Source organism: Drosophila mojavensis, unplaced genomic scaffold (assembly GCF_018153725.1).
Source record: "Drosophila mojavensis isolate 15081-1352.22 unplaced genomic scaffold, ASM1815372v1 contig_44, whole genome shotgun sequence".
NCBI lineage: Eukaryota > Metazoa > Arthropoda > Insecta > Diptera > Drosophilidae > Drosophila > Drosophila mojavensis.
The window spans coordinates 208-63,833 of NW_025318867.1; the positions used below are offsets into that span (position 1 = coordinate 208).

The window sequence follows — 63,626 nt, forward strand, 5'->3', positions numbered from 1 at the left end:
AATTTAATTTTATTTTGTTGTAGTTATCACAGTTTTTGTTGTTTAATATTGTAGTTTAGGTTTTAATTCGTTTTAAATAAAACTCGTTAGTTTTAGTTGATTTTATATATGTATGTACTTATGCACGTATGTACATAGAAATGGCCACTTTTTGAGTTGTTATATTTTTATTTAATTTTATTTGAATTTTGTTTTAATTTGTTGTAGTCAACGTGGATTTAGTTGTTTAATATTATAGTTTAAGTTTTATTTTGTTTCAAATAAGAAATAATTAGTTGCGTTTAATTTTATATTTCTATGTATGTACATATGTAACTATGCACATAGTAATGGCCACTTTTAGATATTGTAAAAGAAGGTAAGTTTTATTTGAATTTTTATTTTGTTTTAGCACATAATTCGCAGCTTTTATTGTTTTTAATTTGCTTTTTGTTTCATTTTAATTCAAATAAGGATTCGCAAGATATTTAATTTTTTCATTTTATACTTATGTCCATAGACGCGCACAAGATGGCCGATTTTCACATGTGAAAATTTTTTGTCACTTTAATTTTATTTAATTCGCCGCCGTTGAGAGCTATGTAGATGTTTTTTAATTTGTTTTAAATAAAAACACTTTTATTTAATTTTAAATTTTTTTTTTTTTTTTTTATTATTCACCGCAGTCTTGGCTTAGTATAATTTTACAAAGTCAGACTACTCTACTTGCCCGCCGGCCTCGCGCTCAGCGGTGTGCGTCCGTTCACGCTCGCGACACTCAACTTATTACTCGGGTGAGCAACTATGGTTATGGGTTTGGTTCCCCGCCTCTCACGGGCTTTGTTAGTTGAATGGGTTAAAATCCGGTAGTCACTCGTGCGATTAACTTAGTGACGCTAATTATACACTTAACAATAGTTACAGCTATCGATAATAGTTACAATATTTACATGCAATTTACATCACTAACTCACATGTTTAACATACATAATGGCAAAAGACAATTACATTTAGTTACAATAAGAACATTTTTTTCTGTTCGTATGTTACAAGAGAACACACATTGATGATCTCCGTTTCTTCGCATCTCATACATGATCAGCTAACCAGCAGCTGCATGGCGAGGGGAAGATAGTACGGAGATACTTTTTATTCAATTAATACTTCACAATAGCATTTCTTATGAATATAAATAGCGCCTATGAGATAATTAAAATCTAAAAAAGGACTATATTTGTCGAAACTTATCATTACATGATTAAATTTAAATGGCCATAAGTGCACAAAAATAACAGTGCAGCTTAATTTTACAAAATACTTATAATAGAGCAATTTAAAGATAATAGAAATTAACAATAAAGTGCTTGAGTAACTGATTAACGACTAAATAGATAAGTAAGATTTAGTAATAGATGGCATTAATTAATATAATTCAATTATTTCATTAATAAGCATCTACAAGATGCACAGAGAAAAGTAGCCCAAAGTGGCCAATTGGAATTAAAGAGAAAAGTCGAGACAAAGTCTGGTCGTTTTCTCAAGTATGGGCTTGAGCTAAAATTAGCTTAAATTACAAAAAGTTAAAACAGCTGATTGGAAATTGCATTAAATGCAAATTTTATGATTGATCCCTATGTGATCTAAATAGGACCCTATAGGCAGCAAGTGGTGATGGTGGTGGTAGTGGCAGCGGCATTGGCGCAATACCCTCGAAGACAGGTAGTCGTTGCGGCTGTTGGGCTGCTGCTTGTGCAGCTTCGTTGTGTTGCTGAGCCTCCCGTCGGCGAAGGAATCGCTCCCTACTTTCAGCTATTTCATCGGCCTCCCGTTGTAGTTGTCGCTGGGTGCGTAGAGCAATGTCATTGGCCAAATGCGTGTTTACGAGACTCGTGTATCTTGCCAATGTTATCCGCTGTGGGATGAACGGGTCATAGGCAATGTTTTTGGCCAGATTGTTGGTATGGACCCGGAGTCGATCATAGTATTTGGCGCAGAGATTATTGAGTATATCATCTGCAGACAAGACTTCCAGTTCAGCTCTGATGCGAGCGTTCGAAACAAAGTACTGAGCACCAGAAATGGCTCTCAGAGCTTTGTTGTGAACCACTCTAATGCGGCTGAATTGCGCCTCAGATAGTAGAGCACCCCATACAGGTAGCGAGTATTGCCAAAGTGGGGCAACTAGCTGCTTGTATATGATGACTTTTGTTCTAAGCGACAATTTGCTATCTTTGTTGATGAGCCAATCTATCTTTTTAAGCCTAGCCCTGACCCTAGTAACGACCGTAGTGACATGTTGTGAGAAGCGTAGTTTAGAGTCTAGAGTAACGCCCAAATACGGATGTGAAGTGCCATTTTCAATAGTTTCGTTGCCAATGCGAATAGCCTGATATGGCGCTATGACTCTGTATGCATGCATGATATGCATAGTCTTGTTTGCATTAATTGTAATGCACCACTTGCTCGCCCATTCGGCCAAACTATCCATGTAAGCTTGCTGTTGATTAAGCGCATCTGCTTGGCGAAAGTCTGCCGATAGGACAATGACGTCATCAGCATAAGTAGCAATCAAAATCCCACGTAGACGAGTTGGCCTTGGTATGTCGCTGGTGTATATGTTGTACAAGATTGGCCCGAGCAAGCTACCTTGTGGCACACCGGCGTGAATTTGCTTGATTCCTGAGCGACAGCCACCGTGACACTCAACAATGAAAGTGCGATCTGCTAGATAGCAACAGAGGATGCGATAGAGAGCATCTGGCAGAAAACCTCTTAAGCTTATACTTCAAGCCTGTATGCCACACTCGATCAAAGGCTTCTTTGATGTCCATATACACAGCAGAGCAGTATTTATGGTCATCAAACGCTTTAATAATGTATTGGGTGACTCGACCCAATTGCTGCTCAGCAGAATGCGCCTTGCGGAAACCAAACTGATGGTTTGGAATCGCATTTACAAGAGTATCTTCCTCCAGCATACGGCTCAAAATCAGATACTCAAGTATCTTTGAGAGGCCAGACAGCAGACTTATGGGCCTGTATGATGCAACATGGTGCGTAGGCTTGCCAGGCTTATGCACCATCTTCACCACTGCTAACTTCCAGCTCGAGGGGAAATGACTCAATCTAAGAGAGTTATTGCATATCATAACAAGATACAAAACAGCCTTCAATGGCAGCGCTTTGATGGTGTGATTATCGATTTGGTCCATTCCAGCCGCTTTCTTGCTCTCTAGTGTGCTGATGTGACTGATGACTTCAGCCGCAGTGACTGGCCGAAATGAGACTGAAGCAGTCAAAGATGGCTGGCTAACTTGAGCCTCGATTTCAGCCAGAACACTGGGTGGCGTAGTCACGATTGGTTGAAAACGCTGCTCGAGACTTGCAGCAAATGTTTCGGCCTTCTCGGCAGTTGTCTTGCACCAGACATTTTGCGCATTGGAGCCATTGTCACTAGAGGACTTCAACAGCGGTAGATTTGGGGCAGGCTGCCGCTTGATCTCGTTGGTCAGTCGCCAGAGCTTCTGCATACTATATCTATCAGTTGGATCGATAGATCTAAATAGCTCTTCCTCATACTTCTGCCTAGCATATATGAGCTCTTTGCGTATGCGATTCGATAGCCTGTTGCAGAGCATCTTAAGCATCGGATTGCGACTTCGAGTCAGATAGCGCTTGACTTGCTTATGGGCCTCGATAAGTTGCAGAGTCTGTCTATTTACGCGATATCTAGTCCTCTTTATCGTGCGTGGGTGCTGTGCATTCGCATAGTTTGCAGCATCTTCAATGTTCTTTACAAAAATATTGACCGCATCATCAATATCGTCAGCACTGTTGATCTCAGTGTTGAGCAAGATTTTGTCGTTTAGATAGCTCTGAAATTTGTTGATGTTAGCGTTCAGATCAAGTAGATGGCCTTTTGCTCTGCTGGTGACAGGCTTCTCAACCAGCTGAACTTGCAACGGGAGATGATCAGAGCTAAGCTCGAAAGAGTCAGTGATGGCAAGCAAATCTCGCCTGATACCTTTAAATAGCACAAAGTCAATGGCAGACGGAGTTTGGCGTGAATTAAACGGAAAATGGGTGGGCGACCCAGTTGCCAGAATGTTGCAATTCACTTGTAGAATACTATTGACTAGCGTTCGGCCACGGAGACAAGATCTGGCGTTGCCCCACCACTGACTTTTCGCATTCCAGTCACCACCGACTATAAAAGTGTCACCCAGAGATATAAGCAGGTTGTTGAAATCTTGCCCAGACCAGATGACTTGAGGCGGGCAGTAGATTGAGACGATATTAATGTGACGGCCATTTTGCAGGCTGACTGAAACTTCTACAGATTGATGCGAGTCGTTAGATGTAAAGCGCATAGCATAATGGCATATCTGTTGTTTAATTATAAAGGCTGCGCCTCCTCTGCGCCTGTTTGAGGGGTGATTTGCTAAATAAACAATATAACCATTGATAGCAATGCTATCGCTATCAGTCAGATGCGTTTCAGACACTAGCATTATGTCTGTATCATGCTTAACGAGATACAGGTTGAGCTCATTAAGCTTTTTCTTGACACCGGCAGCATTCCAAAAAGATATGTTCATGTTGTTGACACGTTGAGATACAGCAGGCTGCAGTGCAGCGCTGCGTCTACTGGTATTTGGGGAAGTAGTTACATTGTTAGACATTTAAGCGCTCATTGGGACCAAATTGGGCCAACAGGCAGGCCGTGAGTGTGGTCATCATCTCAATGAGTTTGTCTATTTTAGCCTCTAATCTAAAGCTAACTTGCACTGGCATACTTGGCACATTCGCATTCATTGGCTGCTCGAAACGTTGAAAATGAACACCCCCACTAGCTGGATGCGCACCCCCATCTATTGGTTGCGGATGCCTACGGCGCGTACTCAGACTACGGCTACGTTTTGGCTGCGGCGGCCGCTGCGCACTTGCCTGCCTAGGCAAACGAACTTGTTGCTGTTGTTGTTGTTGCTGCTGTTGTTGTTGTTGCTGGCTAACTTTGGTGGCTTTTTGCCTAGACTGACGCTGTTTGCTGCTAATAGCTGCCAGTCCGACAGGCTGAGCAAATTGAAGGCCCGCCCGAAGAGCAGCCGAATAACTGGGCCCTGCACTAACAGTTTGCGGTCGTGACTGAGGGGGGGCTTGCTGCAAAAGATTTGGCATATTAGACATATTTGGCATGTTTACTCGACTGCTCTGAGCAGTTACAGTCGGAGCAGGCTTAGCTAGAGTGTTAATTATCTTTGCTAGCTGCGTAGCACTCTCATTTTCACGCTTCTTGCACGCTTCTTTATACGCAGGGCAGCCTTTGTAGCTCGCGGCATGCGGGCCGGAGCAATTGGCACACTTCGCTGGAGTTTGGTCGCCTTTTTGCTTGCCACAGTCCGTGGAAGCATGATTGGCGCCGCACTTGACACAGGCAAAGGGGCGACGGCAGTAATTTTTAGTGTGCCCAAACTTTTGACACCTATGGCATTGAGCGATTTCATTTGTTTTATACGGCCGCTCAATTTTGACACGCTGGTTGCCAATGGCCGTAATTTGCAGCAAATCAGCGTTATTTGCACTGACGGCCAACTCAACCTCGAAGAGATCAAGAGGCTCTTTTGTAAAGCGAGACTTAATGCCTCTTAAGAAGCGGACTTCGTGCCCTAATTTGGCCAACTGCTCACGAATATAGTGGTCCGGAGTGGAGAAATGCAGATGCCGAATAATGGCTCTATAGCCGCGCTCGCACTTTAATTGAAAAGTGTAATTTTCAATTGCATTAGCATCGAGGTATCTTACCAGTTTACGGTGCGTGGCGACGTCCTTGCACTGCACACGGATTCCATGGTTTGCAGCGGGCTTGGTGGTGTAGTTCTCCTGGCCGATAGCATCATCCAGGCGAATTAGAAGCGGCATTATGTCCGTGACGTTGGCCAAAAATAGCGGCGCGGCTTTGCTGTTGGAGGGGGATGCAGGCAATGGATTGATCAATTGTTTTTTTTTTTTTTTTTTTGATTTGAATAGTCAGGTCCGCATGAGGCTGACTGACTGACTATATTTATTTATTTACTGCTATACTACTGTATAATATAGTAAATTTGTTGACGCCTATTGTGTGTAGGTCTCAAATGTGAGTGTTACATTAAATGTGAAGTGAAATACAAAAGTAGTTTGATTAATTATGTGTTAGTGAATGTATAGATATCTTGATTAGGAATGGCATCCTGTCTGGAAACGTCATCTCTTCTGGAACTGGTATCCTGTTTGGGATTCAAAATCTTTCCAGTTTATTATACAGACCAGCTGCATTCAAAACCAGAATCCTTAATGTGTAAGTGCTTCCAAGAGAACTAGGCAATATTGGATGTGTCATTGACGTGTTTAGCCATCATGCAGTTTGTTAATAAAGTCAACATAGTAATAAGCTGATCCATCTTCGCATTAAGATTTTCTATACTACTGACTTTCATGGGAACAGATCGTTTGCGCTCATCAAGCATTAACTCAATTAAGGTATCAAACTTTGCATTTAATGTTTTGATATCGCTATCATTATTAACAGTGAGCCGAGCATTACTACGGCTACGACTTCTAAATCGCCAGCTGGCATGTTGATCGTCTTCATGTCCATGACCATCATTTGATCGAATTTGGCGCAACTGCTGAAGTGACCGTTGGTGTTGATTGTTCAGATTTATAGGTACTGGTTGAGCATTTTGTTGACGCTGCAGTACTTGCTGACCTTGTTGCGTTTTTACTGCAGTAGATGGTTTTTGCTTATTAGTTATGCCCATTTTTATTGCATCAGCATAACTCGATTTTTCTACCAATTTAGCTGAAAGCAGGCCAGCAGACTTTTGACCTTGTTGCTGCGATTGCTTGGACATATTTGTGGGAACCACTCGAGGCTCTTGAGCTTGCTGCTGCAATTTAGCTTGATGGTTCCGCATTACTTGCTGTATTGTCAGATGTTTTGACGACTGAGCAGATTTGGTTGATTTAGAATTGTCAATATGTCGATTAATGATTTTAGCAGTAGCAGCACTATTGCTAAGGCTACCCTGATGCATCAAATCAACCACAAGCCTATTTGCTTGTTGCAATTTTGTTGACTCCTTGATTTTGCATGCTTCTTTAAAAGACTTGCAGCCTTTATAGCTGGCAACATGCTCGCCAAGGCAATTTGCACATTTAGGTGGCTGGCTTAAGCTCCCTTTCTGACGTGGACATTCAGTAGATGGATGGTTATTACCACATTTTACACAGATAAAAGGTCTGCGGCAATAATTTTTGGTGTGTCCAAACTTTTGACAACGGTGACACTGCACAGCATCTATGTTATGCAGTGATTTCTCTATCTTGACCTCCTGATGACCCAGCAAGGTAGTAACTAATATACTACTATTGTTGGGTTTAGCCTCAATTTCAACTTCAAATAAGTCAAGTGGTTGGCCGAGAACCTTTTTTTGATGTTATTTGCATATCGAACTGTATGCCCCAGTTTAGCAAACTCCTCTTTGATCCACTCAATTGGTGTACTTCGATGTAAATGTCTAATAAGAATTCTGAATCCACGCTCAGACTTGATTTGAAAAGTATGAGATTCTAGGTTTATGTCTTCAAAATGATGAATAAGCTTCCTATAGGAGTCAATGCTAAGGCACTGAATGCGCAATCCACGTCCTGAGGTGTCTTTACAAAATAAGAGGTATGATCAATAACTTTATTGATCCCTTGAATGAATGGAATGATCATAGGAACATCCGAATATATATGGAAGGTGGCCTTGAACTTTCCTTATTGGTAATTGTTGACTGATTCGTAGCTGAATCACTTATTTTAGTTTTAGTTTTGCAAGTAGCTTCCGGTGTTCTTCATCATCCGAATCAAGTCTACTTGGAGGACTGCCAATGTTTCCATTTGGTGCAACATCATTAGATCTGATTTTTTTTTTTTTTTTTTTTTTTTTTTTTTGTTGAATAGTCACGTCTGCTCGAGGCTGTGCCTTGACTGACTGACTATATTTATTTATTTACTGCTATACTACTGTATAATATAGTAAATTTGTTGACGCCTACTGTGTGTAGGTCTCAAATGTGAGTGTTACATTAAATGTGAAGTGACATACAAAAGTAGTTTGATTAATTTTGTGTAAATTTGTTGACGCCTACTTTTTTTAGATCTCAAATGTGAGTGTTACATTAGAGGTGAAGTGACATACAAAAGTAGTTTGATTAATTTTTGTTTGTTTTTGTAAATTTGTTGACGCCTACTGTGTGTAGATCTCAAATGTGAGTGTTACATTAAATGTGAAGTGAAATACAAAAGTAGTTTGATTATGTTTTAGTGAATGTATAGATATCTTGATTAAGAATTGCATCCGGCCAGGAAACGTCATCTCTTCCGGGACTGGCATCCTGTTTGGGATTCTGTATGGAAGAACCAGTATTTTAACTGGAGCCAGGATCCTGTCTGGAACCGTCGATTTGAATAAGATTGACATCTCGACTAGAGCCAATATTTCGACTGGGAATGGAATTTTGTCTGGAGCCATCGACCTGATTGAAACCATTATTTTGACTGGAGCCAGTATCTTGCCTGAAACTATCGTCCCGCCTAAAACTGATATTCTGATATGAGTTGAAGTTCCGATTTAAGTTAACAGGATGATTAAAAGTAGAAACTGCATTTTTAGAAGGGATAGTAGCAACATATATGCAACCATGTGCCCGTCTCTGCTTGGCCTGTAATTTAGTTCCCATTTCCATTTTTTTTTTTTTTTTTTTTGATTTGAATAGTCAGGTCCGCATGAGGCTGACTGACTGACTATATTTATTTATTTACTGCTATACTACTGTATAATATAGTAAATTTGTTGACGCCTATTGTGTGTAGGTCTCAAATGTGAGTGTTACATTAAATGTGAAGTGAAATACAAAAGTAGTTTGATTAATTATGTGTTAGTGAATGTATAGATATCTTGATTAGGAATGGCATCCTGTCTGGAAACGTCATCTCTTCTGGAACTGGTATCCTGTTTGGGATTCAAAATCTTTCCAGTTTATTATACAGACCAGCTGCATTCAAAACCAGAATCCTTAATGTGTAAGTGCTTCCAAGAGAACTAGGCAATATTGGATGTGTCATTGACGTGTTTAGCCATCATGCAGTTTGTTAATAAAGTCAACATAGTAATAAGCTGATCCATCTTCGCATTAAGATTTTCTATACTACTGACTTTCATGGGAACAGATCGTTTGCGCTCATCAAGCATTAACTCAATTAAGGTATCAAACTTTGCATTTAATGTTTTGATATCGCTATCATTATTAACAGTGAGCCGAGCATTACTACGGCTACGACTTCTAAATCGCCAGCTGGCATGTTGATCGTCTTCATGTCCATGACCATCATTTGATCGAATTTGGCGCAACTGCTGAAGTGACCGTTGGTGTTGATTGTTCAGATTTATAGGTACTGGTTGAGCATTTTGTTGACGCTGCAGTACTTGCTGACCTTGTTGCGTTTTTACTGCAGTAGATGGTTTTTGCTTATTAGTTATGCCCATTTTTATTGCATCAGCATAACTCGATTTTTCTACCAATTTAGCTGAAAGCAGGCCAGCAGACTTTTGACCTTGTTGCTGCGATTGCTTGGACATATTTGTGGGAACCACTCGAGGCTCTTGAGCTTGCTGCTGCAATTTAGCTTGATGGTTCCGCATTACTTGCTGTATTGTCAGATGTTTTGACGACTGAGCAGATTTGGTTGATTTAGAATTGTCAATATGTCGATTAATGATTTTAGCAGTAGCAGCACTATTGCTAAGGCTACCCTGATGCATCAAATCAACCACAAGCCTATTTGCTTGTTGCAATTTTGTTGACTCCTTGATTTTGCATGCTTCTTTAAAAGACTTGCAGCCTTTATAGCTGGCAACATGCTCGCCAAGGCAATTTGCACATTTAGGTGGCTGGCTTAAGCTCCCTTTCTGACGTGGACATTCAGTAGATGGATGGTTATTACCACATTTTACACAGATAAAAGGTCTGCGGCAATAATTTTTGGTGTGTCCAAACTTTTGACAACGGTGACACTGCACAGCATCTATGTTATGCAGTGATTTCTCTATCTTGACCTCCTGATGACCCAGCAAGGTAGTAACTAATATACTACTATTGTTGGGTTTAGCCTCAATTTCAACTTCAAATAAGTCAAGTGGTTGGCCAGAGAACCTTTTTTTGATGTTATTTGCATATCGAACTGTATGCCCCAGTTTAGCAAACTCCTCTTTGATCCACTCAATTGGTGTACTTCGATGTAAATGTCTAATAAGAATTCTGAATCCACGCTCAGACTTGATTTGAAAAGTATGAGATTCTAGGTTTATGTCTTCAAAATGATGAATAAGCTTCCTATAGGAGTCAATGCTAAGGCACTGAATGCGCAATCCACGTCCTGAGGTAGTCTTTACAAAATAAGAGGTATGATCAATAACTTTATTGATCCCTTGAATGAATGGAATGATCATAGGAACATCCGGAATATATATGGAAGGTGGCCTTGAACTTTCCTTATTGGTAATTGTTGACTGATTCGTAGCTGAATCACTTATTTTAGTTTTAGTTTTGCAAGTAGCTTCCGGGTGTTCTTCATCATCCGAATCAAGTCTACTTGGAGGACTGCCAATGTTTCCATTTGGTGCAACATCATTAGATCTGAAAGAAATACTTTTTATAAACTTTTTTTTTTTTTTTTTTTTTGATTTTTATTTTTTTGATTTTTTTTTTTTTGGAAAAAAATTTTTTTTTTTTTTTTTTTTTTTTTTTGTTGTAATAGTCTTTTTTTTTTTTTTTTTTTGAATAGTCACGTTTTTTTTTTTTTTTTTTTTTTGAATATTTTTTTTTTTTTTTTTTTTTTTTTGTTGAATAGTCACGTCTGCTCGAGGCTGTGCCGTAGACTGACTGACTATATTTATTTATTTACTGCTATACTACTGTATAATATAGTAAATTTGTTGACGCCTACTGTGTGTAGGTCTCAAATGTGAGTGTTACATTAAATGTGAAGTGACATACAAAAGTAGTTTGATTAATTTTGTGTAAATTTGTTGACGCCTACTGTGTGTAGATCTCAAATGTGAGTGTTACATTAGATGTGAAGTGACATACAAAAGTAGTTTGATTAATTTTGTGTGAAATTGTTGACGCCTACTGTGTGTAGATCTCAAATGTGAGTGTTACATTAAATGTGAAGTGAAATACAAAAGTAGTTTGATTATGTTTTAGTGAATGTATAGATATCTTGATTAAGAATTGCATCCGGCCAGGAAACGTCATCTCTTCCGGGACTGGCATCCTGTTTGGGATTCTGTATGGAAGAACCAGTATTTTAACTGGAGCCAGGATCCTGTCTGGAACCGTCGATTTGAATAAGATTGACATCTCGACTAGAGCCAATATTTCGACTGGGAATGGAATTTTGTCTGGAGCCATCGACCTGATTGAAACCATTATTTTGACTGGAGCCAGTATCTTGCCTGAAACTATCGTCCCGCCTAAAACTGATATTCTGATATGAGTTTGAAGTTCCGATTTAAGTTAACAGGATGATTAAGAAGTAGAAACTGCATTTTTAGAAGGGATAGATAGCAACATATAATGCAACCATGTGCCCGTCTCTGCTTGGCCTGTAATAGTTCCCATTTTTTTTTTTTTTTTTTTTTTTTTGATTTGAATAGTCAGGTCCGCATGAGGCTGACTGACTGACTATATTTATTTATTTACTGCTATACTACTGTATAATATAGTAAATTTGTTGACGCCTATTGTGTGTAGGTCTCAAATGTGAGTGTTACATTAAATGTGAAGTGAAATACAAAAGTAGTTTGATTAATTATGTGTTAGTGAATGTATAGATATCTTGATTAGGAATGGCATCCTGTCTGGAAACGTCATCTCTTCTGGAACTGGTATCCTGTTTGGGATTCAAAATCTTTCCAGTTTATTATACAGACCAGCTGCATTCAAAACCAGAATCCTTAATGTGTAAGTGCTTCCAAGAGAACTAGGCAATATTGGATGTGTCATTGACGTGTTTAGCCATCATGCAGTTTGTTAATAAAGTCAACATAGTAATAAGCTGATCCATCTTCGCATTAAGATTTTCTATACTACTGACTTCCATGGGAACAGATCGTTTGCGCTCATCAAGCATTAACTCAATTAAGGTATCAAACTTTGCATTTAATGTTTTGATATCGCTATCATTATTAACAGTGAGCCGAGCATTACTACGGCTACGACTTCTAAATCGCCAGCTGGCATGTTGATCGTCTTCATGTCCATGACCATCATTTGATCGAATTTGGCGCAACTGCTGAAGTGACCGTTGGTGTTGATTGTTCAGATTTATAGGTACTGGTTGAGCATTTTGTTGACGCTGCAGTACTTGCTGACCTTGTTGCGTTTTTTACTGCAGTAGATGGTTTTTGCTTATTAGTTATGCCCATTTTTATTGCATCAGCATAACTCGATTTTTCTACCAATTTAGCTGAAAGCAGGCCAGCAGACTTTTGACCTTGTTGCTGCGATTGCTTGGACATATTTGTGGGAACCACTCGAGGCTCTTGAGCTTGCTGCTGCAATTTAGCTTGATGGTTCCGCATTACTTGCTGTATTGTCAGATGTTTTGACGACTGAGCAGATTTGGTTGATTTAGAATTGTCAATATGTCGATTAATGATTTTAGCAGTAGCAGCACTATTGCTAAGGCTACCCTGATGCATCAAATCAACCACAAGCCTATTTGCTTGTTGCAATTTTGTTGACTCCTTGATTTTGCATGCTTCTTTAAAAGACTTGCAGCCTTTATAGCTGGCAACATGCTCGCCAAGGCAATTTGCACATTTAGGTGGCTGGCTTAAGCTCCCTTTCTGACGTGGACATTCAGTAGATGGATGGTTATTACCACATTTTACACAGATAAAAGGTCTGCGGCAATAATTTTTGGTGTGTCCAAACTTTTGACAACGGTGACACTGCACAGCATCTATGTTATGCAGTGATTTCTCTATCTTGACCTCCTGATGACCCAGCAAGGTAGTAACTAATATACTACTATTGTTGGGTTTAGCCTCAATTTCAACTTCAAATAAGTCAAGTGGTTGGCCAGAGAACCTTTTTTTGATGTTATTTGCATATCGAACTGTATGCCCCAGTTTAGCAAACTCCTCTTTGATCCACTCAATTGGTGTACTTCGATGTAAATGTCTAATAAGAATTCTGAATCCACGCTCAGACTTGATTTGAAAAGTATGAGATTCTAGGTTTATGTCTTCAAAATGATGAATAAGCTTCCTATAGGAGTCAATGCTAAGGCACTGAATGCGCAATCCACGTCCTGAGGTAGTCTTTACAAAATAAGAGGTATGATCAATAACTTTATTGATCCCTTGAATGAATGGAATGATCATAGGAACATCCGGAATATATATGGAAGGTGGCCTTGAACTTTCCTTATTGGTAATTGTTGACTGATTCGTAGCTGAATCACTTATTTTAGTTTTAGTTTTGCAAGTAGCTTCCGGGTGTTCTTCATCATCCGAATCAAGTCTACTTGGGGTGATGTTTTTTGACTTTGTTTTTGGTTTTTTTTTTTTTTTTTTTTTTTTTTTTTTTTGATTTGAATAGTCAGGTCCGCATGAGGCTGACTGACTGACTATATTTATTTATTTACTGCTATACTACTGTATAATATAGTAAATTTGTTGACGCCTATTGTGTGTAGGTCTCAAATGTGAGTGTTACATTAAATGTGAAGTGAAATACAAAAGTAGTTTGATTAATTATGTGTTAGTGAATGTATAGATATCTTGATTAGGAATGGCATCCTGTCTGGAAACGTCATCTCTTCTGGAACTGGTATCCTGTTTGGGATTCAAAATCTTTCCAGTTTATTATACAGACCAGCTGCATTCAAAACCAGAATCCTTAATGTGTAAGTGCTTCCAAGAGAACTAGGCAATATTGGATGTGTCATTGACGTGTTTAGCCATCATGCAGTTTGTTAATAAAGTCAACATAGTAATAAGCTGATCCATCTTCGCATTAAGATTTTCTATACTACTGACTTTCATGGGAACAGATCGTTTGCGCTCATCAAGCATTAACTCAATTAAGGTATCAAACTTTGCATTTAATGTTTTGATATCGCTATCATTATTAACAGTGAGCCGAGCATTACTACGGCTACGACTTCTAAATCGCCAGCTGGCATGTTGATCGTCTTCATGTCCATGACCATCATTTGATCGAATTTGGCGCAACTGCTGAAGTGACCGTTGGTGTTGATTGTTCAGATTTATAGGTACTGGTTGAGCATTTTGTTGACGCTGCAGTACTTGCTGACCTTGTTGCGTTTTTACTGCAGTAGATGGTTTTTGCTTATTAGTTATGCCCATTTTTATTGCATCAGCATAACTCGATTTTTCTACCAATTTAGCTGAAAGCAGGCCAGCAGACTTTTGACCTTGTTGCTGCGATTGCTTGGACATATTTGTGGGAACCACTCGAGGCTCTTGAGCTTGCTGCTGCAATTTAGCTTGATGGTTCCGCATTACTTGCTGTATTGTCAGATGTTTTGACGACTGAGCAGATTTGGTTGATTTAGAATTGTCAATATGTCGATTAATGATTTTAGCAGTAGCAGCACTATTGCTAAGGCTACCCTGATGCATCAAATCAACCACAAGCCTATTTGCTTGTTGCAATTTTGTTGACTCCTTGATTTTGCATGCTTCTTTAAAAGACTTGCAGCCTTTATAGCTGGTTGATTGATTTGATTTGAATAGTCAGGTCCGCATGAGGCTGACTGACTGACTATATTTATTTATTTACTGCTATACTACTGTATAATATAGTAAATTTGTTGACGCCTATTGTGTGTAGGTCTCAAATGTGAGTGTTACATTAAATGTGAAGTGAAATACAAAAGTAGTTTGATTAATTATGTGTTAGTGAATGTATAGATATCTTGATTAGGAATGGCATCCTGTCTGGAAACGTCATCTCTTCTGGAACTGGTATCCTGTTTGGGATTCAAAATCTTTCCAGTTTATTATACAGACCAGCTGCATTCAAAACCAGAATCCTTAATGTGTAAGTGCTTCCAAGAGAACTTTTCTGTTCGTATGTCTACAAAGAACACACATTAGTGATCTCCGCCTCTTCCCATTCTCGTACATGAACAGCTGACCTGCAGCTGCATGATGAGGGGAAGAGTACGGGGATACTCTTTATTTATTTAATACTTCACAATAGCATTTTTTTATAAATATAAATAGCGCCTATGAGATAATTAAAATCTAAAAAGGACTATATTTGTCGAAACTTTTCATTAAATGATTAAATTTAAATGGCCATAAGTGCACAAAAATAACAGTGCAGCTTAATGTTACAAAATATTAAAAAAAAGAGCAAATTAAAGATAATTCAAAATAACAATAAAGTGCTTGAGTAGCTGATAAAAGACTAATTAGATAAATAAGATATAAATTTTACAATAGTAATAGATAGCATAATTAGTATAATTCAATTTTCTTTTTCAATTAATAAGCATCTGCAAGATGCACTGAGAAATTAGCCCAGAGTAGCTAATTGGAATTATGGAGAAAAATCGAGACAAAGTCTGGTCATTTTCTCCAATATGGGCATAAGCTAAAAATAGTTTAAATTACAGAAAATTAATTATAATTAATATAGATAATTATTTTCTTTTCATTTTACATTTAAGTTGCAATAGCTAAAAGAATATGCACAACTGTCACCATACAATGTTTGTGCAGTAGTAAGTTGTTACATAGTTATCGGGGAGTTATCGAGAGTAACTACATATATGGCAAGTCAAAGACTATGAACAATAAGAATTAACAATTGATAATAATTTTTTATATTAAAGTTCTAAAGTTCATGTTATTAATTAATTATATACTAGTTTTAATTATTATTTAGTTTAGTTTACATATTTACAATGTTTATGCATAGCGATATTTGCTGCAATATATCGAATGTGTAGACATATGTTTGATTTTGATTGCAACTATATAATAATTATTTTTAAATTAATTTAATATAGTTTAATATTCATAAAAATTTAATAATTTGTATTTAAAATAGCTTTTCAATTCATTTTAGCAATTTGGATTTCATTAATATTCGTTCAAAACATCGCAAGTACAATTGAGTAAGTGACGATGCATCCCTGGCTTAGTGCCTATCGGAGTGCATAATCAAAACAAAACGAAACAAAAACAGCTGACTGAAAATTGCATTAAATGCAAATTTGATGCTGCTAATTGGTAAGTTTAAATATTAATAATTATATTAGTGGTATTAATGATATTAATAATTAATATTAATTAATTATTATCTTTGCATATATATAGCTGCAATTATACAAAATGCAGAGGGGCGCAAATACTGAAGATTGCGAGATTGCATTAACTGCAAGCTGACTAGCAGGTAAGTAAATTTTGCAAAATAGAAATTAATAATTATAAAAGTAAAATTAAAGATATTAATAATTAATATTAATTTTTAACTTTTTATATATAGAGCTGCTGCCATACAAAGTACAGAGGGGCGCAAAACTGGAAATAGCAGAAATGCACTAATTGCAAGCTGACTAGCAGGTAAGTGAATTTTGCAAAAGTGAATAAAAACATTAAAAGACTATTAATGTTGATTTTTTCTTTGCAGAGTACATCAACCACAGCAAGGAGGATTAGCTAAGTGGACTCTACAGCCAATAGGCCACATAATTAAGTTAGTTTTAAGTTAATTCGAAATGTGCATTTAGGCGCAAGCGCCGTCACATAAGTTCGCTGCATATATGTATATATGTGCCGAAAATAAACTTTTGAATTGTAATTAGATGTTCAGTTAGTGTATAATTTGTTATTTTAGATACTCTATAATGCGAATGTTCGAACAAATACTTAGCTTTGATCCCTATGTGATCTAAATAGGACCCTATAGGCAGCAAGTGGTGATGGTGGTGGTAGCGGCCGCGGCATTGGCGCAATACCTTCAAAAACAGGTAGGCGTTGCGGCTGCTGGGCTGCTGCCTGTGCAGCTTCGTTGCGTTGCTGAGCCTCCAGTCGGCGAAGGTATCGATCTCTACTTTCAGCTACTTCGTCGGCTTCTCTTTGTAGCTGTCGCTGAGTACGTAATGCAATATCGTTGGCTAAATGCGTGTTAACAAGACTCATGTATCTAGCCAAAGTTATCCGCTGTGGGATAAACGGGTCATAGGCTATGTTTTTGGCCAGATTGTTGCTATGAGCGCGAAGTCTCTCGTAGTATTTAGCGCAGAGATTATTGAGTATCTCATCTGCAGACAAGACGTCCAGTTCAGTTCTGATGCGAGAGTTCGAGATAAAGTACTGAGCACCAGAAATGGCTCTCAGAGCTTTATTGTGAACCACTCTAATGCGGCTGAATTGGGACTCGGATAGTAGAGCACCCCATACAGGTAGCGAATATTGCCATAATGGGGCAACTAGCTGCTTGTATATGATGACTTTAGTTCTAAGCGTCAATTTACTGTCTTTGTTGATGAGCCAATCTATCTTTTTAAGTCTAGCCCTGACCCTAGTAACGACCGTAGTGACATGTTGAGAGAAGCGCAGTTTAGAATCTAGAGTAACGCCCAAATACGGATGTGAAGTGCCATTTTCAATAGTTTCGTTGCCAATGCGAATAGCCTGATATGGCGCTATAACTCTGTATGCATGCATGACATGCATAGTTTTATTTGCATTAATTGTAATGCACCACTTGCTCGCCCATTCGGCCAAACTATCCATATAAGCTTGCTGCTGACTGAGCGCATCTGCTTGGCGAGAGTCTGCCGATAGAACAATGACGTCATCAGCATAAGTAGCAATCAAAATCCCACGTAGACGAGATGGCCTTGGTATGTCGCTGGTGTATATATTATACAAGATTGGCCCGAGCAAGCTACCTTGTGGCACACCGGCGTGAATTTGCTTGATTCCTGAGCGACAGCCACCGTGACACTCAACAATAAAAGTGCGATCTGCTAGATAGCAGCAGAGGATGCGATAGAGAGCATCTGGCAGTAGCCTCTTAAGCTTGTATTTCAAGCCTGGATGCCACACTCGATCGAAGGCTTCTTTTATGTCCATATAGACAGCAGAGCAGTATTTATGGTCATCAAACGCTTTAATAATAAATTGAGTAACTCGACCCAATTGCTGCTCAGCTGAATGCGCCTTGCGGAATCCAAACTGATGGCTGGGAATCGCGTTGACAAGAGTATCTTGGGCCAGCATGCGGCTCAATATCAAGTACTCAAGTATCTTAGAGAGGCCAGATAAGAGACTTATTGGCCTGTATGATGCGACGTGTTGCGTTGGCTTGCCAGGCTTATGCACCATCTTCACCATCGCTAACTTCCAGCAAGAGGGGAAATGACCCAGTCTAAAAGAGTTATTACATATCAAAACGAGATACAAAATGGCCTTCAATGGCAGCGCTTTGATGGTGTGATTGTCAATTTGGTCCAAACCAGCCGCTTTTTTGCTTTCTAGCGTGCTGATGTGACTGATGACTTCAGCCGCAGTGACTGGCCGAAATGAGACTGAAGCAGTCAAAGATGTCTGGCTAACTTGAGCCTCGATTTCAGCCAGATCACTGGGTGTCGTAGTCACGATGGGTTGAAAACGCTGCTCAAGACTTGCAGCAAACGTTTCGGCCTTCTCGGCAGTTGTCTTGCACCAGACATTTTGTGAATTTGAGCCATCGCCACTGGAGGACTTCAACAGCGGTAGATTTGGAGCAGGCTGCCGCTTGATCTCGTTGGTCAGCCGCCAGAGCTTCTGCATACTATATCTATCAGTTGGATCGATAGATCTAAATAGCTCTTCCTCATACGTCTGCCTAGCATATATGAGCTCCTTGCGTATGCGATTCGACAACCTGTTGCAGAGCATCTTAAGCATCGGGTTGCGACTTCGAGTCAGATAGCGCTTGATTTGCTTATGGGCCTCGATAAGTTGCAGAGTCTGCCTGTTTACTCGAAATCTAGTCCTTGTTATCTTGCGTGGGTGCTGTGCATTCGCATAGTTTGCGGCATCTTCAATGTTTTTGACAAAAATATTGACCGCATCATCAAGATCGTCAGCACTGTTGATCTCAGTGTTGAGTAATATTTTGTCGTTTAGATAGCTCTGAAATTTGTTGATGTTAGCGTTCAGATCAAGTAGATGGCCTTTTGCTCTGCTAATGATAGGCTTCTCAACCAGCTGAACTTGCAACGGGAGATGATCTGAGCTAAGCTCGAAAGAGTCAGTGATGGCCAGCAATTCTCGCCTGATGCCTTTAAAAAGCGCAAAGTCAATGGCAGACGGAGTTTGGCGCGAATTAAACGGAAAATGGGTGGGCGACCCAGTTGCCAGAATGTTGCAATTCACTTGTAGAATACTATTGACTAGCATTCGGCCACGGAGACAAGATCTGGCGTTGCCCCACCACTGACTTTTCGCATTCCAGTCACCACCGACTATAAAGGTGTCACCCAAGGATAAAAGCAGGTTGTTGAAATCTTGCCCAGACCAGATGACTTGAGGCGGGCAGTAGATTGAGACAATATTGATATGACGGCCATTTTGCAGGCTGACTGAAACTTCGACAGATTGATGCGAGTCGTAAGATGTAAAGCGCATAGCATAATGGCATATCTGTTGTTTAATTATGAAGGCTGCACCTCCTCTGCGCCTGTTTGAGGGGTGATTTGCTAAATAAACAATATAGCCATTAATAGCAATGCTATCGCTATCAGTCAGATGCGTCTCAGACACTAACATTATGTCTATATCGTGCTTGACGAGATATAGATTGAGCTCATTAAGCTTTTTCTTGACACCGGCAGCATTCCAAAAAGATATGTTCATGTTGTTGACACGTTGAGATACAGCAGGCTGCAGTGCAGCGCTGCGTCTACTGGTATTTGGGGAAGTAGTTACATTGTTAGACATTTAAGCGCTCATTGGGACCAAATTGGGCCAACAGGCAGGCCGTGAGTGTGGTCATCATCTCAATGAGTTTGTCTATTTTAGCCTCTAATCTAAAGCTAACTTGCACTGGCATACTTGGCACATTCGCATTCATTGGCTGCTCGAAACGTTGAAAATGAACACCCCCACTAGCTGGATGCGCACCCCCATCTATTGGTTGCGGATGCCTACGGCGCGTACTCAGACTACGGCTACGTTTTGGCTGCGGCGGCCGCTGCGCACTTGCCTGCCTAGGCAAACGAACTTGTTGCTGTTGTTGTTGTTGCTGCTGTTGTTGTTGTTGCTGGCTAACTTTGGTGGCTTTTTGCCTAGACTGACGCTGTTTGCTGCTAATAGCTGCCGGTCCGACAGGCTGAGCAAATTGAAGGCCCGCCCGAAGAGCAGCCGAATAACTGGGCCCTGCACTAACAGTTTGCGGTCGTGACTGAGGGGGGCTTGCTGCAAAAGATTTGGCATATTAGACATATTTGGCATGTTTACTCGACTGCTCTGAGCAGTTACAGTCGGAGCAGGCTTAGCTAGAGTGTTAATTATCTTTGCTAGCTGCGTAGCACTCTCATTTTCACGCTTCTTGCACGCTTCTTTATACGCAGGGCAGCCTTTGTAGCTCGCGGCATGTGGGCCGGAGCAATTGGCACACTTTGCTGGAGTTTGGTCGCCTTTTTGCTTGCCACAGTCCGTGGAAGCATGATTGGCGCCGCACTTGACGCAGGCAAAGGGGCGACGGCAATAATTCTTTGTGTGCCCGAATTTTTGGCACCTATGGCATTGAGCAATTTCATTAGTTTTATACGGCCGCTCAATTTTGACACGCTGGTTGCCAATGGCCGTAATTTGCAGCAATTCTGCGTTGTTTGCGCTGACGGCTAACTCAACCTCAAAGAGATCGAGAGGCTCTTTTGTAAATCGAGACTTAATGCCTCTTAAAAAGCGGACTTCGTGCCCTAACTTGGCCAACTGCTCACGGATATAGTGATCCGGGAGTGGAGAAGTGCAGATGCCGAATAACAGCTCTATAGCCGCGCTCGCACTTCAATTGAAATGTGTAATTTTCATGTTTATGTAATTAATATAGATAAAAAAATAGTTTACCAATTGCGTTTGTGGCGAGTCTTGATTTCACTAATGCATTCGATATATGCAAGAGGAAGCTGAGTAAGTGGCGATGCACCCTGGCATTGTGCCTATCGGAGTGCATAATCAAAACAAAAACAAAAAACAGCTGATTGGGAATTGCATTACATGCAAATTTTATGCTATTGGTAAGTGTAAAAATTAATAGATAAATAAGTGAAATTAATGATATTAATAATTAATATAATTAATTACTGTCTTTCAATATATAGCTGCTATTATACGAAATGCAGGGTAGCGCAGATATTGAAGATAGCGAAATTGCATTAACTGCAAGCTGACTAGCAGGTAAGTGAGTTTTGCAAAAGTGAATAAAAGTTAACAATTATGGATTATAAAAGTGAAGTTAATGATATTAATAATTAATACTAATTAATTATTATCTTTTATGTTAGCTGCTGCCATATAAAGTGCAGAGGGGGCGCAAAACCGAGATAGCAGAACTGCATTAATTGCAAGCTGACAGCAGGTAAGTTAATTTTGCGAAGTTAATAAAAACATTAAAAGATTATTAATGTTGATTTTTGAGACACATCAACTGCGCAAGAGTTTTTTCTATCCGTATGTTACCAGAGAACACACAATAATGATCTCCGCTTCTTCCTACCTCATACATGATCAGCTGACCAGCAGCTGCATGGCGAGGGGAAGGTAGCACGGAGATACTTTTTATTCAAACAATACTTTACAATAGCATTTCTTAAGAATATGAGTAGCGCCTATAAGATACTTAGAAGTATACAGAAGGTCAATATTTACCGAAACTTTTCATAAAATGAATTAATTTAAATGGCCATAAGTGCACAAAAATAACAGCGCAGCTTAATGTTACATAATACAGATAAAAAGAGCAATTTAAAGATAATACAAAATAATAATAAAGTGCTTGAGTAGCTGATAATAGATTAATTAGATAAATAAGATATAAATTTTACAATAGTAATAGATAGCATTAATTAATATAATTCAATTTTCTTTTTTCATTAATAAGCATCTGCAAGATGCACTGAGAAATTAGCCCAAAGTAGCTAATTGGAATTTTAGAGAAAAGTCGAGACAAAGTCTGGTCATTTTCTCCATTGTGAGTATAAGCTAAAAATAGTTATAATTGCAGAAAGTTAATAAAGATTAATAAAAATAATTATTTTCCTTACTTGTTTACATTTGAGTTGCAATGCCTAAAAGAATATGCACAGCTGTTACTATACAATGTTTGTGCAGCAATAGGTTGTTACATAGTTATCGGTGAGTTATCGAAAGTACTTACATACATGTCAAGTCAAAGACTATGAGCAATAAGAATTTACAATTTGCTAAAATTATTGATATTAAGTTCTAAAGTTAATGTTATTTAATAATTATATATAGTAGTTTTAATTATGATTAAGTTTAGTTTACATATATACAATGTATATGCGTAGCAATAATTGTGCAATATATCGCATATGTTTTCATTTAGTTGCTGCTATAGTATAGTTGCTTTAAATTAATTAAATATAGTTTAATATTCACAGGATTTAATAATTTGTATAAAAAATAGCTTTTAAATTCATTTTAGCAATTTTGATTTAACAATATCAATTCATAATATTGCAAGTGCAATTGTGCATGTGATAATGCATCCCTGGCTTTATATATGTACTTATTGGAGTACACAATCAAAACAGAACAAAGTCAGCTGATCGTAAATTGCATTAGATGCAAATTTGATGCTGCTAATTGGAATGCATAAATATAAAAAGGTAAATAAACGATATTAATAATGTTATAAATTAATGCTGATTAATTGCAGTCTTTTTATAAATATAGCTGCTGCAAAGCAAAATGAAAGGGAGCGCAAATATTGAAGACAATTGAATTGCATAGATTGCAAACTGACTGGCAAGTAAGTGAATTTTGCAAAATTTAATAAAAGTGTTAAAAGATTATTAAAATTGATTTTTTCTTTGCAGAGTACATCCACTGCAGCAAGGAGGATTAGCCAAGTGGGCTCCGCAGCCAATAGGGCATGAATTTAAGTTAGTTTTAAGTTCGTTTAAATTGCATATTGTAGGCGCAAGCGCCACTATATCTGTTCGATGCACATATGTATATACAAATGTGTTGAAAATAAACTTTTGTGTTGTAAATAGATATCTAAATTGTTGTTATATGTTTGTTTAGTTACTCTTCCATGTAAATAGTGCAATAGTCGATTTCTAATTGTGTTATTTGTATATACAAATGACTAGTTTTAATGGCAATTAGATTTGATACTTATTTGCATGTCTGGCCTGAAGCCTCTAGGGAAGAGTAGACTTGATCAGTCCGGTAGATCATCCAGGTTGATGATGGGTGGGCGCATGGAGGCCATGGTGGGTGGTAACGGCGCCAACTGCTGGAATATAGGCAGGCGCGGCTGCAAGGCAGCTGCGTCGCCTATACTTTGAGCCACCCCTGAGGCAGGTGTGTGTGCAGCAAGGCCGATCGGTGGGGCATTATTGCGTCGATTCCCATTGGGGTTGCGAGGAGGATCTGGGTACGATCTCGTGAATCGCTCCATAATTAGTCGTCGGCTGTGCTCGCGATAAGTGATTGGGCCATACTCTGGCGGATGTAGGCGACGGTATCTCTCTCTAAATTCAGCGTTTTCATCAGCTTCTCTTTGCAGTTGTCGCTGACTGCGCAGAGCGATATCGTTAGCCAACAGAGTGTTAACGAGATTCGTGTATCTGGACATAGCTAGTCGCTGAGGGATGAACGGATCATAGACAATCTTTCTAGCTTCGTTGTTGCTATGAACACGTAGTCTGTCGAAGTACTTTGTGCAGAGATTGTTGAATATTTCATCTGCAGATAGGATATCCAGAGAGGATCTGATGCGAGTATTAGAAACAAAGTACTGAGCACCAGATATGGCTCTAAGAGCTTTGTTGTGAACCACTCTAATGCGGCTGAATTGGGTCTCGGATAGAAGAGCACCCCATACAGGTAGCGAGTATTGCCATAGTGGGGCAACAAGCTGCTTGTATATGATAGTTTTAGTTTTCATAGATAATTTACTATCTTTATTTACGAGCCAATCTATCTTTTTAAGCCTAGCCCTAACCCTAGTAACGACCGTAGTGACATGTTGAGTGAAGCGCAGTCTAGAATCTAACGTAACGCCCAGATATGGATGTGAGGTGCTATTCTCAATAGTTTCGTTGCCAATGCGAATAGCCTGGTATGGCGCTATAGGTCTGAGTGAATGCATGATGTGCGTAGTTTTATTTGCATTAATAGTAATGCACCACTTGCTTGCCCATTCGGCCAGAATATGCATGTATGCTTGCTGTTGATTAAGCGCATCTGTTTGTCGATAGTTAGCTGAGAGAACAATGACGTCATCAGCGTAGGTGGCAATACGAATTCCATGTAAGCAAGTTGGGCTTGGTATATCGCTGGTGTATATATTATACAGAACTGGCCCAAGCAGGCTGCCTTGTGGCACACCAGCATGAATCTGCCTGACTCCTGAGCGACATCCACCGTGGCACTCAACAATAAAAGAGCGATCTGCTAGATAGCAACAGAGAATGCGATAGAGTGCAAACGGCAATAGTGACTTGAGTTTGTATTTCAAGCCTGTATGCCACACTCGATCAAAAGCTTCTTTAATGTCCATATAGACAGCAGAGCAGTATTTATGGTCATCAAAAGCTTTAATAATATACTGGGTGACTCGACCCAATTGCTGTTCAGCTGAATGTGCCTTGCGGAATCCGAATTGATGGCTTGGAATCGCATTTACAAGAGTATCTTGTTCCAGCATACGGCTCAATATCAGGTACTCGAGTATCTTCGAGAGGCCAGATAGGAGGCTTATTGGCCTGTATGATGAAACATGTTGCGTAGGCTTGCCAGGCTTATGCACCATCTTCACCATCGCTAGCTTCCAGCAAGAGGGGAAATGACCCAATCTAAAAGAGTTGTTGCAGATCAGAACAAGATACAGAATAGCCTTCATTGGCAGCGCTTTAATTGTGTGGTTGTCAATTTGATCCAGACCAGCCGCTTTCTTGTTCTCTAGCGTGCTGATGTGACTGATGACTTCAGCCGCAGTGACTGGCCGAAATAAGACTGAAGGAGTCGCAGATAGCTGGCTAACTTGAGCCTCAATCTCAGCCAGATCACTGGGTGACGTGGTCACAATGGGATGGAAACGCTGCTCAAGACTTGCAGCAAATGTTTCAGCCTTCTCGGCAGTAGTCTTGCACCAGACGTTATGAGCGTTAGAGCCATTGCCACTGGAGGACTTCAATAGCGGTAGATTTGGGGCAGGCTGTCGCTTGATTTCATTGGTCAGTCGCCAGAGTTTCTGCATACTATATCTATCAGTTGGATCGATAGATCTAAATAGCTCTTCCTCATACTTCTGCCTAGCATCTATAAGCTCTTTGCGTATGCGATTCGACAGCCTGTTGCAGAGCTGCTTCGCCAAAGGATTGCGATTTCGAAGGAGATAACGCTTGATTTGCTTGCGGGCCTCGATAAGTTGCAGAGTCTGTCTATTTGCTCGAAATCTAGTCCTCGTTAACTTGCGCGGGTTTTGTGGATTAGCATAGTTTGCAGCATCTTCAATGTTTTTGACGAAGATATTAACAGCATCATCGACGTCATCCGCACTGCTGATCTCGGTGTTGAGCAAGATTTTGTCGTTTAGATAGCTCTGAAATTTGCTTATGTTAGCATTCAGATGCAGAAGATGGCCTTTTGCTTTGCTAGTGATTGGCTTCTCGACCAGCTGAACTTGCAACGGAAGATGGTCAGAGCTGAGCTCGAAAGAGTCAGTGATGGCCAGCAATTCACGTCTGATGCCTTTAAAAAGCGCGAAGTCAATGGCAGACGGAGTTTGGCGTGAATTAAAAGGATAGTGGGTGGGCGATCCAGTTGCCAAAATGTTGCAATTCACTTGTAGAATACTATTTACTAGCGTGCGGCCACGGAGACAGGATCTGGCGTTGCCCCACCACTGACTTTTCGCATTCCAGTCACCGCCTACTATAAAGACATCACCAAGAGAAGTAAGTAGGTTGTTGAAATCTTGTCCAGACCAAATGGCTTGCGGCGGGCAGTAGATAGCTACAATGTTGATGTGTCTGCCGTTTTGCAGGCTGACTGAAACTTCAACAGATTGATGCGAATCATTTGATGTACAGCGCATAGCATAATGACATATATTTTGTTTAATTATGAAAGCTGCACCTCCTCTCCTCCTGTTTGAGGGGTGGTTTGCTAAATAAACGATATAGCCATTGATAGCAATGCTATCGCTTTCAATCAGATGCGTCTCAGACACAAGCATAATGTCTATATCGTGCTTGACGAGATACAGATTGAGCTCATTAAGCTTTTTCTTGACACCAGCAGCATTCCAAAAAGATATCTTGATGTTGTTGACACGTTGAGATACAGCAGGCTGCAGTGCAGCGCTGCGTCTACTGGCATTTGGGGAAGTGGATACATTGTTAGACATTTGAACGCTCATTGGGACCAAATTGGGCCAACAGGCAGGCCGTGAGGGTGGTCATCATCTCAATGAGTTTGTCTATTTTAGCCTCTAATCTAAAGCTAACTTGCACTGGCATGCTTGGCATATTCGCATTTATTGGCTGCTCGAAACGATGAGAATAAACACCCCCACTATTAGGATGCGCACCCCCATCTACGTGCTGTGGACGCCTACGGCGCGTACTCAGGCTGCGGCTACGCATTGGTTGCAGCGGCCGCTGTGCGCTTGCCTGCCGCTGTTGTTGCTGCAAGAGCTGTTGTTGTTGGCTACGTTTTGTGGCTTTTTGTCTGGACTGACGTTGTTTGCTGCTAATTGCTGCCGGCCCGACAGGCTGAGCAAATTCTAAACCCGCCCGAAGGGCAGCCGAATAGCTGGGCCCACTAACTGTTTGCGGTCGTGACTGAGGGGGGACTTGCTGTAAAAGATTTGGCATATTAGTCATATTTGGCATATTAGAGCGACTGCGCTGAGCAGTTGCAGTGGGAGCAGGCTTGGCTAAATTGTTTATTAGCTTTGCTATCTGGTGTACGCCTTCATTTTCGCGCTTCTTGCACGCTTCTTTATAAGAAGGGCAACCTTTGTAGCTCGCAGCGTGTGGGCCAGCACAGTTGGCACACTTCGCTGGTGTTTGTTCGCCTTTTTGTCTGCCACAGTCCGTGGAGGCATGATTATCGCCGCACTTGACGCAGGCAAAGGGGCGACGGCAATAATTTTTAGTGTGCCCAAATTTCTGGCATCTATGGCATTGAGCAACTTCGCTGGATTTGTACGGCTTCTCAATTTTGACGCGCTGATTGCCGATGGCAGTGATTTGCATGAATTCAGCATTATTAGCACTGGGAACTAACTCAACTTCGAAGAGATCAAGCGGCTCTTTAGTGAAACGAGATTTAATGCCTCTCAAGAAGCGAACTTGATGCCCTAAATTGGCTAATTTCTCACGGATATAGTGGTCCGGAGTGGAATAGTGCAGATCTCTGATAATGGCTCTGAAGCCTCGCTCGGACTTCAACTGAAACGTGTAGTTTTCAACTTTATTCTCATCTAAGTACTTTACCAGATTGCGATAAGTGGCGATGTCCTTGCACTGGACTCTGATTCCATGGTTGGAGGTGCGTTTGACGTCATAATTGACTTGGCCGATGGCTTCATCCAGTCGAATGAGAATCGACATGATGTCCGTGACGTTAGCCAGAAATAGTGGCGCCGGCTTCACAAAGAGGTGTGCGTTGGGGGCGTCAGTAGAAGTAGAAGGTGGAGTAATTTGCACATTACTGGTAATGCAAACTTTATTGGCGAGGTCAGCTGCCTTCTTCTGTGTGTTCTCAGTCCTTGGATTCAATTTATTGTTGTCATCAGATGGCGGAATCTCTACGTCACTGTCACCCAGATCAATAGAGTCCAGTTGAGCACTCTTCTTCTTTGGGCTGTCACCCTTTTCAGCAGTGCGTTTAACTGCAGTTGCAAGTGGCTGCGCGCCCATTTTAAGCGCCTCTTCGATTGTCATCTGGCCACTTTTGAGAGCCGCTTTGGCTTTATGATAATTAGCAATTGCTTTATCAGCTTTGCTGCTGTTGGTAACACCAGCCGCATTTGCTTTCAGTAGCTGAGCCGCAGCTCGAGATGTTGTTGGTTTCGCAAAAACCTCACTTTTCTTCACTGGCGCACTCGATGGCGTGGGCGCAGACAAATGTGTCGGCGAGCCGAGAAGAGATTCAACTTCCACGTCCATATCCTCTTCACCGTCAGCTGCAACATAGCCCCTAGGCATTGTTGCAATTTAATTTGCAAAATTTATTCGTTTTTGCACCGATTAAATTTTTCTGTTCGTATGTTACAAGAGAACACACATTGATGATCTCCGTTTCTTCGCATCTCATACATGATCAGCTGACCAGCAGCTGCATGGCGAGGGGAAGATAGTACGGAGATACTTTTTATTCAATTAATACTTCACAATAGCATTTCTTATGAATATAAATAGCGCCTATGAGATAATTAAAATCTAAAAAAGGACTATATTTGTCGAAACTTATCATTACATGATTAAATTTAAATGGCCATAAGTGCACAAAAATAACAGTGCAGCTTAATTTTACAAAATACTTATAATAGAGCAATTTAAAGATAATAGAAATTAACAATAAAGTGCTTGAGTAACTGATTAACGACTAAATAGATAAGTAAAATTTAAGTTTAACAATAGTAATAGATGGCATTAATTAATATAATTCAATTATTTCATTAATAAGCATCTACAAGATGCACAGAGAAAAGTAGCCCAAAGTGGCCAATTGGAATAAAAGAGAAAAGTCGAGACAAAGTCTGGTCATTTTCTCAAGTATGGGCTTGAGCTAAAATTAGCTTAAATTACAAAAAGTTAAAACAGCTGATTGGAAATTGCATTAAATGCAAATTTTATGACTGATCCCTATGTGATCTAAATAGGACCCTATAGGCAGCAAGTGGTGATGGTGGTGGTAGTGGCAGCGGCATTGGCGCAATACCCTCGAAGACAGGTAGCCGTTGCGGCTGGTGGGCTGCTGCTTGTGCAGCTTCGTTGTGTTGCTGAGCCTCCCGTCGGCGAAGGAATCGCTCCCTACTTTCAGCTATTTCATCGGCCTCCCGTTGTAGTTGTCGCTGGGTGCGTAGAGCAATGTCATTGGCCAAATGCGTGTTTACGAGACTCGTGTATCTTGCCAATGTTATCCGCTGTGGGATGAACGGGTCATAGGCAATGTTTTTGGCAAAGTTGTTGGTATGGACCCGGAGTCGATCATAGTATTTGGCGCAGAGATTGTTGAATATATCATCCGCAGACAGGACTTGCAACTCAGCTCTGATGCGCGCGTTCGAAACAAAGTACTGAGCACCAGAAATGGCTCTCAGAGCTTTGTTGTGTACGACTCGAATGCGGCTGAATTGCGCCTCAGATAGCAGAGCGCCCCCATACAGGCAGCGAGTATTGCCAAAGTGGAGCAACTAGCTGCTTGTAAATAATGACTTTTGTTCTGAGCGTCAATTTGCTATCTTTGTTAATGAGCCAATCTATCTTTTTAAGCCTAGCCCTGACCCTAGTAACGACCGTAGTGACATGTTGTGAGAATCGTAGTTTTGTGTCTAGAGTAACGCCCAAATACGAATGTGAGGTGCCATTCTCAATAGTTTCGTTGCCAATGCGAATCGCCTGATATGGCGCTATGACTCTAAGAGTATGCATGATATGCATAGTCTTGTTTGCATTTATTGTAATGCACCACTTGCTCGCCCATTCAGCCAATCTATCCATGTAAGCTTGCTGTTGATTAAGAGCATCTGCTTGGCGAAAGTCTGTCGATAGGACAATGACGTCGTCAGCATAAGTAGCAATGAGAATCCCACGCAGACAAGTTGGCCTTGGTATGTCGCTGGTGTATATGTTGTACAAGATAGGCCCGAGCAAGCTACCTTGTGGCACACCAGCGTTAATTTGCTTGATTCCTGAGCGACAGCCACCGTGACACTCAACAATGAAAGTGCGATCTGCTAGATAGCAACAGAGGATGCGATAGAGAGCATCCGGCAAAAGCCTCTTAAGCTTATACTTCAAGCCTGTATGCCACACTCGATCAAAGGCTTCTTTGATATCCATATACACAGCAGAGCAGTATTTATGATCATCAAACGCTTTAATAATGTATTGGGTGACTCGACCCAATTGCTGCTCAGCAGAATGCGCCTTGCGGAATCCAAATTGATGATTTGGAATCGCATTTACAAGAGTATCTTGCTCCAGCATACGGCTCAAAATCAGATACTCAAGTATCTTAGAGAGGCCAGACAGCAGACTTATTGGCCTGTATGATGCAACATGGTGCGTAGGCTTGCCAGGCTTATGCACCATCTTCACCACTGCTAACTTCCAGCTCGAGGGGAAATGACTCAATCTAAGAGAGTTATTGCATATCATAACAAGATACAAAACAGCCTTCAATGGCAGCGCTTTAATGGTGTGATTGTCAATTTGATCCAATCCAGCCGCTTTTTTGTTCTCTAGCGTGCTGATGTGACTGGTGACCTCAGCCGCAGTGACTGGCCGGAATGAGACTGAAGCAGTCAAAGATGGCTGGCTAACTTGAGCCTCGATTTCAGCCAGAACACTGGGTGGCGTAGTCACAATAGGTTGAAAACGCTGCTCAAGACTTGCAGCAAACGTTTCGGCCTTTTCGGCAGTTGTCTTGCACCAGACGTTTTGCGCATTAGAGCCATTGCCGCTGGAGGACTTCAACAGCGGTAGATTTGGAGCAGGCTGCCGCTTGATCTCGTTGGTCAGTCGCCAGAGCTTCTGCATACTATATCTATCTGTTGGATCGATAGATATAAATAGCTCTTCCTCATACTTCTGCCTAGCATATATGAGCTCTTTGCGTATGCGATTCGATAGCCTGTTGCAGAGCATCTTAAGCATCGGATTGCGACTTCGAGTCAGATAGCGCTTGACTTGCTTATGGGCCTCGATAAGTTGCAGAGTCTGTCTATTTACGCGATATCTAGTCCTCTTTATCGTGCGTGGGTGCTGTGCATTCGCATAGTTTGCAGCATCTTCAATGTTCTTTACAAAAATCTTGACCGCATCATCAATATCGTCAGCACTGTTGATCTCAGTGTTGAGCAAGATTTTGTCGTTTAGATAGCTCTGAAATTTGTTGATGTTAGCGTTCAGATCAAGTAGATGGCCTTTTGCTCTGCTGGTGACAGGCTTCTCAACCAGCTGAACTTGCAGCGGGAGATGATCAGAGCTAAGCTCGAAAGAGTCAGTGATGGCAAGCAAATCTCGCCTGATACCTTTAAATAGCGCAAAGTCAATGGCAGACGGAGTTTGGCGTGAATTAAACGGAAAATGGGTGGGCGACCCAGTTGCCAGAATGTTGCAATTCACTTGTAGAATACTATTGACTAGCATTCGGCCACGGAGACAAGATCTGGCGTTGCCCCACCACTGACTTTTCGCATTCCAGTCACCACCGACTATAAAGGTGTCACCCAAGGATAAAAGCAGGTTGTTGAAATCTTGCCCAGACCAGATGACTTGAGGCGGGCAGTAAGATTGAGACAATATTGATATGACGGCCATTTTGCAGGCTGACTGAAACTTCGACAGATTGATGCGAGTCGTAAGATGTAAAGCGCATAGCATAATGGCATATCTGTTGTTTAATTATGAAGGCTGCACCTCCTCTGCGCCTGTTTGAGGGGTGATTTGCTAAATAAACAATATAGCCATTAATAGCAATGCTATCGCTATCAGTCAGATGCGTCTCGGACACTAGCATTATGTCTATATCGTGCTTGACGAGATATAGATTGAGCTCATTAAGCTTTTTCTTGACACCGGCAGCATTCCAAAAGATATGTTCATGTTGTTGACACGTTGAGATACAGCAGGCTGCAGTGCAGCGCTGCGTCTACTGGTATTTGGGGAAGTAGTTACATTGTTAGACATTTAAGCGCTCATTGGGACCAAATTGGGCCAACAGGCAGGCCGTGAGTGTGGTCATCATCTCAATGAGTTTGTCTATTTTAGCCTCTAATCTAAAGCTAACTTGCACTGGCATACTTGGCACATTCGCATTCATTGGCTGCTCGAAACGTTGAAAATGAACACCCCCACTAGCTGGATGCGCACCCCCATCTATTGGTTGCGGATGCCTACGGCGCGTACTCAGACTACGGCTACGTTTTGGCTGCGGCGGCCGCTGCGCACTTGCCTGCCTAGGCAAACGAACTTGTTGCTGTTGTTGTTGTTGCTGCTGTTGTTGTTGTTGCTGGCTAACTTTGGTGGCTTTTTGCCTAGACTGACGCTGTTTGCTGCTAATAGCTGCCGGTCCGACAGGCTGAGCAAATTGAAGGCCCGCCCGAAGAGCAGCCGAATAACTGGGCCCTGCACTAACAGTTTGCGGTCGTGACTGAGGGGGGGCTTGCTGCAAAAGATTTGGCATATTAGACATATTTGGCATGTTTACTCGACTGCTCTGAGCAGTTACAGTCGGAGCAGGCTTAGCTAGAGTGTTAATTATCTTTGCTAGCTGCGTAGCACTCTCATTTTCACGCTTCTTGCACGCTTCTTTATACGCAGGGCAGCCTTTGTAGCTCGCGGCATGTGGGCCGGAGCAATTGGCACACTTTGCTGGAGTTTGGTCGCCTTTTTGCTTGCCACAGTCCGTGGAAGCATGATTGGCGCCGCACTTGACGCAGGCAAAGGGGCGACGGCAATAATTCTTTGTGTGCCCGAATTTTTGGCACCTATGGCATTGAGCAATTTCATTAGTTTTATACGGCCGCTCAATTTTGACACGCTGGTTGCCAATGGCCGTAATTTGCAGCAATTCTGCGTTGTTTGCGCTGACGGCTAACTCAACCTCAAAGAGATCGAGAGGCTCTTTTGTAAATCGAGACTTAATGCCTCTTAAAAAGCGGACTTCGTGCCCTAACTTGGCCAACTGCTCACGGATATAGTGATCCGGAGTGGAGAAGTGCAGATGCCGAATAACAGCTCTATAGCCGCGCTCGCACTTCAATTGAAATGTGTAATTTTCAATTGAATTTGCGTCGAGATATCTTACCAGCTTGCGGTGCGTGGCGACGTCCTTGCACTGGACACGAATGCCGTGGTTAGCAGCAGGCTTGGTGGAGTAATTGTCCTGGCCAATAGCGTCATCCAGGCGTATTAGCAGAGGCATAATATCCGTCACGTTGGCGATAAATAGCGGCGCTGGCTTTGCACTCGGTTGCGCACGGCTGGCTCCGGTTGTAGTGGCAGCGGCTGCAGCAGTAACAGCGGCAGCAGTAGTAGCAGCTGCAGCGGCAGCATTAGGTGGCATAGTTTGCACTTTTGCAGCTGTACAAACTTCATTGGCAAGGCAAGTTGCCTCTCGCTGCGTGTCCTCAGTCCTGGTGGTCCGTATTAAGTCGTCTTTTCTGTTTGTATGCCTTGACAGAACACACATTAATAATCTCTCTTTCCTCCATTCTCGCCCATAACAGCTGACCAGCAGCTAAATGGAGAGGAGGAGAGAATAGAGAGATATTCTTTATTCATATAATACTCTTCGTTAGCATTTTTTTTGAATTTACATGGCGCCTTAAGTTACTTAGGTCGATATTAGCCGAAACTTGCTCACATGAGCTGTTTAAATAGTCGCAAGTGCAACATTAAATTGCTGTGCAGCATTGCGTTACATATTATACAAAAGAGCAGATCAAAAACAAAAATGAATAACATTTGATGTGCTTAAATAACTAGTTTAAAACTATTGAGTAGGTTTAGTTATAATTATTATGTAGATTAAAACAATAACAATTGATACAATTAATTAATTCATTTTACTTTTAATTCTATTTGTAGGAACACCTATAAGATGCGCAACAAACTTAGCAGTGAGAAGATCCGCTAATTGGATTTAGAGAGAAGAGTCGGGACATCGTCCGGTCATTTTCTCCATACTTGTCTAAGCTAATATAACTTTTAATTAAATTCTTGAACTTATATCTATAATTCTTTTCATTTTATCACCTTTATTTCAGTCTAAAAAGTTAAATTAAACCGCAAGTGCAATTTAGGAGAGATTGTGCAGCTGTGCGTTTATACGTTTATCGGGATGCATAAATCAAAACAAAAGGTAATTATCGAAAAATGCATAAATGGCAATGGGAATTTACAATTAGTTATAAAATGTGAGTAATAGTGCTTAAAAATTTACTAGTATATACTATTATAGCTAATAATTATTTATTAAATGGTAAGCTTTCATTTCATTAATATTCTTATATATTCATTTCATAGCGATATTTGTGCAAAAATATCACAAGTGCTATCACATATGTGGTTTCAGTTGCAATATTACTAATATTATTTTTAATTTGGAATAATATAGTTTATAGTTGATTAAGAAATAATAAATTTGAATTCCAATAAGTTTTTCTTTTCATTTTGTCTTATAGAACTATCGCAAAAAAAAAAAAAACAATCGCGAAGAGAGGTTGTGCACCCCTGGTATGCATATCGATATGCACAGATAAAAACATATGTTTGAAGAACATATGATGAAAAGGCAGAGTGCAATTTATTGCAAAAGTTGCAACTGAAAGAGATGAGTATGGATTCTAATAAGAATACTGAGATAATTATTAATAATTAGATATTTTTTTTTTTGATTTGAATAGTCAGGTCCGCATGAGGCTGACTGACTGACTATATTTATTTATTTACTGCTATACTACTGTATAATATAGTAAATTTGTTGACGCCTATTGTGTGTAGGTCTCAAATGTGAGTGTTACATTAAATGTGAAGTGAAATACAAAAGTAGTTTGATTAATTATGTGTTAGTGAATGTATAGATATCTTGATTAGGAATGGCATCCTGTCTGGAAACGTCATCTCTTCTGGAACTGGTATCCTGTTTGGGATTCAAAATCTTTCCAGTTTATTATACAGACCAGCTGCATTCAAAACCAGAATCCTTAATGTGTAAGTGCTTCCAAGAGAACTAGGCAATATTGGATGTGTCATTGACGTGTTTAGCCATCATGCAGTTTGTTAATAAAGTCAACATAGTAATAAGCTGATCCATCTTCGCATTAAGATTTTCTATACTACTGACTTTCGTGGGAACAGATCGTTTGCGCTCATCAAGCATTAACTCAATTAAGGTATCAAACTTTGCATTTAATGTTTTGATATCGCTATCATTATTAACAGTGAGCCGAGCATTACTACGGCTACGACTTCTAAATCGCCAGCTGGCATGTTGATCGTCTTCATGTCCATGACCATCATTTGATCGAATTTGGCGCAACTGCTGAAGTGACCGTTGGTGTTGATTGTTCAGATTTATAGGTACTGGTTGAGCATTTTGTTGACGCTGCAGTACTTGCTGACCTTGTTGCGTTTTTACTGCAGTAGATGGTTTTTGCTTATTAGTTATGCCCATTTTTATTGCATCAGCATAACTCGATTTTTCTACCAATTTAGCTGAAAGCAGGCCAGCAGACTTTTGACCTTGTTGCTGCGATTGCTTGGACATATTTGTGGGAACCACTCGAGGCTCTTGAGCTTGCTGCTGCAATTTAGCTTGATGGTTCCGCATTACTTGCTGTATTGTCAGATGTTTTGACGACTGAGCAGATTTGGTTGATTTAGAATTGTCAATATGTCGATTAATGATTTTAGCAGTAGCAGCACTATTGCTAAGGCTACCCTGATGCATCAAATCAACCACAAGCCTATTTGCTTGTTGCAATTTTGTTGACTCCTTGATTTTGCATGCTTCTTTAAAAGACTTGCAGCCTTTATAGCTGGCAACATGCTCGCCAAGGCAATTTGCACATTTAGGTGGCTGGCTTAAGCTCCCTTTCTGACGTGGACATTCAGTAGATGGATGGTTATTACCACATTTTACACAGATAAAAGGTCTGCGGCAATAATTTTTGGTGTGTCCAAACTTTTGACAACGGTGACACTGCACAGCATCTATGTTATGCAGTGATTTCTCTATCTTGACCTCCTGATGACCCAGCAAGGTAGTAACTAATATACTACTATTGTTGGGTTTAGCCTCAATTTCAACTTCAAATAAGTCAAGTGGTTGGCCAGAGAACCTTTTTTGATGTTATTTGCATATCGAACTGTATGCCCCAGTTTAGCAAACTCCTCTTTGATCCACTCAATTGGTGTACTTCGATGTAAATGTCTAATAAGAATTCTGAATCCACGCTCAGACTTGATTTGAAAAGTATGAGATTCTAGGTTTATGTCTTCAAAATGATGAATAAGCTTCCTATAGGAGTCAATGCTAAGGCACTGAATGCGCAATCCACGTCCTGAGGTAGTCTTTACAAAATAAGAGGTATGATCAATAACTTTATTGATCCCTTGAATGAATGGAATGATCATAGGAACATCCGGAATATATATGGAAGGTGGCCTTGAACTTTCCTTATTGGTAATTGTTGACTGATTCGTAGCTGAATCACTTATTTTAGTTTTAGTTTTGCAAGTAGCTTCCGGGTGTTCTTCATCATCCGAATCAAGTCTACTTGGTTTGATTTGAATAGTCAGGTCCGCATGAGGCTGACTGACTGACTATATTTATTTATTTACTGCTATACTACTGTATAATATAGTAAATTTGTTGACGCCTATTGTGTGTAGGTCTCAAATGTGAGTGTTACATTAAATGTGAAGTGAAATACAAAAGTAGTTTGATTAATTATGTGTTAGTGAATGTATAGATATCTTGATTAGGAATGGCATCCTGTCTGGAAACGTCATCTCTTCTGGAACTGGTATCCTGTTTGGGATTCAAAATCTTTCCAGTTTATTATACAGACCAGCTGCATTCAAAACCAGAATCCTTAATGTGTAAGTGCTTCCAAGAGAACTAGGCAATATTGGATGTGTCATTGACGTGTTTAGCCATCATGCAGTTTGTTAATAAAGTCAACATAGTAATAAGCTGATCCATCTTCGCATTAAGATTTTCTATACTACTGACTTTCATGGGAACAGATCGTTTGCGCTCATCAAGCATTAACTCAATTAAGGTATCAAACTTTGCATTTAATGTTTTGATATCGCTATCATTATTAACAGTGAGCCGAGCATTACTACGGCTACGACTTCTAAATCGCCAGCTGGCATGTTGATCGTCTTCATGTCCATGACCATCATTTGATCGAATTTGGCGCAACTGCTGAAGTGACCGTTGGTGTTGATTGTTCAGATTTATAGGTACTGGTTGAGCATTTTGTTGACGCTGCAGTACTTGCTGACCTTGTTGCGTTTTTACTGCAGTAGATGGTTTTTGCTTATTAGTTATGCCCATTTTTATTGCATCAGCATAACTCGATTTTTCTACCAATTTAGCTGAAAGCAGGCCAGCAGACTTTTGACCTTGTTGCTGCGATTGCTTGGACATATTTGTGGGAACCACTCGAGGCTCTTGAGCTTGCTGCTGCAATTTAGCTTGATGGTTCCGCATTACTTGCTGTATTGTCAGATGTTTTGACGACTGAGCAGATTTGGTTGATTTAGAATTGTCAATATGTCGATTAATGATTTTAGCAGTAGCAGCACTATTGCTAAGGCTACCCTGATGCATCAAATCAACCACAAGCCTATTTGCTTGTTGCAATTTTGTTGACTCCTTGATTTTGCATGCTTCTTTAAAAGACTTGCAGCCTTTATAGCTGGCAACATGCTCGCCAAGGCAATTTGCACATTTAGGTGGCTGGCTTAAGCTCCCTTTCTGACGTGGACATTCAGTAGATGGATGGTTATTACCACATTTTACACAGATAAAAGGTCTGCGGCAATAATTTTTGGTGTGTCCAAACTTTTGACAACGGTGACACTGCACAGCATCTATGTTATGCAGTGATTTCTCTATCTTGACCTCCTGATGACCCAGCAAGGTAGTAACTAATATACTACTATTGTTGGGTTTAGCCTCAATTTCAACTTCATTTTCTGTTCGTATGTTACAAGAGAACACACATTGATGATCTCCGCTTCTTCGCATCTCATACATGATCAGCTGACCAGCAGCTGCATGGCGAGGGGAAGATAGTACGGAGATACTTTTTATTCAATTAATACTTCACAATAGCATTTCTTATGAATATAAATAGCGCCTATGAGATAATTAAAATCTAAAAAAGGACTATATTTATCGAAACTTATCATTAAATGATTAAATTTAAATGGCCATAAGTGCACAAAAATAACAGTGCAGCTTAATTTTACAAAATACTTATAATAGAGCAATTTAAAGATAATAGAAATTAACAATAAAGTGCTTGGGTAACTGATTAACGACTAAATAGATAAGTAAGGTTTAAGTTTAACAATAGTAATAGATAGCATTAATTAATATAATTCAATTATTTCATTAATAAGCATCTACAAGATGCACAGAGAAAAGTAGCCCAAAGTGGCCAATTGGAATAAAAGAGAAAAGTCGAGACAAAGTCTGGTCATTTTCTCAAGTATGGGCTTGAGCTAAAATTAGCTTAAATTACAAAAAGTTAAGACAGCTGATTGGAAATTGCATTAAATGCAAATTTTATGACTGATCCCTATGTGATCTAAATAGGACCCTATAGGCAGCAAGAGGTGATGGTGGTGGTAGTGGCAGCGGCATTGGCGCAATACCCTCGAAGACAGGTAGTCGTTGCGGCTGTTGGGCTGCTGCTTGTGCAGCTTCGTTGTGTTGCTGAGCCTCCCGTCGGCGAAGGAATCGCTCCCTACTTTCAGCTATTTCATCGGCCTCCCGTTGTAGTAGTCGCTGGGTGCGTAGAGCAATGTCATTGGCCAAATGCGTGTTTACGAGACTCGTGTATCTTGCCAATGTTATCCGCTGTGGGATGAACGGGTCATAGGCAATGTTTTTGGCCAAGTTGTTGGTATGGACCCGGAGTCGATCATAGTATTTGGCGCAGAGATTGTTGAATATATCATCCGCAGACAGGACTTGCAACTCAGCTCTGATGCGCGCGTTCGAAACAAAGTACTGAGCACCAGAAATGGCTCTCAGAGCTTTGTTGTGTACGACTCGTATGCTTTTTTTTTTTTTTTTTTGATTTGAATAGTCAGGTCCGCATGAGGCTGACTGACTGACTATATTTATTTATTTACTGCTATACTACTGTATAATATAGTAAATTTGTTGACGCCTATTGTGTGTAGGTCTCAAATGTGAGTGTTACATTAAATGTGAAGTGAAATACAAAAGTAGTTTGATTAATTATGTGTTAGTGAATGTATAGATATCTTGATTAGGAATGGCATCCTGTCTGGAAACGTCATCTCTTCTGGAACTGGTATCCTGTTTGGGATTCAAAATCTTTCCAGTTTATTATACAGACCAGCTGCATTCAAAACCAGAATCCTTAATGTGTAAGTGCTTCCAAGAGAACTAGGCAATATTGGATGTGTCATTGACGTGTTTAGCCATCATGCAGTTTGTTAATAAAGTCAACATAGTAATAAGCTGATCCATCTTCGCATTAAGATTTTCTATACTACTGACTTTCATGGGAACAGATCGTTTGCGCTCATCAAGCATTAACTCAATTAAGGTATCAAACTTTGCATTTAATGTTTTGATATCGCTATCATTATTAACAGTGAGCCGAGCATTACTACGGCTACGACTTCTAAATCGCCAGCTGGCATGTTGATCGTCTTCATGTCCATGACCATCATTTGATCGAATTTGGCGCAACTGCTGAAGTGACCGTTGGTTTTTTTTTTTTCTGTTTGTATGTCTAGGCAGAACACACAATAATGATCCCCATCCCTTCCTATCTCATTCATGATCAGCTGACCTGCAGCTGCATGACGAGGGGAAGAGGGTACGGAGATACTTTTTATTCAAACAATACTTTACAATAGCATTTCTTAAGAATATGAGTAGCGCCTATAAGATACTTAAAAATATACAAAAGGTCAATATTTACCGAAACTTTTCATTAAATGAATCAATTTAAATGGCCATAAGAGCACAAAAATAACAGTGCAGCTTAATGTTACAAAATACTTATAAAAGAGCAATTTAAAGATAATACAAATTAACAATAAAGTGCTTGAGTAACTAATAAACGACTAAATAGATAAGTAAGATATAAGTTTAACAATAGTAATTAATGGCATTAATTAATATAATTTTTTTTTTTTTTTTTTTTTTTCCATTAAAAAGCATCTACAAGATGCACAGAGAAAATAGCCCAAAGCGGCCGATTGGAATAATAGAGAAAATTCGAGACAAAGTCTGGTCATTTTCTCCAACATGGGATTAAGCTAAAATTAACTTAAATTACAAAATGTTTATGATAATTAATATAGATAATTAAATAAAAATAGTTTAACAATTCATTTTGGCAGTTTTGATTTCATTAATATTCATTCGATATATCGCAAGAGTAACTGAGTAAGTGACGATGCACCCCTGGCATTGTGCCTATCGGAGTGCATAATCAAAACAAAAACAAAAAACAGCTGATTGGGAATTGCATTACATGCAAATTTTATGCTGCTGATTGGTAAGTTTAAATATTAATAAATAAATAAGTGAAATTAATTATATGAACAATTAATATTAATTAATTATTATCTTTTTATGTATATGTGGCTGCTAGCATACGAAATACAGGCGGGCGCAATACTGTAGACAGCGGAATTGCATTAAGTGCAAGCTGACTAGCAGGTGAGTTTTGCAAAATAAAAATTAGCAATTGTAAAAGTGATATTAATAAAGTTAATAATTAATATTAATTAATTATTATCTTTATATATAATCAGCTGCTACCATACAAAGTGCAGAGGGGCGCGAAAATGGTTTTTTTTTTTGATTTGAATAGTCAGGTCCGCATGAGGCTGACTGACTGACTATATTTATTTATTTACTGCTATACTACTGTATAATATAGTAAATTTGTTGACGCCTATTGTGTGTAGGTCTCAAATGTGAGTGTTACATTAAATGTGAAGTGAAATACAAAAGTAGTTTGATTAATTATGTGTTAGTGAATGTATAGATATCTTGATTAGGAATGGCATCCTGTCTGGAAACGTCATCTCTTCTGGAACTGGTATCCTGTTTGGGATTCAAAATCTTTCCAGTTTATTATACAGACCAGCTGCATTCAAAACCAGAATCCTTAATGTGTAAGTGCTTCCAAGAGAACTAGGCAATATTGGATGTGTCATTGACGTGTTTAGCCATCATGCAGTTTGTTAATAAAGTCAACATAGTAATAAGCTGATCCATCTTCGCATTAAGATTTTCTATACTACTGACTTTCATGGGAACAGATCGTTTGCGCTCATCAAGCATTAACTCAATTAAGGTATCAAACTTTGCATTTAATGTTTTGATATCGCTATCATTATTAACAGTGAGCCGAGCATTACTACGGCTACGACTTCTAAATCGCCAGCTGGCATGTTGATCGTCTTCATGTCCATGACCATCATTTGATCGAATTTGGCGCAACTGCTGAAGTGACCGTTGGTGTTGATTGTTCAGATTTATAGGTACTGGTTGAGCATTTTGTTGACGCTGCAGTACTTGCTGACTTTTTTTTTTTTTTTTTTTTTTGATTTGAATAGTCAGGTCCGCATGAGGCTGACTGACTGACTATATTTATTTATTTACTGCTATACTACTGTATAATATAGTAAATTTGTTGACGCCTATTGTGTGTAGGTTTTTTTTTTTTTTTTTGATTTGAATAGTCAGGTCCGCATGAGGCTGACTGACTGACTATATTTATTTATTTACTGCTATACTACTGTATAATATAGTAAATTTGTTGACGCCTATTGTGTGTAGGTCTCAAATGTGAGTGTTACATTAAATGTGAAGTGAAATACAAAAGTAGTTTGATTAATTATGTGTTAGTGAATGTATAGATATCTTGATTAGGAATGGCATCCTGTCTGGAAACGTCATCTCTTCTGGAACTGGTATCCTGTTTGGGATTCAAAATCTTTCCAGTTTATTATACAGACCAGCTGCATTCAAAACCAGAATCCTTAATGTGTAAGTTTTTTTTTTTTTTTTTTTTTTTTGATTTGAATAGTCAGGTCCGCATGAGGCTGACTGACTGACTATATTTATTTATTTACTGCTATACTACTGTATAATATAGTAAATTTGTTGACGCCTATTGTGTGTAGGTCTCAAATGTGAGTGTTACATTAAATGTGAAGTGAAATACAAAAGTAGTTTGATTAATTATGTGTTAGTGAATGTATAGATATCTTGATTAGGAATGGCATCCTGTCTGGAAACGTCATCTCTTCTGGAACTGGTATCCTGTTTGGGATTCAAAATCTTTCCAGTTTATTATACAGACCAGCTGCATTCAAAACCAGAATCCTTAATGTGTAAGTGCTTCCAAGAGAACTAGGCAATATTGGATGTGTCATTGACGTGTTTAGCCATCATGCAGTTTGTTAATAAAGTCAACATAGTAATAAGCTGATCCATCTTCGCATTAAGATTTTCTATACTACTGACTTCCATGGGAACAGATCGTTTGCGCTCATCAAGCATTAACTCAATTAAGGTATCAAACTTTGCATTTAATGTTTTGATATCGCTATCATTATTAACAGTGAGCCGAGCATTACTACGGCTACGACTTCTAAATCGCCAGCTGGCATGTTGATCGTCTTTTCTGTTTTTTCTGTTTGTATGCCTTGACAGAACACACATTAATAATCTCTCTTTCCTCCATTCTCGCCCATAACAGCTGACCAGCAGCTAAATGGAGAGGAGGAGAGAATAGAGTGATATTCTTTATTCATATAATACTCTTCGTTAGCATTTTTTTTGAATTTACATGGCGCCTTAAGTTACTTAGGTCGATATTAGCCGAAACTTGCTCACATGAGCTGTTTAAATAGTCGCAAGTGCAACATTAAATTGCTGTGCAGCATTGCGTTACATATTATACAAAAGAGCAGATCAAAAACAAAAATGAATAACATTTGATGTGCTTAAATAACTAGTTTAAAACTATTGAGTAGGTTTAGTTATAATTATTATGTAGATTAAAACAATAACAATTGATACAATTAATTAATTCATTTTACTTTTAATTCTATTTGTAGGAACACCTATAAGATGCGCAACAAACTTAGCAGTGAGAAGATCCGCTAATTGGATTTAGAGAGAAGAGTCGGGACATCGTCCGGTCATTTTCTCCATACTTGTCTAAGCTAATATAACTTTTAATTAAATTCTTGAACTTATATCTATAATTCTTTTCATTTTATCACCTTTATTTCAGTCTAAAAAGTTAAATTAAACCGCAAGTGCAATTTAGGAGAGATTGTGCAGCTGTGCGTTTATACGTTTATCGGGATGCATAAATCAAAACAAAAGGTAATTATCGAAAAATGCATAAATGGCAATGGGAATTTACAATTAGTTATAAAATGTGAGTAATAGTGCTTAAAAATTTACTAGTATATACTATTATAGCTAATAATTATTTATTAAATGGTAAGCTTTCATTTCATTAATATTCTTATATATTCATTTCATAGCGATATTTGTGCAAAAATATCACAAGTGCTATCACATATGTGGTTTCAGTTGCAATATTACTAATATTATTTTTAATTTGGAATAATATAGTTTATAGTTGATTAAGAAATAATAAATTTGAATTCCAATAAGTTTTTCTTTTCATTTTGTCTTATAGAACTATCAAAAAAAAAAAAAACAATCGCGAAGAGAGGTTGTGCACCCCTGGTATGCATATCGATATGCACAGATAAAAACATATGTTTGAAGAACATATGATGAAAAGGCAGAGTGCAATTTATTGCAAAAGTTGCAACTGAAAGAGATGAGTATGGATTCTAATAAGAATACTGAGATAATTATTAATAATTAGATATTAATTAATAAATTATTCATCTGTTTCAGCAATTTCTCCCAAGTGCAAGTGAACGTGTGTTCGACAGGCCGAAGAAGTGAGTGACGCAAAATGGCTGCGAGGTAATGTTAATTATACATATATATATATAAGTGTTTATACTTAATGTTGTTTTGTTTTTATTTGCAGGGAATCATCCGGTGGAACGAGAGGTAGCAGCTGAGAAGACTCCACATCCCAATCACCGAGCAGTGCCGCCAGTTTAGTTAAGTTGATTGTGTAGTTTAAGCCAGTGCATTGTAGTGTTGTTTTGCTGCATGTGTGTATGTGCATACGTGCCAAATAAAACTTTAATTGAATATAAAATTCAATTTGAGTTTTATTTGTTAGGATACCCTTTGCAGATAGGATATGTGAGGACGACCAGTTTCCAGGTAAGTTGCTTGCATATACCAATGGCCAATTTGAATTTTAATGCAGATTTATGTTCTTTTTTAGCGTATATGCTTGCAATCAGTTGCTGGGGAAGGACCAGCCTGCATCGGCCGAAGAATCTCCTGGATTTGTGTTGTGTGTGCGCGAAGTGCTCGCTGTGGGTGGCAGTGGCGCCAGTTGCCGAAAGATTGGCAGGCGCGACTGCGAGGCAGTAGCGTCACCTATATTTTGTGTCGCCCCAGAGGTGGGAGTGTGTGGGACTGCGTCATACGATGGCGCGCCGTTGCGACGAGCCTCATTTCTGCGTCGCGCTGCCATTCTGCGAAGATTTTCGCTGGAGTTGCGGGTTGAGGCCGGATATGACCTCGTGAATCTCTCTGCTAAAATGTTGCGGCTGTGCTCGCGAAAAGTTATCGGGCCGTATACGGGCGGATGTCGGCGAAGATAATTAGCGTGTAGCTCCTCGTCGAACTCCGCTTGTCTTCGCTGTTGTCGCTGTGCGCGCAACTCGATTTCGTTAGCCAGGTGAGTATTGACGAGGCTAGAGTATCTGGGCATAGTTAGCCGCTGTGGTACAAACGGATAGTGGGCTATGCTTCTAGCCTCATTGTTGCTGTGTACTCGCAGTCTATCATAATATTTAATGCAAATATTATTAAATAATTCATCCACAGATAAGACGCCCAGCTCAGATCTGATGCGAGCATTTGAAATATAATATTGAGCGCCAGATATGGTTCTCAGTGCTCTGTTGTGTGCAACTCTGATGCGGTCGAACTGAGTTTCGGAAAGGAGCGCACCCCAGACAGGTATAGTATATTGCCACAGTGGCGCAACTAGTTGTTTGTAAATTATCGTTTTAGTTTTTAGAGACAATTTACTATTTTTATTAATCAGCCAATCTATCTTATTCAGCCGTGCCCTAATCCTCGAGACGACAGTGGTGACATGAGTGCCGAAGTGCAGCTTTGTGTCCATAGTGACACCCAAATAAGGATGTGAAGTGCCGTTTTTAATTGCTTCATTGCCAATGCGGATATCCTGGTATGGCGATATCCTTTTGTAAGTATGCATAATGTGCATAGTTTTACTAGTGTTTATTGTAATGCACCATTTCTTCGCCCACAGAGCTAATTTGTCCATATATGCTTGTTGCTGAGCTAACGCATCTGCTTGCCGACAGTTTGCTGAGAGGACTACGACGTCATCGGCATAAGTGGCTAAGAGGATTTTATTTCCAGAGGCATAAGTTGGGCTTGGAATATCACTGGTGTATATGTTATACAGCACTGGCCCAAGCAGGCTGCCTTGAGGCACCCCAGCGTGTATTTGCTTGGTTGCAGAGCGGCATCCTCCATGGCATTCAACAATAAATGATCGATTTGCTAAGTAGGAGCAAAGGATTCGATACAGAGCGTCAGGTAAGAGCATCTTGAGTTTGTATCTCAGACCTGAGTGCCACACTCTGTCAAATGCTTCTTTTATGTCCAAGTAAACGGCAGAGCAATACTTATGTTCTTCATATGATTTCAGAATGAACTGCGTGACTCGCCCAAGCTGTTGCTCAGCTGAGTGGGCCTTGCGAAAGCCAAATTGGTGGCTGGGTATAGCATTGGTAAGTGCGTCTTGCTCAAGCATACGGCTCAGAATTAAGAACTCTAATATTTTAGATAAGCCAGACAAGAGACTTATTGGCCTGTATGATGATACATGCTGCGTGGGCTTGCCGGGCTTGTGTATCATCTTGACCAGTGCTAACTTCCAGCTGGTAGGAAAATGGCCCATTCGAAGTGAGTTGTTGCATATTAAAACAAGGTATAGTATTGCCCTCATTGGCAGCGCTTTGATAGTGTGATTGTCGATATTATCTAAACCAGCTGCTTTCTTCTTCTCCAGCGTGCTAATATGATTAATGACCTCTGTCACTGTGACTGGCCGAAAAGAGACCAAGGCAGACGCTGGTGACTGACTAATTTGCGCCTCAATTTCGGCCAAGTCGCCAGGTGATGCAGAGATGAGAGGCTTGAAGCGTTGCTCAAGGCTATCAGCAAAGACTTCAGCTTTTTCCGCCGTTGTTTTGCACCATACATTATTGGCGTTAGAGCCATTGCCATCGCTGGACTTTAATAGTGGCAGATTTGGAGCCGGCTGTCGCTTGATTTCGTTGGTAAGTCGCCAGAGCTTTTGCATACTGTATCTATCTGTGGGGTCGATAGAGCTGAATAATTCTTCTTCATATTTTTGCTTTGCAGATTTTATATCTTTGCTGATGCGATTTGACAGCCTATTGCAGATCTGTTTTGCCAGGGGATTTCGGCTTTGTAGAAGATAGCGTTTGATTTGCTTCTTGGCCTCAATCAACTGGAGAGTCTGGCTTTTGACTCGAAACCTAGATCTGGTTATCTTGCGTGGACACTGCGCATTGGCAAAGTTTGCAGCATCTTGGACGTTTTTGACAAGAATATCAACAGCATCATCAACATCATCTGGACTGCTGATTTCAGTGTTGAGTAAGATTCTGTCGTTTAGGTAACTTTGAAATTTGCTTATATTAGCATTCAAATCCAGAAGATGGCCTTTTGCTTTGCTGATGATCGGCTTCTCAACCAGCTGGACTTGCAATGGGAGGTGATCCGAGTTTAGCTCGAAAGAGTCAGTGATGGCCAGCAAATCTCGCCTGATGCCTTTGAAAAGCGCAAAGTCTATGGCAGATGGAGTTTGGCGTGAGTTGAAAGGGTAATGCGTTGGCGACCCAGTTGCCAGAATATTGCAATTTTCTTGGAAAATACTGTTTACTAACGTTCTGCCTCTAATACAGGATCTGGCGTTTCCCCACCATTGGCTCTTTGCGTTCCAGTCACCACCTACAAGATACGTGTCGCCCAGCAAATTCAGAAGATTGCTGAAGTCTTGCGCAGTCCAGCTTACTTGCGGTGGGCAGTAAATGGCCACAATATTTACGTGCTTGCCGTTTTGTAAGCTGACTGATACTTCAACACTTTGGTGCGAGTCCAAGGATGAGCAGCGCATAGCGTAATGGCAGATGTTTTGTTTGATTATAAAAGCTGCGCCACCTCTGCGCCTATTTGTAGGGTGGTTTGCCAAATAAATTATGTATCCGTCAATTACAATGTTGTCCTTGTCCGTCAGATGGGTTTCAGATATTAGCATAATGTCTATATTATGCTTAATAACATATTGCTTTACTTCAATAAGCTTATTTGTAATACCAGCAGCATTCCATATGGAGATGTTAATGTTGTTGGTACTATTAGATACAGCAGTCTGCAGTGTGCAGCTGCGTCTATTAGCAATATGTGCATCAGATACATTATTAGACATTTATGTGCTCACTTGGACCAACTCTAGCTAATAGGCAAGCAGTCAATGTGGTCATCATCTCTATAAGTTTGTCAATTTTGGCCTCTAATCTAGAGTTAACTTGTAATGGCATAGCTGGCATGTTAGCATATCTAGGCTGCTCAAAATTAAGAGGAAAGCCCACCCCATTACTATGGTGTGTCACCCCAGATACAATAGGAGGGGGCCTACGGCGAGTACTTAAGCTGCGGCTTCTGTTTGGCTGCGCTGGCCGCTGAGCGCTTGCTTGCCTAGACAATCTGGCTTGTTGTTGTTGTTGCTGTTGTTGTTGGGCACGTTTAGTGATATTCTGCCTTGATTGGCGTTGCTGGCTATTATTGGCTGCCGGCGCCGCTGGCTGCTTAAATTGGAGACCCGCCCGGAGGGCAGATGCGTAGCTGGGCCCAGCATTAGCAGTTTGAGGTCGTGGCTGAGGGGGGGCTTGCTGAAAAAGATTTGGCAAGTTTGTTCTACTGCCCTGAACAGTTGTAGTGGGAGCTGGCTTTGTTAAAGTCCTTATAATCTGGCTGAGCTGTGCCGCCGATTCGGGCTCTCGCTTCTTGCAGGCCTCTTTGTAGGAGGGGCATCCCTTGTAACTCGCAGCGTGTGGGCCCGAGCAGTTGGCGCATTTTGCTGGCGTTTGGTCGCCTTTTTGCTTGCTGCAGTCAATAGAGGCGTGATTTTCGCCGCATTTGACGCAAGCAAAAGGGCGGCGGCAATAGTTTTTTGTGTGCCCAAACTTCTGGCACCTATGGCATTGGGCTACTTCTGCAGATTTGAACGGCCTCTCGACTCTTACTCGCTGGTTTCCCAGAGCCGTGACTTGTAGCAAGTCAGCATTATTTGCGTTGGCGACCAGTTCAACCTCAAAGAGGTCAAGTGGCTCCTTAGAGAAGCGAGATTTGATACCCCTCAAGAATCGAACGGTATGCCCCAGCTTAGCTAATTGGTCGCGGATCCACTGATCCGGAGTGGAATAGTGTAGATGGCGGATAATCGCTCTAAACCCGCGCTCACATTTCAATTGGAAAGTATAGTTTTCAATTTTATTTTCGTCAAGGTACTTTACCAGCTTGCGATGAGTAGCGATGTCCTTGCACTGCACCCTGATACCATGGTTTGCAGTGGGCTTTGTGGTATAATTCTCCTCTCCGACAGCGTCATCCAGGCGAATTAAAAGTGGCATAATGTCAGTGACATTTGCCAGAAATAGCGGCGCAGGCTTCGCGTTGAGGTGCGCGTCAGTTGCTTCAGTTGAAGTGGTAGCGGCAGCAGCAGCAGCAGAATTAGGCGGTGTAGCTTTCACGTTTGCAGCAATGCGAGCTTTATTTACAAGGCCAGATGCCTTTTGATGCGTGTCCTCAGTCCTTGTAGTCACAACGGTGTCGTCTGCTAGTAGGTTCTCCTCTTCACTGTCACCCAGATCTATAGCATCCAGCTGAGCATTCTTCTTTTTAGGGCTTTTCTGTTCGTATGTTACAAGAGAACACACATTGATGATCTCCGCTTCTTCGCATCTCATACATGATCAGCTGACCAGCAGCTGCATGGCGAGGGGAAGATAGTACGGAGATACTTTTTATTCAATTAATACTTCACAATAGCATTTCTTATGAATATAAATAGCGCCTATGAGATAATTAAAATCTAAAAAAGGACTATATTTATCGAAACTTATCATTAAATGATTAAATTTAAATGGCCATAAGTGCACAAAAATAACAGTGCAGCTTAATTTTACAAAATACTTATAATAGAGCAATTTAAAGATATTAGAAATTAACAATAAAGTGCTTGGGTAACTGATTAACGACTAAATAGATAAGTAAGGTTTAAGTTTAACAATAGTAATAGATAGCATTAATTAATATAATTCAATTATTTCATTAATAAGCATCTACAAGATGCACAGAGAAAAGTAGCCCAAAGTGGCCAATTGGAATAAAAGAGAAAAGTCGAGACAAAGTCTGGTCATTTTCTCAAGTATGGGCTTGAGCTAAAATTAGCTTAAATTACAAAAAGTTAAGACAGCTGATTGGAAATTGCATTAAATGCAAATTTTATGACTGATCCCTATGTGATCTAAATAGGACCCTATAGGCAGCAAGTGGTGATGGTGGTGGTAGTGGCAGCGGCATTGGCGCAATACCCTCGAAGACAGGTAGTCGTTGCGGCTGTTGGGCTGCTGCTTGTGCAGCTTCGTTGTGTTGCTGAGCCTCCCGTCGGCGAAGGAATCGCTCCCTACTTTCAGCTATTTCATCGGCCTCCCGTTGTAGTAGTCGCTGGGTGCGTAGAGCAATGTCATTGGCCAAATGCGTGTTTACGAGACTCGTGTATCTTGCCAATGTTATCCGCTGTGGGATGAACGGGTCATAGGCAATGTTTTTGGCCAAGTTGTTGGTATGGACCCGGAGTCGATCATAGTATTTGGCGCAGAGATTGTTGAATATATCATCCGCAGACAGGACTTGCAACTCAGCTCTGATGCGCGCGTTCGAAACAAAGTACTGAGCACCAGAAATGGCTCTCAGAGCTTTGTTGTGTACGACTCGTATGCGGCTGAATTGCGCCTCAGATATCAGAGCTCCCCATACAGGCAGCGAGTATTGCCAAAGTGGAGCAACTAGCTGTTTGTAAATAATGACTTTTGTTCTCAGCGTCAATTTGCTATCTTTGTTAATGAGCCAATCTATCTTTTTAAGCCTAGCCCTGACCCTAGTAACGACCGTAGTGACATGTTGTGAGAAGCGCAGTTTCGTATCTAGAGTAACACCCAAATATGAATGAGAAGTGCCATTTTCAATGGTTTCGTTGCCAATGCGAATAGCCTGATATGGCGCTATAACTCTAAGCGTATGCATGATATGCATAGTCTTGTTTGCATTAATTGTAATGCACCACTTGCTCGCCCATTCAGCCAAACTATCCATATACGCCTGCTGCTGACTGAGCGCGACTGCTTGTCGAGAGTCAGCCGAAAGAACGATGACGTCGTCAGCATAAGTGGCAATCAATATCCCACGTAGGCGAGTTGGCCTTGGTATGTCGCTGGTGTATATATTATACAAGATAGGCCCGAGCAAGCTACCTTGAGGCACACCAGCGTGAATTTGCTTAATACCTGAGCGACAGCCACCGTGACACTCAACAATAAACGTCCGATCAACTAAATAGCAGCAGAGGATGCGGTAGAGAGCATCCGGCAATATCATCTTGAGCTTATATTTCAAGCCTGTATGCCACACTCGATCAAAGGCTTCCTTGATATCCATATAGACAGCAGAGCAGTATTTGCGGTCATCAAACGCTTTAATAATAAATTGAGTAACTCGACCCAATTGCTGCTCAGCTGAATGCGCCTTGCGGAATCCAAATTGATGATTTGGAATCGCATTTACAAGAGTATCTTGCTCCAGCATACGGCTCAAAATCAGATACTCAAGTATCTTAGAGAGGCCAGACAGCAGACTTATTGGCCTGTATGATGCAACATGGTGCGTAGGCTTGCCAGGCTTATGCACCATCTTCACCACAGCTAGCTTCCAGCTCGAGGGGAAATGACTCAGTCGTAGTGAGTTGTTGCAAATGAGCACAAGATACAACACGGCCTTCAATGGCAGCGCTTTAATAGTGTGATTATCAATTTGATCCAATCCAGCAGCTTTTTGTTCTCTAGCGTGCTGATGTGACTGATGACTTCAGCCGCAGTGACTGGCCGAAATGAGACTGAAGCAGTCGAAGATGGCTGGCTAACTTGAGCCTCGATTTCAGCCAGAACACTGGGTGGCGTAGTCACAATAGGTTGAAAACGCTGCTCAAGACTTGCAGCAAACGTTTCGGCCTTTTCGGCAGTTGTCTTGCACCAGACGTTTTGCGCATTAGAGCCATTGCCGCTGGAGGACTTCAATAGCGGTAGATTTGGGGCAGGCTGCCGCTTGATCTCGTTGGTCAGTCGCCAGAGCTTCTGCATACTATATCTATCAGTTGGATCGATAGATCTAAATAGCTCTTCCTCATACTTCTGCCTAGCATATATGAGCTCTTTGCGTATGCGATTCGACAGCCTGTTGCAGAGCATCTTGAGGATCGGATTGCGATTGCGTGTGAGATAGCGCTTGACTTGCTTATGGGCGTCGATGAGTTGCAGAGTCTGTCTATCTACGCGAAATCTAGTCCTCGTTATTTTGCGTGGGTGCTGTGCATTCGCATAGTTTGCAGCATCTTCAATGTTTCGGACAAAAATATTCACCGCATCATCAATATCGTCTGCACTGTTGATCTCAGTGTTGAGCAAAATTTTGTCATTTAGATAGCTCTGAAATTTGTTGATGTTAGCATTCAAATCTAGCAAGTGGCCTTTTGCTCTGCTGGTGACAGGCTTCTCAACCAGCTGGACTTGCAACGGGAGATGATCAGAGCTAAGCTCGAAAGAGTCAGTGATGGCCAGCAAATCTCGCCTGATGCCTTTAAAAAGCGCAAAGTCAATGGCAGACGGAGTTTGGCGTGAATTAAACGGAAAATGGGTGGGCGACCCAGTTGCCAGAATGTTGCAATTCACTTGTAGAATACTATTGACTAGCGTTCGGCCACGGAGACAAGATCTGGCGTTGCCCCACCACTGACTTTTCGCATTCCAGTCACCACCGACTATAAAAGTGTCACCCAGAGAAGATAGCAGGTTGTTGTTTTGTCTACTGTCTACTCTCTGTCTAGCCAATCTAGATTCTTGGACATCCAGAGGTGGGCGTCTGCCGTCGGCCGCCACTGATCGGATCGCGGATCGCGTGTCGCGTGTCGCCTTCAAGCCGCTCATCTGCAGACTATTCTCGGAGCAAGACTGCCCAGCGCCTCCACCATAGAACTTTCAAAGAACTTTCATTCCCTAAATTCAGCCAATTCCAGCCTCCAGTTGCATCAAATAACAAGCTCCCTCTATGGAAAAGAGAGAGTGAGTTAGATGATGCAACAGCCGGCAGATGGCTGAAAAAAGGACTGACGCTGCAACAGTCAATTTGCATCAGCAATGTGTATCCCTAATATATACCGAGTATTTGAATTTGGAATAAATTGGCGCTCAACTATGCTATCGATTATCAATTATCGATTCTTTTGCATAATTGAGCTCAATTGGCTTGCTGTGATGTTAAACAGCCACGCAGGGCTGCCACATCTTATTCGAATCTTAACATGGATGCAAACTGCTAAGAACTAAGTATGTGTGTGTATGTGTGTGAGTGAGTGAGTGGGTGAAACTTATCGATATTGAAATGGCGTCGTATGCGAAATTGTGTGATTACAAGCTAAGTGAATTTGAATAACATTATTAAAACTAGATAGAGATTAACAATTAAATAATAAAAATACTAAATATTACTAATAAAGACTAATAATACTAATATTAATATTGTAAGTGAGTGTATGTGTGTAAGTGTTTTTTGTCCAATTCTTGAACAGGTTATTCATCAGATGGCAGCTCATCCGGTGGAGGGGGACGAGCATCAAAGGCGGTGACAGCCAGTCGCCGAAACACCGGCAATCTGGCATGATGAGTGACAACATCCAAGGAGGAGGAGTACAGCTGAGTGGAATTGATGGCATCTGTTGCAGAATCAGCAACTGCAATTGCAGTTGCCATTCTAATTGGATTTTTGTTCTTATTTCCAGCATCATCTTCTCATCATCATCACTGGCACTGGCAATGGAAATGGCACCAGCACTAGCATTAGCACTAGCACCAGAATTGGCATCATCATCAGAATCGGCATCGACATGGACATCAGATGGTCTCGCACCAATGCCTGAATGTTGACTGGCATTAAAGCTGACAGTGGCACCAGCAATGCCATCAGCACTGGCACCCAATCGGCCAGCACATGCAATGGCTGCAGCCGCATAAGCAACTGCATGGACATCATTGTCGTCGTCATTGTTGTTGTTGTTGTTGTCATCAATGGCATCTGCGGTGTAGGCAATGGCGCTGGCACCGTCAATCAAAATGGCACCACCAGAACACAAATTTTTAGCAGTGTAGGACACAGCATTAGTGGCAGCTGATTCATCCGCAATAGACTCCGAATCACAGATAATGATAATGTCAGCATCAGTGTTGGCAACACGATGAGATTCAGCAACCGATACTGAATCAGTACTGGAAACTGCATGGACATCTATTGTGTTAAGAGCTCTGGTGCCATCTATGCGACGAGAGGCGACATCAGGGATGGAAACAGAGCAGTCATTATCAGTTAAGTCAATAGTGATACAAGTATTAACTTCTAAGTTTTCTTCGTTAGTAACATTTGCTATTGATTTCGCAGCAGCTAGCGCAATTTCTCTAGATTTTGCACTTGCAATCGCACAATCCCTGGAGAAACCGACAGCATTTCTTTGCGAGCGGATTCTGGCCCATATTTGCTCTCTTCTCACTTGCGTTACAATAGAGCTTAAGTGCGTATTTATCATAGCAGTATATCGCTGTCTCTGTAAACGCTGCGGTATAAATGGCTCGGAGGCAATTTGCCGTGCTGCTAGATTTGGATGATTAAGAAGCCGGCGCACATAGTTGGCGCACATAACTTCGTAAATGGAATCAATAGAGCTAACTTTTAGGTCCATATGTAGCTTGTCATTGCTCACGTACCATGGCGCCCCCGCTATGGTTCGGAGAATTTTGTTTTGCGCAACCTGGATGCGCTGAAAACTGCGATCTGTGACAAGAGAGCCCCAGACAGGCAGCGCATATTGCCATATTGGGGCAATTAGTTGCTTATAGAGCATGACTTTAATTTTTAATGGCAGTTTGCTGTTTGTATTCAAAAGCCAGCTTATTTGATTGCTTCTAGATCGAAGCTTGCCGATCAGCGTTGTAATATGGGTGTGTAAGAGCAGCCTGTCATCTAGCTGCACACCCAGATACCTATGGCTTGATTTTCTTGTTATTCTATTGCCTGCACACTTTTTTTTTTTTTCTGTTCGTATGTTACCAGAGAACACACAATAATGATCTCCCCTTCTTCCCATCTCAAACATGATCAGCTGTCCTGCAGCTGCATGGCGAGGGGAAGAGAGAGTGGAGATACTTTTTATTCAAACAATACTTTACAATAGCATTTCTTAAGAATATGATTAGCGCCTATAGATACTTAAAAGTATACAAAAGGTCGATATTTGTCGTAACTTTTCATAATATGAATTAATTTAAATAGCAATAAGTGCACAAAAATAACAGTGCAGCTTAATTTTACAATATATAAAGATAAAGAGCAAATTTAAGGTAATAAGATACAAAAGAGTGCTTGAATAGCTGATAATAGACTAAGTAGTTAATTAAGATTAATATTTTACAATAGTAAGAAGTAGCATTATTTAATATAATTCAGATATTTCATTTATAAGCATCTGCAAGATGCAGTGAGAAATCAGCTCAAAGTGGCCAATTGGAGTTATAGAGAAAAGTCGAGACAAGGTCTGGTCATTTTCTCCATTACATGTATAAGTTAAAAAATAGTTTTAATTGCATAAAGTTAATAAAAATTGATAAGAATAATAATATACTTTACATATTTACATTTAAGTTTCAATGGCTATAAGAATCTGCACAACTGTCAACACAAAGTGCAAAGTTGTTACATATGTAATTATCGGCGAGTTATCGAATGTAATAACATGAATATATGGCAAGTAAAAGACTATGAACAATAAGAATTAGCAATAGATAATAATTATTGGCGATAAGATCTAGAGTTAGTGTAATTAATTAATTTACTAGTATTTTTAATTATTATTAAGTTTAGTTTACATATTTACAATGCATATATAGCAATAATAGTGCAATGTATCGCATATGCATACATATATTTTAATTTAGTTGCTGCTATAATATAATTGTTTTTAATTTAATTATATATAGTTATAAGTTTATAGGATTTAATAATTTGAATAAAAATTAGCTTTTCAATTCGTTTTAGTAGTTTTGATTTCAAAAGTATTAATTCAATATATTGCAAGTGCAATTGTACATGTGACGATGCATCCCTGGTTATATGTAAATACCTATCGGAGTGCACAATCAAAACAAAACAAAGTCAGCTGATTGCAAATTGCATTAAATGCAAATTTGATGCTGCTAATTGATACATATGTATAAATATTAATAAGTAAGTAAGTGAAATTAATAATATTAAAAATGTATACTGATTAATTGCTGTCTTTTTATATATATAGCTGCTGCAGTGCAAAATGCAAGGGAGCTCAGAAACTGAAGACAGAGGAATTGCATAGATTGCGATCAGACTGGCTGGTATGTGAGTTTTGCAAAATTTAATAAAAGTGTTAAAAGATTTCTAATGTTGATTTTTCTTTGCAGAGTACAACCACTAGAGCAAGGAGAACTAGCCAAGTGGGCTCCGCGGCCAATAGGGCATTTATTTAAGTTAGTTTCAGGCTCATTCAAATTGTACATATGTTGTAGGCGCAAGCACCACTATATATGTTCGCTGCACATATGTATATATGTGCTGAAAATAAACTTTTGAGCTGAAAATAGACATCTAAATTGTATGTTATTTGTTGGTTTAGTTACTCTTCTAAGTAAATAGTGCAATAGCCTGTTGCTAATTGTGATATTTGTATATACAAATGATCAATTTGAATGACAATTAGATTTGATACTTATTTGTGTGTCTGGCTAGAAGCCTCTTGAGAAGAGTAGATTTAATCAGTCCGGTAGGTCATCTAGGTCGATGATGGGTGGGCGCATGGGGGCCATGGTGGGTGGTAACGGCGCCAACTGCTGGAATATAGGCAGGCGCGGCTGCAAAGCAGCTGCGTCACCTATATTATGAGCCACTCCAGAAGCAGGTGTGTGTGCAGCCAGGCCGATCGGTGGAGCATTGTTGCGTCGATTCTCACTGGAGTTGCGAGGAGGATCTGGATACAATCTCGTGAATCGCTCCGCTATTAGTCGTCGGCTGTGCTCGCGAAAGGTGATCGGGCCATACTCTGGCGGATGTAGGCGACGGTATCTTTCTCTAAACTCAGCATTTTCATCAGCTTCTCTTTGCCGCTGTCGCTGACTGCGCAGAGCAATATCATCAGCCAGCAGAGTGTTAATGAGATTCGTGTATCTGGGCATAGTTAGCCGCTGTGGGATGAACGGATCATAGACAATCTTTCTAGCATCGTTGTTGCTGTGTACACGTAGTCTGTCGAAGTACTTTGTGCAGAGATTATTGAATATTTCATCAGCAGACAAGACATCCAGTGCAGATCTGATGCGTGCATTAGAGACAAAGTACTGAGCACCAGATATGGCTCTTAAAGCTTTATCGTGAATAACTCTGATGCGGCTGAATTGGGTCTCAGATAGAAGAGCACCCCATACAGGTAGCGAGTATTGCCATAGTGGGGCAACAAGCTGCTTGTATATGATAGTTTTAGTTTTTAGAGATAGTTTACTATCTTTATTAATGAGCCAATCTATCTTTTTAAGCCTAGCCCTAACCCTAGTAACGACCGTAGTGACATGTTGGGTGAGGCGCAGTCTAGAATCTAACGTAACGCCCAGATATGGATGCGAGGTGCCATTTTCAATAGTTTCGTTGCCAATGCGAATAGCCTGATATGGTGCTATAGGCCTGAGTGTATGCATGATGTGCATAGTTTTATTCGCATTAATTGTAATGCACCACTTGCGCGCCCATTCAGCCAGTCTATCCATGTAAGCTTGCTGTGAGTTAAGCGCATCTGCTTGTCGATAGTCTGCTGCAAGAACAATGACGTCATCAGCATAGGTGGCAATACGAACTCCATGAAGACAAGTTGTAGCTGGTATATCGCTGGTGTATATATTATACAGCACTGGCCCAAGCAGGCTGCCTTGTGGCACACCAGCGTGAATCTGCCTGATTCCTGAGCGACATCCACCGTGGCACTCAACAATAAAAGAGCGATCTGTTAGATAGCAACAGAGAATGCGATAGAGAGCGATCGGCAGTAGTGACTTGAGTTTGTATTTCAAGCCTGTATGCCACACTCGATCAAAAGCTTCTTTAATGTCCATATAGACAGCAGAGCAGTATTTATGGTCATCAAATGCTTTAATAATGTACTGGGTGACTCGACCCAATTGCTGTTCAGCTGAGTGAGCTTTGCGGAATCCGAATTGATGGCTTGGAATCGCATTTATAAGAGCATCTTGCTCAAGCATACGGCTCAATATTAAGTGCTCCAGTATCTTCGAGAGGCCAGATAGAAGACTTATTGGCCTGTATGATGAAACATGTTGCGTAGGCTTGCCAGGCTTGTGCACCATCTTCACCATCGCTAGCTTCCAGCAAGAGGGGAAATGACCCAGTCTAAAGGAGTTGTTGCAGATCAAAACAAGATACAAAATAGCCTTCATTGGCAGCGCTTTGATGGTGTGGTTATCAATTTGATCCAATCCAGCCGCTTTCTTGTTCTCAAGCGTGCTGATGTGACTGATGACTTCAGCCGCAGTGACTGGCCGAAAAGAGACTGAAGGAGTCAAAGATGGCTGGCTAACTTGAGCCTCAATCTCAGCCAGATCACTGGGCGACGTGGTCACGATGGGATGGAATCGCTGTTCAAGACTTGCAGCAAATGTTTCAGCCTTCTCGGCAGTAGTCTTGCACCAAACGTTATGAGCGTTAGAGCCATTGCCACTGGAGGACTTCAATAGCGGTAGATTTGGGGCAGGCTGTCGCTTAATTTCGTTGGTCAGTCGCCAGAGTTTCTGCATACTATATCTATCAGTTGGATCGATAGATCTAAATAGCTCTTCCTCATACTTCTGCCTAGCATCTATGAGCTCTTTGCGAATGCGATTCGACAGCCTGTTGCAGAGCTGCTTCGCCAAAGGATTGCGATTTCGAACGAGATAGCGCTTGATTTGCTTGTGGGCCTCGACAAGTTGCAGAGTCTGTCTATTAACTCGAAATCTAGCTCTCGTTATCTTGCGTGGGCTCTGTGGATTCGCATAGTTTGCAGCATCTTCAATGTTTTTGACGAAAATATTAACAGCATCATCGACGTCGTCCTCACTGTTGATCTCAGTGTTGAGCAAGATTCTGTCGTTTAGATAGCTCTGGAATCTGTTAATGTTTGCATTCAGATGCAGAAGATGGCCTTTTGCTTTGCTAGTGATTGGCTTCTCGACCAGCTGAACTTGCAACGGAAGATGGTCAGAGCTGAGCTCAAATGAGTCAGAGATGGCCAGCAATTCACGCCTGATGCCTTTAAAAAGCGCAAAGTCAATGGCAGACAGAGTTTGGCGTGCATTAAATGGATAATGGGTGGGCGATCCAGTTGCCAAGATGTTGCAGTTCACTTGCAGGATACTGTTGACTAGTGTGCGGCCACGGATACAGGATCTGGCGTTGCCCCACCACTGACTTTTCGCGTTCCAGTCACCACCGACTATAAAAGTGTCACCCAGAGCTAATAGCAGGTTGTTGAAATCTTGTCCAGACCAAATGAGTTGCGGCGGGCAGTAGATAGCTACGATGTTGATGTGTCTGCCGTTTTGCAAGCTGACTGAAACTTCAACAGATTGATGCGAGTCATTTGATGTACAACGCATCGCATAATGGCATATATTTTGTTTAATTATGAAAGCTGCACCTCCTCTCCTCCTGTTTGAGGGGTGGTTTGCTAAATAAACGATATAGCCATTGATAGCAATGCTATCGCTATCAATCAGATGCGTCTCAGACACAAGCATAATGTCTATATCGTGCTTGACGAGATACAGATTGAGCTCATTAAGTTTTTTCTTGACACCAGCAGCATTCCAGAAAGATATCTTGATGTTGTTGACACGTTGAGATACGCGAGGCTGCAGTGCAGCGCTGCGTCTACTGGCATTTGGGGAAGTGGATATGTTGTTAGACATTAGAGCTCTCAATGGGACCAAATTTGGCCAACAGGAAGGCCATGAGGTTGGTCAGCAAATCAATAATTTTATCCGATTTGTCGCGATTCTGATTGGACACTAATCTGGGGCCAGCTTGCACTGACATACTTGGCATATTCGCATTCATTGGCTGCTCGAAACGTTGAGGATAAACACCCCCACTATTAGGATGCGCACCCCCATCTATGTGTTGTGGACGCCTACGGCGCGTGCTCAGGCTGCGGCTACGCATTTGCTGCAGCGGCCGCTGTGCGCTTGCCTGCCTAGGCAAACGTACTTGTTGCTGCTGCTGTTGTTGATGCATGAGTTGTTGTTGTTGTTGGCTACGTTTGGTGGCTTTTTGTCTGGACTGACGCTGTTTGCTGCTAATTGCTGCCGGCCCGATAGGCTGAGCAAACTCTAAACCCGCCCGAAGGGCAGCCGAATAGCTGGGCCCACTAACTGTTTGCGGTCGTGACTGAGGGGGGGACTTGCTGTAAAAGATTTGGCATATTTAACAAATTGGGCATATTTGGGCGACTGCCCTGAGCAGTTGCAGTGGGAGCAGGCTTGGCTAGATTGTTAATAATCTTTGCTAGCTGCTTGGCGCCTTCGTTTTCGCGCTTCTTGCACGCTTCTTTATAAGAAGGGCAACCTTTGTAGCTCGCGGCGTGGGGGCCAGAGCAGTTGGCACACTTCGCTGGTGTTTGGTCACCTTTCTGCCTTTCTGTTTGTATGTCTAGGCAGAACACACAATAATGATCCCCATCCCTTCCTATCTCATTCATGATCAGCTGACCTGCAGCTGCATGACGAGGGGAAGAGGGTACGGAGATACTTTTTATTCAAACAATACTTTACAATAGCATTTCTTAAGAATATGAGTAGCGCCTATAAGATACTTAAAAATATACAAAAGGTCAATATTTACCGAAACTTTTCATTAAATGAATCAATTTAAATGGCCATAAGAGCACAAAAATAACAGTGCAGCTTAATGTTACAAAATACTTATAAAAGAGCAATTTAAAGATAATACAAATTAACAATAAAGTGCTTGAGTAACTAATAAACGACTAAATAGATAAGTAAGATATAAGTTTAACAATAGTAATTAATGGCATTAATTAATATAATTCAATTTTTTTTTTTTTTTTTTTTTCCATTAAAAAAGCATCTACAAGATGCACAGAGAAAATAGCCCAAAGCGGCCGATTGGAATAATAGAGAAAATTCGAGACAAAGTCTGGTCATTTTCTCCAACATGGGATTAAGCTAAAATTAACTTAAATTACAAAATGTTTATGATAATTAATATAGATAATTAAATAAAAATAGTTTAACAATTCATTTTGGCAGTTTTGATTTCATTAATATTCATTCGATATATCGCAAGAGTAACTGAGTAAGTGACGATGCACCCCTGGCATTGTGCCTATCGGAGTGCATAATCAAAACAAAAACAAAAAACAGCTGATTGGGAATTGCATTACATGCAAATTTTATGCTGCTGATTGGTAAGTTTAAATATTAATAAATAAATAAGTGAAATTAATTATATGAACAATTAATATTAATTAATTATTATCTTTTTATGTATATGTGGCTGCTAGCATACGAAATACAGGCGGGCGCAATACTGTAGACAGCGGAATTTCATTAAGTGCAAGCTGACTAGCAGGTGAGTTTTGCAAAATAAAAATTAGCAATTGTAAAAGTGATATTAATAAAGTTAATAATTAATATTAATTAATTATTATCTTTATATATAATCAGCTGCTACCATACAAAGTGCAGAGGGGCGCGAAAATGGAAATGTCAGAATTGCATTAGTTGCAAGCTGACTAGCAGGTAAGTGAATTTTACAGAGTTGAATAAAAACATTAAAAGATTATTAATGTTGATTTTCTCTTTGCAGAGCACATCGACTACGGCAAGGAGGCTTAGCCAAGTGGGCTGCACAGCCAATAGGGCGCGTATTTAAGTTAGTTTTAAGCAGGTTTAAAATGTGAATTTTAGGCGCAAGCGCCGTCACATATATTCGCTGCACATATATATTTATGTGCCGAAAATAAATTTTTGAATTGTCAATTAGTGTTAATACTTAACTTTGATCTCTATGCGATCTAAATAGAACCCTATAGGCAGCAAGCGGTGATGGTGGTGGTAGTGGCCGCGGCATTGGCGCAATGCCCTCGAAAACAGGTAGTCGTTGCGGCTGGTGGGCTGCTGCTTGGGCAGCTTCGTTGTGTTGCTGAGCCTCCCGTCGGCGAAGGAATCGTTCTCTGCTTTCAGCTACTTCGTCGGCTTCTCTTTGTAGTTGTCTCTGGGTGCGTAGAGCAATGTCATTGGCCAAATGCGTGTTTACGAGACTCGTGTATCTTGCCAATGTTATCCGCTGTGGGATGAACGGGTCGTAGGCAATGTTTTTGGCCAAGTTGTTGGTATGGACCCGGAGTCGATCATAGTATTTGGCGCAGAGATTGTTGAATATATCATCCGCAGATGAAACTTCCAAATCAGCTCTGATGCGCGCGTTCGAAACAAAGTACTGAGCACCAGAAATGGCTCTCAGAGCTTTGTTGTGTACGACTCGAATGCGGCTGAATTGCGCCTCAGATAGCAGAGCGCCCCATACAGGCAGCGAGTATTGCCAAAGTGGAGCAACTAGCTGCTTGTAAATAATGACTTTTGTTCTGAGCGTCAATTTGCTATCTTTGTTAATGAGCCAATCTATCTTTTAAGCCTAGCCCTGACCCTAGTAACGACCGTAGTGACATGTTGTGAGAATCGTAGTTTTGTGTCTAGAGTAACGCCCAAATACGAATGCGAGGTGCCATTCTCAATAGTTTCGTTGCCAATGCGAATCGCCTGATATGGCGCTATGACTCTAAGAGTATGCATGATATGCATAGTCTTGTTTGCATTAATTGTAATGCACCACTTGCTCGCCCATTCAGCCAATCTATCCATGTAAGCTTGCTGTTGATTAAGCGCATCTGCTTGACGAAAGTCTGCCGAAAGAACGATGACGTCATCAGCATAAGTAGCTATAAGAATCCCACGCAGACAAGTTGGCCTTGGCATATCGCTGGTGTATATATTATACAATATTGGCCCAAGCAAGCTACCTTGCGGCACTCCAGCGTGAATCTGTTTGATTCCTGAGCGACAGCCACCGTGACACTCAACAATGAAAGTGCGATCTGCTAGATAGCAACAGAGGATGCGATAGAGAGCATCCGGCAAAAGCCTCTTAAGCTTATACTTCAAGCCTGTATGCCACACTCGTTTGATTTTTTTTTGATTTGAATAGTCAGGTCCGCATGAGGCTGACTGACTGACTATATTTATTTATTTACTGCTATACTACTGTATAATATAGTAAATTTGTTGACGCCTATTGTGTGTAGGTCTCAAATGTGAGTGTTACATTAAATGTGAAGTGAAATACAAAAGTAGTTTGATTAATTATGTGTTAGTGAATGTATAGATATCTTGATTAGGAATGGCATCCTGTCTGGAAACGTCATCTCTTCTGGAACTGGTATCCTGTTTGGGATTCAAAATCTTTCCAGTTTATTATACAGACCAGCTGCATTCAAAACCAGAATCCTTAATGTGTAAGTGCTTCCAAGAGAACTAGGCAATATTGGATGTGTCATTGACGTGTTTAGCCATCATGCAGTTTGTTAATAAAGTCAACATAGTAATAAGCTGATCCATCTTCGCATTAAGAT

At 40.6% G+C, this 63,626-nt stretch overlaps 2 protein-coding genes and 4 long non-coding RNA genes across 8 annotated transcripts; 2 read left to right on the forward strand and 4 right to left on the reverse strand.

The window, feature by feature from the left end:
* The first annotated feature begins 16,296 nt into the window (after nucleotides 1-16,296).
* Nucleotides 16,297-16,915, forward strand: LOC116804804. The gene is made up of 4 exons (XR_004364820.2): nucleotides 16,297-16,339; nucleotides 16,427-16,502; nucleotides 16,596-16,672; nucleotides 16,740-16,915. It is a non-coding gene; the product is annotated as an uncharacterized LOC116804804 (long non-coding RNA).
* A 15,221-nt stretch (nucleotides 16,916-32,136) lies between these two features.
* LOC122757317 (chromatin modification-related protein EAF1-like) lies at nucleotides 32,137-33,694 on the reverse strand. Its single transcript, XM_044009141.1, has 2 exons — nucleotides 33,350-33,694; nucleotides 32,137-32,707 (listed from the first exon to the last, which is right to left on the reverse strand). Exons 1-2 carry the CDS (start codon nucleotides 33,605-33,607, stop codon nucleotides 32,222-32,224), a joined length of 744 nt encoding a protein of 247 aa, XP_043865076.1. The 5' UTR covers nucleotides 33,608-33,694; the 3' UTR covers nucleotides 32,137-32,221.
* A 6-nt stretch (nucleotides 33,695-33,700) lies between these two features.
* On the reverse strand, nucleotides 33,701-34,686 carry LOC116804774. The gene is made up of 2 exons (XR_004364780.2): nucleotides 34,300-34,686; nucleotides 33,701-34,239 (listed from the first exon to the last, which is right to left on the reverse strand). It is a non-coding gene; the product is annotated as an uncharacterized LOC116804774 (long non-coding RNA).
* A 5,606-nt stretch (nucleotides 34,687-40,292) lies between these two features.
* LOC122757319 lies at nucleotides 40,293-41,117 on the forward strand. 3 transcript variants are annotated; one of them, XR_006357312.1, is made up of 3 exons: nucleotides 40,293-40,829; nucleotides 40,926-40,993; nucleotides 41,089-41,117. It is a non-coding gene; the product is annotated as an uncharacterized LOC122757319 (long non-coding RNA). The 3 variants fall into 3 exon arrangements; XR_006357311.1 differs by having other exon boundaries at nucleotides 40,940-40,993; XR_006357310.1 differs by lacking the exon at nucleotides 40,293-40,829 and having other exon boundaries at nucleotides 40,913-40,993.
* Nucleotides 41,118-43,371: 2,254 nt separating this feature from the next.
* LOC116804714 lies at nucleotides 43,372-43,962 on the reverse strand. Its single transcript, XR_004364723.2, has 2 exons — nucleotides 43,576-43,962; nucleotides 43,372-43,515 (listed from the first exon to the last, which is right to left on the reverse strand). It is a non-coding gene; the product is annotated as an uncharacterized LOC116804714 (long non-coding RNA).
* Nucleotides 43,963-49,830: 5,868 nt separating this feature from the next.
* LOC122757318 lies at nucleotides 49,831-54,297 on the reverse strand. Its single transcript, XM_044009142.1, has 3 exons — nucleotides 54,158-54,297; nucleotides 50,861-50,864; nucleotides 49,831-50,499 (listed from the first exon to the last, which is right to left on the reverse strand). Exons 1-3 carry the CDS (start codon nucleotides 54,167-54,169, stop codon nucleotides 50,036-50,038), a joined length of 480 nt encoding a protein of 159 aa, XP_043865077.1. The 5' UTR covers nucleotides 54,170-54,297; the 3' UTR covers nucleotides 49,831-50,035.
* Between the last annotated feature and the right edge of the window lie 9,329 nt (nucleotides 54,298-63,626).

What these genes read in the sequence shown, in the direction of transcription:
- LOC122757317 (XM_044009141.1), bottom strand. Translation starts at nt 33,607, where the DNA reads ATGCCACCTAATGCTGCCGCTGCAGCTGCTACTACTGCTGCCGCTGTT. An exon ending in TCGCCACGCACCGCAAGCTG is followed by an intron (nt 32,708 to 33,349) that starts GTAAGATATCTC and finishes AATCTTTTGCAG; the next exon opens with CAAGCCCCCCCTCAGTCACG.